The sequence below is a fragment of the Leopardus geoffroyi genome, chromosome B2 (genome assembly GCF_018350155.1).
Source record: "Leopardus geoffroyi isolate Oge1 chromosome B2, O.geoffroyi_Oge1_pat1.0, whole genome shotgun sequence".
Classification (NCBI taxonomy): Eukaryota; Metazoa; Chordata; class Mammalia; order Carnivora; family Felidae; genus Leopardus; species Leopardus geoffroyi.
Window position 1 is genome coordinate 18,400,526 of NC_059332.1, and position 72,089 is coordinate 18,472,614.

Consider the following 72,089-nt stretch of genomic DNA (forward strand, 5'->3'; position numbering starts at 1 on the left):
TGTCTGTTGATGTTCTTGGCATCTTTTGTCTTCTTATTTTCACACATTGCCAAGGTCCCTGAAGTTCTCATGACCAAACCTGCCAACATTATCTATCTTTGTTCTTCTAGACAGTTGAGGTAAAATGGGTATGATGTTGGCTTGTAGATTTCATAGTTTGAAAAATGATAGCATGTAGATTTTCTAGAAGTGAGCATTGCGCCTCTCTCGCATCACATTCATTTATTTGGGTCCTTTCTCTTTTCTTGTCGATAAGTCTGGCTGGGGGTTTACCACTTTTATTCATTCTTTCAAAGACCCAGCTCCTGGTTTCGTTGATCCATTCTATTGTTTTTGTTTGTTTGTTTCTGTATCATTTAGTTCTGTTCTAACTTTATGATTTCCCTCCTTCTGCTGGTTGTAGGCTTTATTTGCTGTTCCTTTTCTAGCTCTTTTAGGTGTAAGGTTAGGTTGTGTATTTGGGACTTTTCTTGCTTTTTTGAGGCAGGTCCAATGTCACATTCAAAGGGTATATTCGCCACATGGATTCAGGCTTAAAAGATAATAGTAACATGTCTTTAAGTTTGGTTTTTCCAAAGCTGCAGAAACATCTATATTGAGGTTTTATACATCAACCCTTGATAGAGGGTGGTGGTGTAAGAGTGAAACTCAATAAAGTCTACACAGCTAAGATAGGTTAGACCACACATATCCCAAAACCCAATTCTAAATGGGCTGAAAGGCATTTCTTGACTGAAGGAATTGAGAAGTCCAACATTCTAGTAAGTGTTAGGAGCGCTTTGATAAGCTCGGGTTCATTCCTCTGAGATTACTTTCACTTTGGCCTTCTCTGTTGGTCGGCTTCCTTCTCATTTTGGATTCTCCCAGAGTAGGGAATGGCTTTAGCAGCTCCCAGCTTTCTGTGTGCAAGCCACGCCTTTCCAGAGAAAGAGAGAATTCCTCTTGCTCTAACCACTAAACAAAATCCAGGAGACGTCTATGATTAAGTTAGCTTGGGTTACGCACTCTTACCTGAACTAATAATTAAACTGACTGGCACAGAACCACCAGGATCCACCCTGGCGATGGGGCAGGGTGACACCCAATTTTCATGAGTGCCGTTGGGATGAGGTGGAATGGCTGCTTTGAGAAAAACCAACAATGTCCATTCCAGAAGCAGTCTGTTTTATTCTATGACAAGACACTATTCCAGATACGTGGCTCTCTATTTTTCCTACTTTAACAGAGGATGATGGGGGGGGGATGCCTTATTAAAAAAGTTAAATTTGAGTACAGTTGACCCACAATGCTACATTAGTTTCAGGCGGACAACGTAGTGATGGCACTTCTCTGTGCATCGTGCCAGGCTCATCGCAAGAGTAGCTGCCATCTGTCACCGTGCAATGCTATCACCATGTCATTGACTCCATTCCCTGTGCTGTACTTTTTTACTGCCATGACTTATTCATTCCATAATTGGAAGCCTGTGTCTCCCACTCCCCTTCACCCATTTTGCTTGAATCTTCCCCCACCCCCCTTCTCTCTGGCAACCATTGGTTTGTTCTCTGTATTTATAGGTCTGATTCTGCTGGTTGTTTACTCATTTGTTTTGTTTTTTAGATTCCACAAATGAGTGAAATCATATGGTATTCATCTTTCTCGGTCTGACTTGTTTCACTTAGTATAATGCCCTGTATTATACAATGTCCATCCATGTTGTCACAAATGGCAAGATCTCATCCTTTTTCTTTTTAATGGCTGTGTAATATACACATATATATAATATATGTATAATATGTAATATATTTTATATATATACATATATGTATGTGTATAAATATATATATTTATATAAAGATTCCATATATATGGAATATATATATATATATATATATATATATATATATATATATATAAAGATTCCATATATGTATATCACATCTTCTTTATCCATTCATCTATCGATGGACACTTGGGTTCCTTCCATCTCTTGGCTGTTGTAAATAATGCCGCAATAAACATAGAAGTGCATATTAGATTATGTGATATTTCTATTTTTAACTTTTTGAGGAACTCCCATACCATTTTCTATAGTGGCTGCACCAATTTACATTCCCACCAACTGTGCGCAAGGGTTCCGTTTTCTCCACATCCTCGCCAACACTCGTTGCTTCTTGCCTGTTTGATTTTCGCCATCCTGACAGGTGTAAGGTGATATCTCATTGTGGTCTTGGTTTGCATTTCCCTGATGATGAGTGATGTTGAGCATCTCTGCATGTGTCTGTTGGCCATCTGTACGTCTTCTTTGAAACAATGTCTATTCATATCCTCTGCCTGTTTTTTAGTTAGGTTGTTTGTTGTTTTGATGTTGAGAAGTGTCTTTGAAGGGGGTCAAAATGATCTCTCTAAATTCTTTCACTAAAAATAGTTGGTTAAGACTGCAGCTTTTTATGCCACACAGCATGGAAGGCCAGCCAATTCCAACACAACACAAGTTGTGTTTAGAAACTCTGCCTCCTTGGGGCGCCTGGGTGGCACAGTCGGTTAAGCGTCCGACTTCAGCCAGGTCACGATCTCGCGGTCCGTGAGTTCGAGCCCCGCGTCGGGCTCTGGGCTGATGGCTCAGAGCCTGGAGCCTGTTTCCGATTCTGTGTCTCCTTCTCTTTGCCCCTCCCCCGTTCATGCTCTGTCTCTCTCTGTCCCAAAAATAAATAAACGTTGAAAAAAAAATTAAAAAAAAAAAAAAAAAAAGAAACTCTGCCTCCTTTATTCTTATGGGCCCAATAATAATAATGGTTACTATCTATTAATGTTATGCTAATTATTTCCCACAAATTATCCTATTGACTTTAAAAAGGTAGATACCTTGAGGAAATAATGGAAGCTCAGAGGTGTTAAGTCACTTGCCCAAGGTCACACAGCTAGTGAAAGCTTGGGCAAGACTGGGCTGGAACCCGGGTGCACGTGTTTCCAGGACAGAGAAACCCATGTTCTTTCAATCTGTGTTGTCTCTTAGGAAGCTGTGAAGCAGGACTCAGAAAGAATATGACTCCTGCTTGCCTAATCTCTTATTTCCTTGTCTTTGAAGCAGAAATCAGAGAAAACATCAGTTTCTGCGGGTTCCACAAACAATAAGTTGTATTTCCAATTTAAGGGATGTTTGTATAAATAATAATAAAATACTAAAATGTTGAAGCAGTAGAAATGCTTTTAAGAGTCAAAGTCTGGAGACTAGAAAGAGTTTCTCTCCAGCTATACAAGGCATAGCTAATGGATCCATAGGATCTTCAGAGAAAGTGGACACAAAAAACAACACAACCACAACAGGGTTTGAACACAACTCCATTTACTTATTCGTTTGTTTTTAACTTAGGAAGTGGGAAACACTAGCTAAAGAAATTGTCAAGAAATAATAGGAGCTAACAGGTTTATGTAATTGGCAAAAGTGGGAGTGTTAGTTACACACTTAAGGTTTTTTTTTTCCAGTTGAAAAAGATTTTTAAAAATTAATTTATTTAAATTCAAGTTAGCTAACATACAGCGTAGTGTTGGTTTCAGGAGTAGAACCCAGTGATTCATCACTTCCATATAACACTCGGGGTTCATCCTAACAAGGGCCCTCCTTAATGCCCACCACCCATTTTAGCCCATCCCCCCACCTGCCTCCCCTCCAGCAGCCCTTGGTTTGTTCTCTGTATTTAAGAGTCTCTTATGGTTTGTCTCTCTCTTTGTTTTTAATCTTATTTTTCCTTCCCTTCTCCTATGTTAATGTGTTGTTTCTTAAATTCCACATATGAGTGAAATCGTATGGTATTTGTCTTTTTCTGACTTACTTCGCTTAGCATAATACATTCTAATTCCATCCATGTGGTCGTAAATGGCAAGATTTCATTCTTTTTGATCGCTGGGTAGTATTCCATTGTATATATCTACCACTTCTTCTTTATCCATTCATTAGTCGATGGACATTTGGGCTCTTTCCATAATTTGGCTACTGTTGATAGTGCTGCTATAAACATTGGGGTGCATGTGCCCTTTTGAATCAACACGCCTGTATCCTTTGGATAAATTCCTAGTAGTGCTATTGCTGGGTTGTAGGATAGTCCTCTTTTTAATTTTTTGAGGAACCTCCATACTGTTTTCCAGAGTGGCTGCACCAGTTTGCATTCCCACCAGCCGTGCAAAAGGGTTCCTCTTTCTCTGTATCCTCGCCAACATGTTATTGCCTGAGTTGTTAAAACACCCAAAGTGCTCCTTTTTCAGCAGAAAAATCCCTCCAGCCAATGACGACTGACTCTTCTCCCAAGGCACATCTGTCCTCACCCTCTACCCGTGCACCTTTACATTTCCTAGATTGTGTGTGGTACAGAAAATGCGATGAGACAATTTAACGTAATCGATTTACAACTACTAATGGCTTTTGGTAGAGTGACTGGAGAAAAAAAATCCTAATTCTCATTACCTTTTCAATGTGATACCCACTTCTTAATGACTTGAAGGTTAAAAAAATAAAAAAGGAGAGCCTGCTTTATTTATTTAAGACTTTCCTTGTGCAAGGCTTCTTTCCCCAAGGAAAATAAGTTTGGGGGGAAATGGAAGAGGAGGAAGTCATTCTGGCATTTCTTGTTTCCAGAATGCCCGGTATGAGGAAGAATACCAGGGCATCTGGGCATCTTCCAGAGAGGAGAAACTGATTGCAGGCGGGCCAAGTGGCTTGTAATTGTCACCACGCTGGAGAAAAGGAGGTGCTTTGGGCCTTCCTCAGTAAGTTATCGACTCTGTGTGATATTTTTCCAGCGACAGAACTGACAAAATAAATACATCAATATGTTGTTATTAGGCAGAGACCTGGGACAGCCAGGAACCTGGGGTGGGGCACAGAGCAGACATGACATGCCTCCACTGAGCCAGGGAACAGAACTCTCATTTCAGAACATTGCGTCCCAGGAACATTCGTGAAGGGGCTATATCCGGGGGCTGGTAGAGACGTGAAGACATTGCATCAACACACCTGGATGACTTCATATCGTATGTCTGTTGTCTCATTTTTGCAAGGTAAAAGTCAAGTTCTTAAATATGAAGACAGTAGGGGCAAAATTAGGTAGAACAGAATTAATTACCCAGAGTTTAGAAAATAATCTTTAAAAGGGTGCCTGGGTGGCTCAGTTGGTTAGACATCCGACTTCGGCTCAGGTCGTGATCTCGAGGTTCATGAGTTTGAGCCCCACGTTGGGCTCTGCACCCTTTCTCCCTGTCTGTCTGTCCCTCCCTCACTCATATGCTCTCTCTCTCTCTCTTTCTCAGAAAGGAAGGAAGGAAGGAGGGAAAGAAGGAAAGAAGAAAAGAAGGAGAAAGGAAGGAAAAAAGGAAGGAAGGAAGGAAGAAGGAAGGAGGAAGGAAGGAAGGGAGAAAGAAAGAAAGGAAGAAAGAGAAACCTTAAGAACTTGGCATTATTTGAAAACACTTGTGAAGGCCCTACGGCTTCCTTAGGACATTAAAAAACAAAACCAAAATCAAATACTAACGTCACGATATGTGAGAAGGTATTGTAAGTTTGTCCCAAGATGTAGGTTTCCTAAAGGTCTGGAAGAACAACCAAACACCAAACTAAACATCGCTTGGGTCTTTCACTCTCCCTAGGGAAAAATATGGCTAAATGTCAGCCGAGGGCTGGGAGTATTCACCACACCCTTCGGATTAAGTTTGCGTCAGCTAGAAAAGAGAGGTATGACTCCGTGATTCAGGGAGTCAGGCAGACGAGGTTGCACTTGACTGTCTGGCCCCTGAGCCAAGGCCTCTGCAGGCTGCCTGCTCATCCTTGCCACACCCTGCGCCTCTCCGGCCTTTGTCCTCTCAGGCTCTACCGCGTGCTTGCTGCCCTAGCCGCAGCATGGTGGATATAATTGTCCGTTTTGTCCTTTCATTTTGTCCGTGGTGAGAAGGAGACGAGCAATCTTAAAGACTGAGTTTCATTCATTCTTAACTGCCTTTTAGAAGTGGTGAGAATAGAACGTAGCAGTTCAGATACAGCTTTTGGGCTCACAGAGACTTGGCTTAGTGCACGGCCTGTTGGCTTTGTGACCTTAGGCAAGTCATTTAACTTCTCTGCGTCACGGATCCCTGTGAGTGCAGTTAGAGGTTTGGCGTCGGGTGGATTCAGAATTCCCCACCAGCTCGGAAGATCCTGACCCCAGTCCTGTGGGAGACACGTGTTAGCCTGACACAGGTCTGCCTAGCCCTGCCTCAGTGAAAGACCTACTTTGGCTTGTGTGTGAGAGGGATAGATGGGGTGGGAGGGCGAGAAGAGAGGGGGTCTGCACCTGGATGGCTCAGCTGGTTAAGTGTCTACCTCTCGATTTTTGGCTGGGGCTATGATCTTGTGGTTCGCGGGATCGAGCCCCGTGACGGGCTCCTTGCTGAGCATGGGGCCTGCTTGGGATTCTGGCTTTCTCTCTCCCTCTGCCCCTCCCTCCCCTGTTCTCTTTCTCTCTCTCTCAAAGTAAATTAATAAACATTAAAAAAGGAGAGTTTCCAGCGTTTCCTGGAAAGCTGGGGGGGGGGGGGGAGGGTACAAAAAGAGAGGTGTTCCAGTGGTTATGTTTGGTGAGGATGAGAGGTTTGTTAGGGAGAGAAAATGGGTTTTACACATTTTGATTCTTCTGAGTTCTCTGGAACGCTAAGTTTTGCCTGGTCTTTTTGGAAGCTTTATTTGTTTTCTTACCGAATCAGTAGTTAGATCCTTCTTCTATCGACCCCATGTAGAAATCCGGTCTTACAAACTCACAGATGGAGAGTTCTTAATTCCATTTCCTATCTGTCAAGTTTCATTTTTCCAATCCACTCTCCCAAGTCCCTTTTCTCCTTCTCCAGCGCTCGATGAATGCTTGCGTAGACATCGCAGACTTATGTATATTTCCTCTGGCCCGCCTTTACAGGCAGTCTCCCCTCCACTCATTTGGTCGTTGTAAGCGAGTTAGTTAAAATCTGGATCTAAACATCCATACTGCTTGGACGTACTGCTAGGAAATTTATGCACTTACTAAAAAAAAATTTTTTTTTAATGTTTATTCATTTTTGACAGAGAGAGAGAGAGAGAGACAGAGCATGAGCAGGGGAGGGGCAGAGACGGAGAGAGAGAGAGGGAGACACAGAATCCCAAATAGGCTCCAGGCTCCGAGCTGTCAGCACAGAGCCGGACGCGGGGCTCGGACTCACGAACCGCGAGATCCTGACCTGAGCCGAAGTCGGACGCTTCACCGACTGAGCCCCCCAGGCGCCCCTGACCCTTTATTTTTAATATAAGCCTGTTTAGAGAAGCGTGCTATGTCTCCACCCTGTTCTTGCTCAACGTGCTGTCCTCTGGTTTGCGTTATTCGAATCAGCAGTAGGTTTAGGGATCGCATAAAAGTTTAAAAACAAAAATAGCCCACCAACCTTTCAAGATCCTGCTCTATATCACTGATGGTGAGGAATGCTCCTTCCCAGCAGAGCGGCAGGGATGGAGAGCAGCAAGGAATTGCTCTGAGGGTGTCACCTCAGCCCAGCAGCTTGCCTGTCCCGGCCCCCAAACCCTTCACAGTCTAGCAGACTAGACCGGCCTCTCCCTTCGTAATGGAAGTGTTCCACTCCTAGGCTGGGATCTAAGCATTTAAAAAAAAAAAAAAAAAAAAAAAAAACGGTTTGCATAGTGTGCAGTGATTTGTAAAATGTGAATGCCTACAAAAGCCGTGGTTACCCAGCATAACATTATCTTATTTTTAGTTACACAACCAGTAAAACAGCTGGAGGTCTAAAATCATGGCCTAGCGCTAAATGCATTACTACATTTTATCCATGCAGTAAGGGCCTGTCCTTTGAGTGAGACAATAGGAGGAAGTGGAATGATTACTGGCAAATTAACACTTTCAATTTTAATAGAGAAGCAAGGCCTCCATAACAACATCGGAATTAGAATCTATGCCAGTTAGATATTGTGCCGCATATGATGGGCATTTAAGCCACGCTAATACACGCCCGCATTTTATAATCAAATGAACCCTTTCTCATTAGTCATGAGATAATATCTCCCCCAGTCGACTAAAGAAGTAACCTGCAAAATATTTTACTTTATAGCTTCTTAGCATAGTTAATAGAATCGTCTTGGCAATAATAGCAAAATATAATTGGCTCTTAGAGAGCTCTGCTTGCTTTTTGTTTTCTCTGGGAAAGCGTGAAGTAATCTGTAACATTCCATCCCCTTTATCTTCAAAACCAAACTTCTCGGGGTGGTCAGTGCTTTTTCATTTGGCCAACCCAGGAAATATTAGATTCCATCTCAAGAAATTGCTGACATTGCCGCGTTTGACCACAAAAAAGGCAATTTCATAGAGCCTGACCCGGAGCGTTTCACCAAAACGTGCACACACAAACTCAAGCACGCACAAGTTTGTGGCTGATGCACTTATTTGTTATAAAACATGTGGATTTGGAAAGTAAATGTTTCCCGTTTTGCTCCTACTTGACGTTGCCTCAGTGGTTACGTTTAGGAGTTGCCTGTGGGAGGTGGTGGTTAAACCTTCCCCATACGCCCCCACCTGCCACGCTCCTGAGCCACACTGTAATTACTTTAATAAATACAGATTCGACATGTTTTCATTTGTTACAGTGAAATGGGAAGAAAAGTGTCTTGTAATATTTATTGACCTCAGTCGAAATATGCAAAACATCTCTGGACAAGTCCCCCCGGATCGTAGAAGGAAACGATTAGTGGCTGGTGTTTCCTCTTCCTTCTGCCACTGGCTTTCTTGGGGACGCACCCCACCCCTTGTCAGCACCTGGAGTGGCTTCGAGGCTGAAATCGTAAATCCAATCGTCTTCTTTGACCACAGCCTTTGCTCATTATGATGAAGTCAATTATGTCTTTCTCTCTGAGGTCAATTGCCTCCCTCTCTCTGTCTCTCTCTCTCTCTTTAAGGGTCCTATTTCTCAACAAGGTCCCACGCACAGAGCCCCTCACGGCCACCCTTTGTCTCCTTGAACATATCGAGGCTGTTTGGGTGCCCATTACTTCCCCCTAAGAGGTGAGCCTGCATGGAGGCCACTGTGCGAAGACCAGAGTCGCTAATGGTATATGAGAAACAGATTCGCTTGGTGGGTTACCACGTGCCGGTCCCGTCCTGAACAAAGCCCAGTCCCCGCTTCTGGCTGGCCGGTTGGTCCCGTCGCCAAACAGGGTATATTGATTTCCCCAGGCTGCCACCACAAATTGAGTGGCCTTAAACAGTCAACTGTCTCTCTTTTTTTTTTTTTTTTCAACGTTTATTTATTTTTGGGACAGAGAGAGACAGAGCATGAACGGGGGAGGGGCAGAGAGAGAGGGAGACACAGAACCGGAAACAGGCTCCAGGCTCTGAGCCATCAGCCCAGAGCCCGACGCGGGGCTCGAACTCACGGACCGCGAGATCGTGACCTGGCTGAAGTCGGACGCTTAACCGACTGCGCCACCCAGGCGCCCCGTCAACTGTCTCTTGAATCTCTTTTCTTTGAGACCTTTGGTGCCTCGCACACTGCACTTATTCCCCACTTCCATCATTTTGCTATTGTAAATACTATTTGAAAGTTATATATCCTACTTATCTGCTGCCGGTATACGGAAATGCAATTCACCTTTTTGGTTATTTTGTATCCAGCAACTTTGCTAAACCTTAATGCCGATAATTTATACGTGGATTCTATGAGATGTGCCATGAAGAAAATTAGCAATATTTTTTCTAACCCGTATTCCTCTTGAATCTTGTGGATGCTTTTACTGTTCTGGGTGAGCCCTCCGGTACAATGGTGAATAAAAGAGGCTGTATCTTTTTTCTTTCTGATTTCAAAGCCAATGCTTTTAACATTCCACTATAAAATAGGATGGTTGTATTAGTTTATTTACATTCTCCTTATGAGTTTAATGATGTTCCTGTCAAGTTTTAGTTTGCTAACTTTTGAAAATGTTCTTTTCCCCTGAAAGTATTGAGAAAATCAAATCAAATGGTTTTCTCTTTTAATATTTTCATTTGGTGAATTAAATATATAAATTGTCCAATAATAAACCAATCTTGCATTCCAGGACGAAACCTAATTTGGTCTTTTAAATACATAATCAGATTTGTTTTGCTAATATCTTGTTAAGATTTTGCATCTATGTTCATATTTGAGATTTGCCACAATATCCCTTCTCATATGTTTCCTGTCTGGTACTGATATTAATCAAGCATCATAAAATGAACTATACAGTGTTCCTACTTTTTCTCTTTTCTGGTAGTTTGGATCAGGTTGGAATACGTTTCTTAAAAGTTTGCTGAACTTGCCATAAAAACAAGTCCTTGTGAGAAGATTTTGATTACTTTCAGGGTCGGAGAACTAATTTGGCTTTCTGGTTCTTTCCAAGTTACTTTTCATAAGTTAAATTTCTTCCTGTGAATTTCTCCAGTTCATCGAATTTGTGGAAATTTATTAGCCTGTTGTTCATTTTATCTTTTTAGATCCTTTTAGTATCTGTAGGTATGCCCCTATATTCACTCCTACTAATGTTTTGTTATATGTTCTCGCTTTTCTTTTGATTAACCTTACAAGAGTTTGTCAACTTATTTATTTATTTTGAAGATTTTATTTTTAAGTGATCTCTACACCCAACATGGGACTCAAACTCACAACCCTGAGATCAAGGGTCACACGCTCTACCTGAGTCAACCAGGCACCCCAAGAGTTTGTCAATTTAACTAGTCTTTTCCAAGAACCAGCTTTTGACTTTACTGATGTCAACTGTATGATGTTTTCTATCTTCTTGATTTTTGTTCTTTTCTTTTTGAGTTCCATCTGCTTACTTTAGTTTGCTTCTCTTGTTTTTTACCCACTCCTTAAGATGGATGTCTTACGTATTTCCAGCCTTTTTTTTTTTTTACATATAAGAACTTAAAGCTACAAATATTTCTCTATCATTTCAGTTGTGTTCTATATTTTAATATGTGTTTTTTTCTGTATCTTTCCATTTTATCTTCCAATTTGCATTGTATATATATATATATATATATATATATATATATATACATACTCATAAGTTATTTGGAAGCATGAGTTACATTTACAAATGAATTTTTTGTTTAGTTTTCTTTGCGTTATTGATTTTTTTTTTTTATTTAAAAAAAATTTTTTTTTTTTTTCAACGTTTATTTATTTTTGGGACAGAGAGAGACAGAGCATGAACGGGGGAGGGGCAGAGAGAGAGGGAGACACAGAATCGGAAACAGGCTCCAGGCTCTGAGCCATCAGCCCAGAGCCTGACGCGGGGCTCGAACTCACGGACCGCGAGATCGTGACCTGGCTGAAGTCGGACGCCCAACCGACTGCGCCACCCAGGCGCCCCGCGTTATTGATTTTTAACCTAATTTCACTGTTGTGAAAGAATGTATCCTTATGATACTAATTCTTTGAAATATGTTAAGACTTGCTTTATGGTCTAGCACATGGTCCATTCAAAACGTATTCTAGGCACGTAGAGTGAATATATATTCTTCAATTTGGGGGCAATACATATGTAAATCCCAAGTAGTTAATTGAGGTGTTAAAAAGTCTTATAACTTCACTTCTTGTGTATGTGTGCTTCATCTAACAATTATTGATACAGTTGTGTTAAAATATTCTGCAAGGATGGTTGATTTGTGAATTTGTCCCTTATAGTTTTGTCAATACTTTTTGTCTGTTAATGCTGACTATATTTTTAGGATCTGTTATTAGGTATGTAAAAGTTTACAATTATTATATCTTTTTTCTTGTGTGAGTTGAGGTGTTTATCTACAGTCACCTGTTATCTTTAGGAATACTTTTACTTTAAAGTATGTTTATTGTTGTAGTACTATACTAATATAGCTAGCTACCCTATCTTTCTTTTGGCTAATATTTTCCTGGTACATCTCCCCTCTTTTTCCTTTTTTTTTTTTTATTGTTTATTTATTTTTGAGAGTGAGAGAGCAGGCGTGAACAGGGGAGGGGCAGAGAGAGAGAGAGGAACAGAGGATCTGCAGTGGGCTCTGTGCTGACAGCAGAGAGCCTAATGTGGGGCTTGAACTCACACACCTTGAGATCATGACCTGAGCTAAAGTTGGACGCTTAACCGACTGAGCCACCCAGGTGCCCACAACTGTTCTTTGTAATGTGCACATTCTTTTCTCTCTCTGGCTTCTTCTGAGATCTTGTCATTTGCCTTGGTATTCTGTGGTTTCACTATAATGGCATATGTGCAGATTTCTTTTTCTTTCTTTCTTTTTTTTAATGTTTATTTAATTTTGAGAAAGGGAGAGACAGAGCAAAAGCGGGGGAGAGGCAGAGGGAGAGGGAAACACAAAATCCAAAGCAGGCTCCAGGTTCTGACCTGTCAGCACAGAGCCTGACCTGGGGCTTGAACTCATGAACCTCAAGATCATGACCTGAGCTGAAGTCAGACACTTAACCGATGGAGCCACCCAGGAGCCCCGGTGCAGATTTCTTTTTATTTATCCTACTTAGGATTCATTTTACTTCCTGCATCTGAGTCTTGTTGTCCATTGAATCTGGAAATTTTCTGCCATTTTGTCTCCAAATTTTGCTTCTGTCTCATTCTCTTATACTTTCCTGGAACTCTGATTAAAGGTACAGATGCCCTCCAGCCACCTACCTCTTGTCATTTCTTCCCACCACAGCTAGTTGTCTTTCTATGTTGCATCTGGGTGATAATTTTAACTCTCTTTTGATTCTGCTTTTAAAATGTATTTAATTTTCTATTTAATGTATTGTATTTTTAAAATTACGATTGTGTTCATTTTCTATTTGGTGCTTTTCCAGAAATGCTTGGTCATTTTTAGAGTCTTTTTTCCTCCTAATCACGATTTCGATGCCCTCTTTAATTTCTTTAAACATATAATGAAACATTTCTAAGCCATAAAAAAAAGCCATTTTTTTTGTATGAACAGAATACAGAAATAGCCCCACACATAGTTAACTGAATTTTTTTTTTTTTTTTAGTTTATTTATTTTTTGAGAGAGAGAGAGAGCTGGGGAGGGGCAAAGAGAGAGGGAGAGAGAGAATCCCAAATAAGCTCCGCGCTGTCAGCACAGAGCCTGATGCGGTGCTTGAACTCATGTACCGTGAGATCGTGATGTGTGCTGAAATCAAGAGTCAGATGCTTAACCGACTGAGCCACACAGAAACCCCAAATACATTTTTTTGAATGTATATATTTTCAAGATATGTCAACACCTTAAGGCTTTCCAGGTCTGTCATTTCTGACTTTTGCTCAGGGGTCCTTATTTTGTTATGCACTCCATGATTTTTGAATCTAGAATCACATTCAATGGAATTTTATCTATGGAAGTTGTTTGCAACCTGGATGAAGTAACATTCTTCCAGAAAAGAATTTGCTTCTATGAGGAACCTGGGGTCACTATCAATCTGTGACTTTTTAATTTTTATTTTTATTGAAATATAATTGAAATACAACATCATATTAGCTTCAGGTGTACAATATAGTGATTCAACTCTTATGTACGTTACAAAGTGATCACCATAGTAAGTCTAGTTACCATCTGTCACCATACGAAGTTCATAGAATTTTATTGACTATATTTTCCGTGCTGTTCTTTTCATCCCTATGACTTATTTATAACTGGAAGTTTCTAACTCTTCATCCCTTTCACCCATTTTGCCTACCTTCCGAACCCCCTCTCTATTGGCAGCCATCAGTCTGTTCTATCTATGAGTTTTGTTTGTTTGTTTATTTAGTTCTGTGACAAATAAATTCTTGGCTTGCGGAGTTTTCAGACCCCCATTTTTATGCAGAGATCTCCTATCCATCTTACCTGCTTAGTCAGGTCCTGGGTTTTACCCGTTGCTCCCTCACACCTTTTATGACAATTCGGATGAAAACTCAAGGTCACTCAAGAGCAGCAGATTCTCAAAGGGCAACCAGCAGCCAGTATGAATGTCATTTCCTAAGTGATCAGTTTCCTTCTGATGTTTCCAGGATTATCCCCTCTTCTGGTTTTACTCTTACCTCAAACGAAGCCACATTGCTTGTTCTTTCTCATCTTCTCGAACTTTGGTATTTGAAGTTCCCTAAGGCTCAGATCTTCACATTCTTTTCTCTCTAAACTCACTTTCTTGATGATCTCACCTAGGCTTATGGGTCTAAATCCATTAATATACCCATCAGCCTCCATTTATATCTCCAGCCTGGGTCCATAGCCAACTGCCTACTTGACTCTTCCCCTCGGGTGTCTAAGTGTCTGATCTTTGCCCTCAGATAGATTTCTTCTTCAGTTAATAGTTAATAGTAACTGCAAACTTTTGGTTCTTCTTTTGAAAAAAAATTATATATATATATATATATATATTTTAATATTTATTTATTTTTGAGAGAGACAGAGTGTGAGTGGGGGAGGGGCAGAGAGAGAGGGAGACACAGAACCTGAAGCAGGCTCCAGGCTCTGAGCTGTCCTCACAGAGCCTGACGTGAGGCTTGAACCCACAGAACTGTGAGATCATTACCTGAGCTGAAGTCAGTTGCCTAAACCACTGAGCCACCCAGATGCCCCTAACAATTTTTTTTTAATGTTTATTTATTTTTGAGAGAGAGAGAGAGAGAGAGAGAGAGAGAGAGAAGACAGAGCATGAGCAGGGGCAGAGAGAGAGTGAGACACAGAATCTGAAGCAGGCTTCAGGCTCCAAGCTGTCAGCACAATGCCCGATGTGGGGCTCGAACTCACAAACCGCGAGATCATGACCTGAGACAAAGTCGGATGCTTAACCGACTGAGCCACCCAGGTGCCCCAAACTTTTGGTTCTTCTAATTCAGAGTCACCTTTGACTTCCTTTTTTTCTCACCACGTTTAATCCACACATAAATGATACTAGTTTTATCTTTAAAATGCATCTGGAATCTGATCATTTCTTATTACCTCCATGACTGTTGGTGTCATCCATGCTACCAGAATCTCTCCGAATTATTTCAGCGGCTCTAATGTTCTGTCTCGTCTCTGTCCTTGCGCCCTTCGATCTGTTCTCAAGCCAGCAGCCAGGGTGGTCTTGTTAAGATGTAATTCAGATCATGTCACCCCTCTGCATACCGTCCTCCAGAGTAAAAGCCAACGTGTTCACAGTGGTCTGCAGGCCTTGCAATCTGGTTCCCATTACTTCTGTGACCTCATTTCCTACTGCTCTCTCCAATGTACTGTCTGCCTCGGCCACTCTGGTGGCCTTGCCCTATGAACACACCGGGCATGCTTCCTCTTCAAGGCCTTTGCACCTAATGTTTACTCCACCAGGAGCGCTCTTCCCGAAATTACCTCCTCACCTCCTTCAGGTGTCTCCTCAATGTCCCCACCTCAGCGAGACACTTTCATTTAGGATGATTGCTTCTTCCTCCAACTTCTCCCTTCCCTAGAGTGCTGGGCACTTACCAGGCATTCAGCGCATCGTTGTTAAATGGATGGATAAATAAACAAAAATAATTAGCCCATGTAGAAATATTGAGAATGTAGAACATGAAGTGAGAATTTAAGGGGCTCAACTGTTGCTTTCTTTTCATGGAAGGAGAGGAAGAAGAAGGAGCAAAATTATGAGTGATTTTGGATACACCATAGAAACATAGCTATTTATTCAAAAACATTTATTCAGTGTTGACTATTATGAAGTCCTCAAGATCACTGTGGAGGTATTCGTTCTTCTTCTTCTTTTTTTTAATGTTTATTTATTCATTTTTGAGAGACGGGGAGAGAGAGAGGGAGAGAATGTGCACAAGCGGGGAAGGGGCAGAGAGAGAGGGAGCCAGAGAATCTGAAGCACACTCCACCCTGTTAGCGCAGAGCCTAATGCGGGGCTCGTACTCATGAACTGGGAGATTGTGACTTGAGCCAAAACCAAGAGTCAGATGCTTAACTGACGGGGCCACCCAGGTGCCCCAGAGGTATTCATTCTTTATGTTACTCTGAGCTGTGGAGATGTAGCTCTTACTTTTTTCTTTCCCTGTGACCCTAGTTGCTTTTCATTTCTTCTACTTTCTGGTTTTTTGTTTTTTGTTTTTTTTTTTGGTGCTCAGCCCAGAATAATTTCATGCTTATATTTCATATTCAATAATTAAGAAAGACCTGATAATTAGAATAAAAGAATAATAAGATAAAAATTCCTAGATGTCTATATTCTTACTTAAATTTTATCAATCTTATTTCTTACACAACCACGAGAGTGACCTACCGGGGATAACCTAGTCAGGCTCAGCAGGGTATTAAGATTTTTAAAATATTCTCTATTACGTGGCCATTATATATTATTATTTTCTTGTTACTATAGCAGAGCAAGGATATAATTTTCACTATCCACAAACTTAAGTGTGCAAAAAATATAATTAAAAAAAAAAAAAACCAAAACCTCCACTTAATTTCTCAATTGAATCTTTATTCCACCTAATGATAGGCACTAAAATTTAGTCAACCAGGGGTAAATTCTCCCTGGGGCTGTATCTGGAAATGTAGGGGAGGGCTGTGTATTGTCAGTGAATTGGAGGGGAGGGGCGTCTGGTCCTCTGTGTTCATTGTCTATTCATTGAAGCATTCTTTGAGCTGTGTATAGCCCCACCATTGTGTCTGGTTGTTGGTCCACACTGGCAAGTTAAACTCAAGTTGATTTAGAAGTTCCCCTTCTGGCTTCCTGGCTTTCTCAGCCCTTTGCTTCTTTGGGAAGTAAGAGGGCAAGGAAAACTCTTGGATGCTCTCTCACACTTTTCCCCGGGCTGAGACATGGAGGAGGGGCGGGACGAAGGGAGGCGGGCTGCCATTTTCCCTCTTTGGCTGCCACACTATGCTGGTAAAGGTGACTTCTGCTTGGGGTTTCTCAACTTTCTTGGCTTCTTTCAGGAATCCCAGTCTCTTCTTTGCTCATATTTCTTTCTGGAGCTTCTATCAGTTCCCCTCCCCCCAGCGTCTAGCTTCAGGGTGGGCATAGCGCAGGGTATAGAGAACTTTCTTGCAGGTCCCCATCAACATCTGACCTTACTGTTCTCCTTTCCTAATTTCCTACCTCTGTCAGTGGAGCTGTAATTCAGTTTTCAGCTATACTCTTTCCAATTTGTTGTTTATGTCATAAACTTTATGTGCTTCAATAGGCTTAGTCTATTGAAACTCAGAAACCCAGCTCTTAAAATAAAAACCTTTGGTGTGCCTGACTATCACTTAGGTTATGAGTTTCATAGGTCAATTTTGACAAACTCAGTGTGATTGGGTTCTTTCTCTTTGCATTTTGGTATAATCCTATGAGCCCAGGAGCCAGTAGATGTTTCTGATTTAAGAGTGTTTGGGAGTGTGTGTACCAAAGCACAAAGGGCGATGGGGAAAAGGAAGAGAAGGGACCAAACTGAGAATCATAGAGGCTGGAAAATATTGATCTGGAAGACTGCAAACAACATATTAAAAAAAATCTCATAAAAATATTTTCATCCTCATCCTGTTGTCCGAGGCAATTTATTTCTTTTTTAATTTTTTTAAGTTTATTTATTTGAGAGAGAGAGAGAGAGAGAGAGAGAGAGATGGAGAGAGAGAGCACTCACACAAGTGGGGGAAAGGCAAAGAGAAAGAGAGACAGAATCCCAAGCAGGCTTTGCATCATCCATGCAGAGCCTGATGCAGGGCTCGAACTCGTGAACTGTGAGATCATGACCTGAGCCGAGATCAAGAGTCGGACGCTTGGCCGACTGTGCCACCCAGGCACCCCCACAGTGTATTTCTTCTTTAGCTGCTGTCTCTCTTTGCATGGTCTCAAAATAAATTTTTGATGACTTATAATTATTATTCTTTGTTTACTTATTCAGCTTGTGAAATAACCAAAACGTTTGTCCTTACTCATCTGTGATCCTTTATACCAAAGGGTGTGTGAAGGTGGTCTGGATCTTAAGTAAAGCAAAATCTGGAAAGATCATAAGGATATTAACACCATAATCAGTAATTATCTGTGTACTTAAAAAAATGAATGAAGGTATTTTCCCTAAATTTTAATGGATCTCCTGAAAACAGAAAAATAATGTGGAAGTAAACATCATATATATCCGTTCCTATCTCTTTTAGAGCTGATGATTTGATCTTTCTTTTTTTGCTTAATTGCTGCAAACCTACTAACTAGGTAACTCCCTGGGCCTGGAGGAACGAAGATGAAGGCCTCTTCTCTACTGTGCTCTGCGCCCCTAGGGGCAGCCTGGAGAGTTACCGTGACGTTAACCCACGAAAGCAGGCATAGGTGAGGCCTTCTGGTTACATTAGGCCATCCGTTGGCTCAGCACTTCAGCATGGCTTGGGCGCACACATGAGCCCTGGGCAAAGCTGTGGTTCCCAGTAAGCCTGCCACACACACTCAGGAGGCTCCAAATCCCTCAGCACTGCGATCTTCCTCTAGCTCGCTCCTTCCCCGATCTGCTGCCGGAGAAGAACACAGAGGCCTTCAACGCGCATGGGTTCCTGGGAGCGAAAGACTGGGTGGAGGCAGATGGGGGAAGGGGGAAGGAGAAGAGAAAACCATTCATTTCATCTTTCATTGATATCTTGCTCTGGAGATCTCAGCACTTGCTGGTTAAAACCCATTCCTTCCAAAATAGGATGAGTTAGAATCCTTTCCCACAAGGCAGTTGGGAAACGAGGGGTCAGCATGGAAGTTCTCAAACTTCCATGACGTAGGAGTAAGTGGCACCGTGTATCACTCAGTTTTAAATAGTTCTTCAGACAATTCAATACTTTGGGATTCTCCAATCATTACCCTTTACCCATGCCCAAAGCTTACTCTTGTGTTCTGATAGCATGAAGAAAATCAGACATACCTTCCCTATTACAAAAAAAAAAAAAAAAAAAAAAGAAAAAAAAAAAAGAAAAAAAAATTAGGACAAATGTTGCTTTGGCTCATATAATTTCAGAAACTGCAAATACCAGAGGGGCAGTAACCAAATTAAAAACGATAAAACAACAAAAACCAGTAACCAGATACCAGATTCACAATGACGGTGAAGGCAAGTAAAACTTGCTTTAAATATAGTTATTCTCCCCCCCTTCCTTTCCTTAATAATAGAATATTTATTGGATGCAACAAAGTAGGATCTGGTGTTTCCAGGGTGGGTAATGTACACAAGACAAATCTCTAGTTTCAGTGTATAAATGCGTGGTCTGACTGCAATCTTTAGGAAGGACTCAACAGTGCAAGGTAAGAGCTCGTACTTCAGGACCAGTTAAAGCAAATGACAGAAAAAACAATAACAAAGCAAATACAAAAAGAAGTCGCCTTGAGTTTATGATTTGGAGGTTATATATTCGGTATTATAAGAAAACCGAAAAAAGACACCTGAAGGGACCGTATCCTCTGTGCCCAGAGACATGTTTATGATGTAACCAGGATTATTCCACCCGCAGATGTCTGCAGCTGGGTCCGGACATCTGTTTTTAATAGTTTCCAGGCATGCCAGTGGGAACATGATCACAAGTGGGCTGACTGTGATTTTCACAAAAGAAAATTAAAAAAGAGAAACGCGTAGCTAATAGATATTCCGTAGAGTTTGGACAGTTCTTAATTTTCATTAACAACTCTGAGGGTATGATGGTGAGCTCCCTCTAATCTGGGCACCCGGTGCTTTGTTAAAAGGGATGTCCTGCTAAAAAAAATCACCTCCTGTTGCTTGCACAAAGAATACCCATATAAAAATGTTGTTGTTTCTTGACGAAGTAAGGTTACCAACTGTTGGGTGGATGTGTAGAAAAGGATATAATCAGTATTATGTCGTGTAACTAAATTCTTGTCCGCTGACCATGTTAACGTCATGGTCAGCACCCTAAAAGCAGTGCTTTCTTCATGGGATGGACACTCTAGAGACTCTGCTCTTGGTCATTTTCAAAGTGGGTCAGAAAGCATCAGGGCCAGCAAAACAGAGGTGGCTAATGCCAAGCCTGAGGGGTTTTTTTCCTTTTGTCTCTGCGGTCAAACTTACATCCGGGCTGGAAATAGACGCAGGAAGAAAGAGAAGCAAATCCATCAGAAAAAAGGGAGTTAAGAATTATTTTTGAAACGTCATTGTGCATCGTGGATTCACCTGCGTTCTTCCTATGATTTTTTTTCATCTGTGTCTATTGTAAAGATTTTCTAAGTTATCCTTTACCAACCGTCCTCAAAAAGACAATGGAAGCGGAAAAAAAATGGCGTCTTAGGAGTTTTGTCCCCGTTGATTCATTGAAACTGTGTTGAATAGAATGCATCACTTAATTTCATTTGCGGTAAATAACTCACTCACATGGTACAAAATTCCAAAGTACAAAAATGTGTTCATAGACAAACGTTCTTCTTATCCCATTTTTCTGGCCAACTACTTCTTTCCTGAAGCAACTAGTTACTTATGGATCTTTTCAGAGATATTATGCCCATATGAGTCTCGTTCTAGACCTGATTTTTTTTTTTTCTGCAGAATGGAGTGTTGTTGAGACAATTGTCTAGATAATTTTGAGCCCTAATCTGTTACTGAAACATTCAACAACGTGCAAAAGGTGTGTTTCAAAGGCTAGATATATGCTCAATAAGGCTAATAGTGATCACAAAAGAAGTCCATGGTATAGTCCCTGGCCTCAGGAATTGATGAGCCTAACAGTAAGAAAGATCATATGCATATGTTTGTCAATATGCTGTACCAAATGAAGCATAATGCATTATAACCTCCTTCCTTTTGACTAAGAGAGCCTTTAAGACAGACTCTTTCCAGTGTATCTTACCATGCATGTAATCTTTCATGGTGCCTGACACAAAATAGGTCTTCAATCAACGATTGTTGAATGAAAGCAAGGATTTCAATGGAGAGAGCTCAAGAAGGCGTGGCAGCCCTCCAGAGAGGAGATCACACTATTGGCCTGGACTGGGTGGTGATCATGAAACAGATAGTAAAGACCCACTAGTCTTCTGAGAGTCTACCTCCAGAGGAAGGGAGGAGGTCAGGTTCAATGGAAAAGGTGGGATATGATGCCAAAGCCAAGGAGGGTAGAAGGATAAACAGGGGGGAGAATGGAGCCCATGCCAGGTGGGGCCGAGTGGGTGAATGGCACAAAGCAAATTTACATTGGTAGACATACTCAGATTGCTACAAAGACCAGTGAGGACGTCGGCCTGATGCAAGCAGAGTGTTCCTTTTGAAGTGTGTTGAACACTTGGAGGAACACGATGAGATGGACTTGTGACAGGTCCAGAACATCAGCAAAGGGATTTGAGCTTTGTCCCAAGGGCACTGGAAAGTGATTGAGAGCTTTTTGAGCTTAAGAATGCTTAGGAAGAGTCCTTGGATAAGCCAGAAGCTGGGAGACTGGCTAGGTAGGTATTGCGATACTTGAGCCATCACATATTTGAGGGGCGGGTGCAGTTCTGGCCATGGGAAAGGAAAGGCTGATTTAAAAATATTTGGGGGCATGTACCAAGAGCATCTGATAATTGAGGGGACAATAGAGGAGAAGGAAAGGGATGGTTGAAGAAAAACCACCGTGGAGAATGCCACCAATTCAATGCCCTCGTATTTACTGAACGAGACTGTGTTCAAGGTCCTGCCCAAGCCACAGAGTGGATCCATCAAATACGCAACTGAACCCCCACCAAGAATCAAGTCAGTACCAGTGTCCTTCCTGGGATATTAGTTAACTATAAGCACACTCCAAGTATTGGTCACTTTTACGGGCATGTCATATTTATTTGATTTTTACTTTAAAGGAAAAAGGAGCTGAGAAATACTCTTGAAATCAGGTTGGACACCGATCAGAATGATTAGTCCAGAAGGAAGACCTATTTTGTCACGTCATCTCCCCCTTCTTATTCTTTGGCTCAGACATGTTCACTGTCATCCCAAACCCTCGATCTTGCACTCCTTGGCTGGGGGCTCCCCAGACTTGTTTGCTCGTAAATCCGGTGCTCTTTTAGAACTTGTGGTTTGTAAAAGATTGATGGCTGGTGTCATGTATCCTCCTTCCCCAGCCCACCCTCCGCGGTCGTTCGTAGTGGTAGATGATTGTGACACACCAGAAGCCACAGACACGACTGGGGGGGGGGTTGACTTGTTAACAAAGAAATTATAGCTGCAGAGTGCTAATGCCATTCAGAGCCTGGGGAATACTCTGCTTGGCATTTGCTCACAGTTCTTCGTAATCTCCTGCAGTCAGTTTTGGTTTTATGAGTTTCTTTTCTTTTTTTGTTGTTTTTTTTTGGGGGGCCCAAAATAAACCACTTTGGGATGAGCTCCCCTTTCTAAGTCTCCTTTATTTCATCTCCACACATCAACACACACACGCATACACACACACACACACACACACACACACACACTCCTCACACGCCATAAATATGTGCCTTTGGCATTTGGTTGTCTGTAACAAAACGCGAAAATTGCCCCAGAACGTGACATGTTTTAAGGAACAGTTAAAAAAATTTGGATAAGGCTGAACAAAAGCAAGAAAGAAGAAAGGAAGAAGAAACACTCCCCCTTAATCAAATCCTTCATTTCCCCTAGAGCAAGCAGTTCTTAATTATATTTAACAGACACAACAATGTGCCACAAGCTGGTCCAAACAGCTGTGGGAAGGCTCCATTTTGCGGCAACCATGGTGGGGAGGCAGAACCCACCGGCCCGTCAGCACGTGCCCTTGAGTTGGCTCAGGACCATCTCTGAGTCCGTGGCCCCCTGAGCTGTATTTTTCTGTTGGTGTTCTTTTGCAACTAAATATTTCAACTGGGCTTTCAGTGGGTCCTTCCAGATCTGTCATCTACACTATTTGACTAAGAGTTGACTGTGGATAGATTGGCATTTCCGTGAGTTGCCTCTTTGGTCCAGAAACCTGCTGAACTTGTCTCCAGCTGCAGAGCAGTTTTGTTCTCTGTGCCTATCACTTAACGACAGGTTTGCGGGACATAAATCGAACTCGCCCACACCCCACAGTCTTGCCCTCCCACCCCCAATGCTAGTTCCCATGTGCATTAAATACGCTTCACTCCTTCGCTTTATCTCTCTGGTCTTTCATGTTAATAAGATGTGAATGCATGCAAAGGAGAACACCCATTTAAAAGTAAATGTTACTGCCTGTTTACTGGATATTTTTCAGCAAGAAGATTAAACTTGCTCTCTTTTTTTTTTTTTCTATCGCGTTTCTTGATCTTTCTGTATCTATTGTACGTAACCACAACCAAATTGTGCTCTGGAAAAAAACACATTCCATAATTTGGGTTTATTAAATTTCCCATCATCTTCCTTTTATGTTTCTTTCAACAGACATTTTATCATCCCAGAGGATCTGAGACATTTTCCCGTGTAAATACGCATCTAAATCACCAAATTATCCATTCTTGTTTTTTCCCATGCAGTGTTTTTTTTTTCTTTTCTTTTTTTTTTTTTTTTACCGATTCCTTTATTTCCACTCTATAAAGTTGTAATCAATTACCAGTTAAACTTTACGTCATTGAATCGATCGTGGTCTCTTCATTTACTGATAAACTTCTCACACAGTGACTTTATTTATTTATTTATTTATTTATTTATTTAAATATATGAAATTTACTGTCAAACTGGTTTCCATACAAGACCCAGCTCTCATCCCAACAGGTGCCCTCCTCAATACCCATCACCCACCCTCCCCTCCCTCCCACCCCTCATCAGCCCTCAGTTTGTTCTCAGTTTTTAAGAGTCTCTTATGCTTTGGCTCTCTCCCACTCTAACCTCTTTTTTTTTCCTTCCCCTCCCCCATGGGTTCCTATTAAGTTTCTCAGGATCCACAAAGAGTGAAACCATATGATATCTGTCTTTCTCTGTATGGCTTGTCACACAGTGACTTTATATCATCAGAACTTTCCTTTGGGTTTCTACTAATACTTTTAGCATTAGGCCATGCGCTTTGTGAACGATAGCATTTTCGTTTTCGGTTTCTTTCTGATAGAATTGTCACCACTAAATCCAACTCCAGTGGTTGTCTTGAAAATGCTGTTTAGCGCACTGATTTTCTCTCATTATTTCTAGTGGCTTCACAGGTAGTCAAAGACGTTTTCCTTTGTTGCTGTATTAAAGACCCATTACAAATTAATAATGAGAGTTGCTGCAAATTTCCCCCTCATATTTTCTCAATCTTCCACTGATTGAACATTATTCTGCACAATGTACCAGTTCCATTAAAAAGCTCTTCCAGTCCACTGTAAACAGTGTTCTATTAATAGCAAGGATGTTAGGGCTGTGGCTTAGGGCCTTAGGCTGCCATTATATTATTCAGTCTAGCTGTGCCTCATCCCGTCTGAGTGACGGAACGTTGGGGTAAGATGATTTAACTCTCTCCAGGCTGTCTTTGAAAATGGGGAAGACGATTTTATTCTTTCTTTATGTTTCTAAAAAGTTTGTTTATTTATAGTTGAGAGAGTGGGAAAGTGCACGTGGGGGAAGGGCAGAGAGAGACGGAAAGAGAGAATCCCAAGCTGGGTCCGCACAGGCAGTGCGGGGCCCGATGCGGGGCTCGAACCCGTGAACCGCAAGACTGTGACCTGAGCGGAAGTTGGACGCTTAAATGACTGGGCCACTCGGGCGCCCTGAAGATGATTTTTTTTTTTTAATTTTTTTTTTTCCAACGTTTTTATTTTTTTTATTTTTGGGACAGAGAGAGACAGAGCATGAACGGGGGAGGGTCAGAGAGAGAGGGAGACACAGAATCGGAAACAGGCTCCAGGCTCTGAGCCATCAGCCCAGAGCCCGACGCGGGGCTCGAACTCACGGACCGTGAGATCGTGACCTGGCTGAAGTCGGACGCTTAACCGACTGCGCCACCCAGGCGCCCCGAAGATGATTTTAAATAGGGATGTAGCTTGGAGTGGTGGAAAGGGGAACGGACCAGCCCCGGAGCGCTGGTATCTGAGACCCAGCTTTGGTATTTGCTGCCTGTTGCACAGCCTCTGCCCACATGTTACACTCTTACCCCTGCTTCCTCATCTGTTAAATAAATGAACAGAATTATATATTTATAAATGTTCCTTCCAGCTCTGAGACGTACCAGATCTGTTCCTCAAACCCTCCGTGTGGATTTGGATTTAGCTCTCTTCACCCAAATTGCTTTAATGCATCACGTTTTCCTAGAGATTCTCAACCGTGGCTGCAACTAGAATAACCCTGTGGTGCTTTTATTTAAAAAAAAAAAAAAAGTTTATTTATTTTGAGAGAGAGAGGGAGAGTGCAAGAGCGCATGTGAGCCCAGGAGGGGCGGAGAGAAAAGGAGAGAGAGAATCCTAAGCGGGCTCTGCACGTTGTCAGCTCAGAGCTCGTATGTCAGGCTCGATCCCATGAACCGGGTGGTCATGATCTGAGCAGAAATCAAGAGTTGGACGCTGAACCGATGGAGCCATCCAGGCTCCCCAACTCTGGGTTGCTTTTAAACCTTTGATGCATCAGTCATTTGTAAAGTTCCTCAGGTGTTTCTAATGTGCAGCCTGGGTCGAAAATGCTGTTACCAGCAGCGCAGAGATCAAAATTCCTACCCTTGGGGCGCCTGGGTGGCTCAGTCGGTGAGGCGTCCGACTTCAGCTCAGGTCATGATCTCACGGTTCATGATTTGGAGCCCTATGTCAGGCTCTGTGCTGACAGCTTAGAGCCGGGAGCCTGCTTCAGACTCTGTGTCTCCCTTTCTCTCTGCCCCTCCCCTGCTTGTGCTCTCTCTCTCTGAAAAAAACAATAAATAAACATTAAAAAGAAAAATAAAATTCCTATCCTTAACTACCTTTCTTCTCTTTGAGGAACGTCATGATTTTTGGAGAAATGCTTTGAGTTCAACAGTAAACTGAAAGAAAGAAAGAAAGAAGGAAGGATGAAAGAAAGAAAGAGGGGCTCTTGGGTGACACAGTTGGTTAAGCATCTGACTCTTGATTTTGGCTCAGGTCATGATTTCATGATTCAGGAGTTCGAGCCCCACGTTGGGCTCTGCCCTGACACCTCTCGGCCTGCTTGGAATTCTCTGTCTCCCCCTCTCTCTGTCTCACTCTCTTTCTTTCAAAAATAAATAAACTTAAAAAAAAAAAAAAGAAAGAGGATGGTTGTAGTCCTAAACTAAGAAGGTCTTTGTGAGTCCTGTCACAAAGGGCTGTACTACCCTGATAAGGTAAAACGGAATTTGGTCAAAAGAGAATTGGAAAACTAATTCGAAGGGGTATAAATCCCAGCTGCCTGGTCTTTCTCTCCTTGTTGCAACTGGATGATTAACAGCTGGCGAAGGTGTGGCCCCGTGTGAGTCAGCTGCTCACCTGCAGCCTCCAGGCCCAGGAGGCAGGTGCCCTGCTTTGATCTGTGGCTTCGGGTACGACTTCCCTCAGCTGGGAATCAGTTGGGCATCCCAGAGTCCTGGAACGCAACCCCAGCCCTACTGTGCTCTGGGGTCAAGGCAGCCCCTCTGGTCTGCGAGGAGATGGGGTCCTGCTCGTCCTTGGTCAGGACTAGAAAAGGCCGGGGAGGGACAATCGTCTTGTGTTCTGGCCTTGCACGGTGCTTACCTGTCCTGGAGCCAAGCTGTTGTGCAGAGGAAGACATTCAAGTTTGAGAAGCTTGACCTTCCCTGGAGAAGCTCTTCTAGAGCTCTTAGCAATGGACGGTGCTGGGGGAGGGGGGTGAGGGGAAGATTCGTTCTTTTCCTTTTTGTGTATGTCATCTTTCTTCTCTACCCTCTTCTTCAAGTTCATTGCTTCTTTTCTTGCAAAAATGGTTTCTAACCATTGAAAACTTGGAAAATACTAGCCCCGTACCAAAAAACAAAACACAAAAAAATCTCCATGCTAAAAACAATCATTGCTGTTGACAGTTTATTTTCTTCCAGTCTCTTTAGGCATATTACTGCTTTCAGTTTTCATGATGCCGAACATCTAACTCATTATTTCTTTTCCTGTGACACCAGAAACAAACATTTTGCCATAGTATTTAAAGTTTTTCAAAATATTTTCTTCAGTGAATGATATCTCATCAGATAAACGTAGCATAATGTATGTAATGTATGCTAAGTATAGTATGTTTCAAAGTTTTTAATGTTTATAAATAAGAGAGAAAGTAAGCAAAAGCTTTAAAAATATAAGTAATAAAAAGGCAGCTTAAGTGGAATACTATTCTTAATACATAAAGAGCTCATATGTTTCAAAGTTTTTATGTTGATAAATAAGAGAGAAAGTAAGCAAAAGCTTTAAAAATATAGGTAATAAAAAGGCAGCATAAGTGGAACACTATTCTTAATACATAAAGAGCTCATATGATTGAAAGTGACCTTCCAAATAAGTAAAAAATGGGCAAAGAATATGAATAAGCAATTGCACAGAAGAAGAAATATAAGTGGCCATTAGATATATGATAAATGTTCATGACCAAGAACTGAAAAGTAGAACGGCCACAGATATTATTTTTTAACCCGTTAGATTAACTCTACTAAAGATTTCAAAAAGTGATATTGGTAGGCTGTAGTACTATGGGAATTATCAGATAGTCTTAAGAAAAAAAAATAAATTGATTACCACGTTTTCTGGAAAGCGGTTTGAAAATCTGTGTCAAAAACTTAAAACCGTATACTTTTCTTAGGCGTATGTCTCCCAAACCAGCAAGTTCTGTTCCTAGAAAACAGCAGCTCAGACAAAAATTGAGGTATAAAGACGTTTATTGTGTCAGTAAATAGAGTAATTAAAAGTGGAGGCAAACTAAGTGGCCGCATACATTACATGCTACGATATCACGCAGAGCATAACTTGTGGAGAAAAACGGAAAAAAAGTCCATAATGTCAGATAAATGCAGCGTGAGACAGAATTGTATAATTAGGATTTTATACATGTGTATCAAAATTACTGCAAGGACATACCGGTTATTTCTGATTATTATGGGTAGTCATACATTTTGTGAGGTTTACCTGTGGTTTTCCAAGTTCTTCACGATGACATTGTTACATAATGAAAGAGGGTATATGGGTTACTAGTTCAGTAATGGCTTTCCCAGCACTGTTTGACCTTGAGCACTACCACGCACTGTTTGACCTTGAGCAAATTACTGAACCTCTCTGCGTCTTGGTTCCTTCATCTGTAAAATGAGACAATCGCAGGACATCAACCTAGTAGGGTTTTTATGTGGACCAGTGATGTAATCATATTGACCCTTAGGATAATTTTGGGCGCGTGTTAACTATTCTCGATTTTTTTTTTTTGTAATCTGAAAAATATTTTAAATTATACCATCTATCCCTGCCTTAGAGAACACTGTGGTAACCATATCTGCACGTTGCTCTCCCTCTGACTCTAAATTATTTCCTTGGTATAGATCAGAAATAAAATTGTTATACTAGATCCTTAATAATTTCTGTTGACATTCTTTCCAAAGCTGTAGTAAGACATTTTCGTGCCAGAAATACATGGCATTGATGTTTTTTAAGCAAACTCTTACTGAGTATTGCTATTCAAAAAATAGCTGTGTGATGAGAAAAAATGGTTTATATTTTTTATTTAAATTTCTTTTTTTTCAGTGTGTGTTTATTTTTGAGAGAGAGAGAGGCAGAGCACAAGTGGGGGAGGGGCAGAGAGAGAGGGAGACACAGAATCTGAAGCAGGCTCCAGGCTCTGAGCTGTCAGCACAGAGCCCGACGCGGGGCTGGAACCTACAAATCGCAAGATCATGACCTGAGCTGAAGTTAGACGCTTCACCGACTGAGCCACTCAAGTGCCTCCAGATTTCTTTCATAATTTGTGAGGTTGATACTTATTATGCTTATAGTTGCTAAGCTTCCTCTTCTGTAAAATTATTTGTATCTTCAATCTACTTACTTATTGGTATCTTAGTGTTTTTCTTAGTGAATTATGTAAGTTCTTCATATAGTAGAAATATTAACCATCTTTTTGACATGGTAATTCTGAATATTTTTTCCATCTGTGGATTTATTACTATTTTTTCCGTTTGATACAAGGAAGTTTAAATATCGTATTGTCAAATCTATCCATCTTTTGCTTTGCAAATTTTGTGGTTGCTTTTAAATTGAACAACTTCAGATGGGAAGATTTTTTTTAACCCTTTGTTCTATTATTGAAGTGTAATTGACATACAATGTTATACTGGCTTCAGGCGAACAATGGATTGATCTTAACAATTCTCACCCCCACCTCCAGTGCCCCATCCCCAGCAACCACCACGTTGCTGTCTGTATTTAAGAGTCTGTATGTTTTTTTGTTTGTTTGTTCATTTGTTTTGTTTTTTGATTCCACGTATAAGCGAAATCGTGTGGTATTTGTATGTTTGTGTGACTTATTTCACTTAGCATAACACCCCCATATTATTAGCTCTAAAAAAGTTTTTCAGTGATTTCTGTAGGGACTGGAGGTTTCCTTTTTTGAAAGATAACTCCTACTGACCAAGGTGATTGACCAGGAGGCACTAGTGAGGTCACTCTACTAATCAGGCTGAAAAATTTCTTGAAATTCCATATTACCAGGTAGAATCTCTGGGATGGTAGGCAGCCTTCCTTGCCCCCTTCAAAATACAAAAAGCACAGACCCCTCTTACTAATCACGGTGCAAATTTTGTCCCCAGGATTGGCAAGCTCTAACTGGGGTCATATTGACCTATGCATGGTTAGATAAAGATAGAAAGCATGTAGATTACCTCCTTCACGGTGCCTTGACCAAATATCAATCCCCATGGCACAAAACTATCGCATATGACACTTATATGGTCCTATGAAAAATGAATGGGCCAACTGTTTTAAGTGGAAGCTTATTTAAAATTTTTTTTTTTTAAATCTTTATTTAATTTTGAGAGGGAGAGAGAGAGAGAGAGAGACAGAGTGCGAGCAGGGGAGGAACAGAGACAGAAGGAGACACAGAATCCGAAGCAGCCTCCACAGAGCCTGATGCGGGACTCGAACCCATGAACTGTGACCTGAGCTGAAGTCAGATGCTTAACTGACTGAGCCACCCAGGTGGCCCTTAAATGGAAGCTTATTGACAAGAGTTCGAGTCAGCCTACACGTGCACGGAGTTTTCTAGGGAAGCCAAATATATAGTGTTGAAGAGCAAAGTCCTAAAGCCATTACAAGTGGGACAGAAACCAAAGACAGGAAATTTGGGTTTGAAGGTAGCTCACTGATACTTTTGTGTGGACTTAGGTCAGCTTGTGTTTTGGTTCCTTGGTTTCTTTATTTGCTGCCTCTAGTTGTCGTTTCTTTATGTTCTCTCTCTAGTTGCCTCTTCCTTCTAGAAATGTTCAGAATTTTCTCTGTTAAGTGATAGTGAATGTGTGTATAGAAAGCAGTCCTTGGGGCGCGTGGGTGGCTCAGTCAGTTAAGCGTCTGATTTTGGCTCAGGTCATGATCTGGCGGTTTGCAGGTTAGAGCCCCACATCAGGCTCCACAGTGACAGCTTGGAGCCTCCTTGGAATTCTCTCTCTCTTCCCCTGTCTCTCTCTCTCTCTCTCTCTCTGCCCCTCCCTTGCTTGTGCTCTCTCTTGCAAAATAAATAAATAAACTAAAAAAAAGAAGTTTATACACAAAGCAGTCCTTGCCAAAATACAAGGTCATCTACAACAGCAAAAACATTTCTTACTTCATCAGCGTCTAAAGAAGTAGACACTCACCTGGACATTTTCATACAAATGAACACACTTTCCCTGAATGTCGACCCTGTGCCTGGCTTTGTAACGGGATGCTTTATTTATTTTCTCTCTTTTCTAGCAGTTGTTCACTAAACTAGATGAGCAAACTCGATCTCTTCTCAACTCATCTTATACGATAATAACAACACATTACACACACACAAAAAGGGTCTAGCAAACATTTTTTTGTCTTTCCATATTCTCCCCTGACACACTCATGCGTCTCTTTGATGGCACCATGTGGGATAACTCTGACATTCAGACCATCAGCAATGAATGGAAGCTGACAACACGCTTTAACCTAAATTGTAAAGACTCTTCTCTGGCTATTCAAGTCAAAACCAGAGTTTACATAACCACCTAGCACGGTTTCTGGTTATGTAAAATGTGACTGAGTTTCTGAATCCTAGATCAAAAGCTTCCTCCACATGAATGGTTTCGCGAGGGGGGAATGAAACCCCAAGACCGAGCCGTGCCAATGTAAGCATGGATCATTTCACATTTTGCTTTTGTGACAGAGTAGAAAGTAAAGACAAATGAGGAATAGGCATGGGGCACATCAGAACATCAGGTCAGTGGAAAAAATAAGCCTGGAAAATGTGGGGGAGAGGAGCAAATGACTCAAAGGAAAGTCACGAGGACCTGGCAAGCTTTCAAGAGAAGCTCAACCATCGGGGAAGAGAGATGCCGGCTTCGGGGACAAACAGCTCCAAAGCTGTACATTGAGTTCCTCGGGTGTTTGTTGAGCATTTACTAGGAAGTGCGCATCTTCTAGGTCCAAAGTGCTGGCTGTGGGGAAGGTATAGAGAATAACGTGATTCTGTCCTCGAGTTCAAAGAGCTTGTAAAGGTCTGAAAACGCAAAACCTTCACAGGGGTTAAGAAAACATAAGAAGAGTTGAATATGATGAATATAATGATGTGATATGGTATGATATAAGAATGATAATGCCCCAAATATAAAAGAGTAAACATAAATATTATGGGATAGGGAAGATAGATCCTCATGGTGAATCAGAGACGGGCATTGAAATAATGGGGACAAGTTGGGCAGATGGAGGGAAGAAACAGGGTGTTTCAGGAAGGAGTAGATGCTGGGCAAAGTCTTAAAGATGAGGACAACCACTGTAAAGCATGAGTGCATGGTTGGGAGACCCACCTGGCAGGGGTGAAGGGTGTGTGTTGTGGCCAGATTAAGGGTGACGTTGAGCGAAGGGTTTGACCCCGAGGCCATCGGCAACAGAAATAAAAAAGTCAGACTTGTAGTGACACCTGACATTTCATAAGGGTACGATGTTTGTTGAATGATGAAAATTGAGCAGAAAAGTGAAATAAAAACCCGGCACTTGTGGGTAATAAGAGTCAGTGGACACGGAATGCATCATGTAACCAAGGGCAAATCATTAAGTTCTATGGGCCTCAGTATTCCCACCTGTAAAATAGGAATAATGACCTATATAATAGGGTCATTAAGACAATAAAACTGGGATAAAATATAAATGTACTTATAAAACATAATGCAAAGATAAGTTATTAGGGCAGTGCTGTGAGGAATGTAGGCAGCCGAGACTTTGAAGTCAGATAACCTTGAGCAAAGATTCTTGCTCCTCGATTTACTAACTTCTTGCCCTTGGGCAAATTATTTAACCCTCTTCAATTTTATCATTTTTCAAATTGGGGATAATAATATCTATTTGCAGGGCTTCAGTAATTAGAGCAAAAACATAGAAAGTGCCTGTGCCTCGCATAAAACAAGTCCTTAACACAAAGGTTAAGCATTGTTATAATTCAGCCCTTGCCAGACGTAGCTGGCTTGTTATGAAGGAAGATTTGTCTACTGGCTTGCTATGAATGCAAGGAAATTGAACAGAGGTTAGATAACCTATTTTAGATGGTTGAGTTTGAGGGGTAAGTGAGACAGGCTAATATGTATCCCTTAAAAAACTAGGTCAAGGGGAGACCATAGCATAGGTGACTCCAGATTTCTATCAGAGGGGCATATGATGGCAGTTTAATTATAAAAGGGGCCGTGACGTTGAGGGCTTGTCTTGAACTTGCTTTCACATGGAAATCATGCATGCTTCTTCATGGGAGGCTTGGAAAACTGATGAAGATTATGGTAATCTTAAAGCTCCCTGAAGATACCACGGTCCTAACGCGCACTTAGAATGGAAATGTACAAAGAACAGAAGACCTTTCACTTACCAGGAGGACACTGAACCATATGCATATATGCTAACAGTCCAAGTGGTATCTAAGAGCTGGGTAACACTAAGCTGCTCAGTGTAGAGGCTCCTCTGTTTGTTTTCTTTACTCTTCTCCCCTATTATGATCTGTTGCAATGTTTCTGGGTTTTTTTCCTTCTACTGGCAGCTTTTTGAGATTTCTCTTCGATATTCGATCTCCTGGATGACTTTTCCAGTTTCTTTAAAAAAAATTTTTTTTAATGTTTTACCTATGTTGAGAGAGAGAGAGAGAGAGAGAGAGAGAGAACAAGTGAGGGAGGGGCAGAGACAGAGGGAGACACAGAATCTGCAAAGCAGGCTCCAGGCTTTGAGCTGTCAGCATAGAGCTGGACACAGGGCCTGAACTCGTGAACCACAAGATCATGACCTGAGCCGAAGCCGATGCTCAACCGACTGAGCCCCACAGGCGTCCCTCCTTTTGTAGTTTCTTGCCTTATTCCATCCTATTATATGTACATTCTGCAAGAATTTTGGAAACCTGAAATGTACTTTTAATCTAAGAATTTAGACTGTTAATCCTCTCAAATCATATTTCTTGTTTTCTGTTTCTTTCTTCATAGCTTCTTATTGTTATTTTCTTAGATCCCTCTTTAGAATAATTAGATTTTAAAAAAAGTGTCTCTTCTGCTCTGGGAATGTTCTGTTTCCTCTAGATTATTTTGCTTAGCTCTCTTGGTCATTTTCCTTGGGGTTGCTGTGTACTCTTTCCAGACCTGGTCCTTGGTTGTGTGTTTGCATCTAAGAAAGAAGTCTTGGGTGGTTGGTTTAAATTTCCCCCACTGTTGTGTGTATAAATATGCCAGGTTTTCCCACTGGGAAATTGGTATACTTCACTTCATGGGGAAGGTCTTACTCAGGAGTACCAACCAGTCCCCCTGATGGAACTTTCCTCAGGTAGTTTGTTCAGTGGCTTTGTGAAGGTGTTAAGGATATTTTGCCCTAAGGATAATCTGCTGCCCGAACATGAGGGTGTGGAGAGAAGAGGAGGATGAAAATTTGGGCTGGGGTGTGTGCGCAGTTTGCAGATATCGTGTTAATCTCCGCCTTCTCAATCTCACCTGGGTAGAATCTGCTGAATCTGAGCCAAGAGCCCTCTTCGGGGCTTGGCATTCTGTGGGGCCGACTTGATGCTAATCCTTTTCTCCTCCCTTGGAAGACGTGGCTTCTTATATTTCTTTCTTTCATCTGCCTGCTATTATCCACTTTCTATGTTTCAGAAATTTGTCGACATTGGTTGAAATCTCTCCTTTTTTTGGTGACTGTTCTATTTCTTTTTACAGCCGGTTCATTTTTGCCCCTCTGTACTTTTCTTTGGGGTATCCTGGGAAGGACCAGGGCAGATCCATTTGTGCGGTCTGCACTTGGGACTGGTTGTACTACAGGAAGTATTTTCCACCCCAAACTGCAGCCTTGTCAGGCAGGTGTGTCATTTTTATTTCACGAAGACACATTGGGTCACTATGATTATGTAACTGATCTTAAGGTCACATAGTTGGCAAGTGATTAAACTGAGATCTTATTTCTTACTAAAGGGGAGATGTGAAGAAACCATTTTCTTGACGCATATAAGAGAGAGTTACTCTTTCACAGGATATTGGAAGACGGCTGGGCCTCGAGAGAGAGAGAAGATGGGAAAATGTGTGCGTGGGCTCTACAATCAAAAATGTAGGAGTTTCATCCTGACCTTTCTGCTATCTACATGGCCTTTGGCCTGTTTCTGTATCTAGAAATAAGAGGGTTTGACAATCCAGTTGGTACTACTTCTTTTACATAGAACATTCTAGAACTCTCTTGAGTTTTGTTGCAGCTTTTGAGAATTTCCTAATTGTTCATTCCCAAAGGAAACAGAATCATCTCTTTTTTTTTCCACACAAAAAAGTCAAGATGAAACAGAAAGAAACCTCTACAAACGTAGAAAAAGCACGAATTCTTGGCAATCAAAAGGCATTTATTAAGCACCTGCACGTGCGAGGTACGGTAGGCCTTGGGATCCCACCTCTTCTTCAGTGGGGGGCAGTGGTGGATTTCCCGAGAAGCGAATGAGACTTATGCTTCTGGGCTCTTCACCTGCACACGCCACTTCCAAAATTTTATTTTTACATGTGTATTCTGTTAGCAGGAGGGTGGCGTGGCAGGGGTAGAGAGAGAGTATCAGCTTCCCTGTGGTGTGGTGGCCTGATAAAGCATAGCTCAGAAGGAAACAGGAAACTGACAATTATCTGGGGAGTGTGATTTGTGGTGATAGCCAAGTCAGATAATTCAGACGCCATGTTCAGTTCAGTCTTGATTGATCTTTGTGGATCAGTTCTCCATTGCGATGACTAACTCAACTTCCTTTTCAGGAGACCAGGTTTATGTAGATGCCAATAGGCTGCCCTCACCAGGGCAAAGCTGGGAGGCATCCTCCAGGAACTTCTGTCTTCTTTATTTGGGGGGGAAAGTGCTGAAAGCTGAGGACCAACCAGAACATTTTAAGTCAGAAATGCAAAGTGGAAGTTCTCTGCATTTAGTTGTTCCTGGCCCCACGGGAGTAGCTTAGCTGAAATGTGGTAGGATATTTTCTCTTGGTAGAATACAAGTTTGAAAAATACCTCCCATGCATGAGAATTTTCTAAATGCATCTCTGCTTACACGCGAGGCTGAGAGAATGAATTTCACTCCAGAATTTCCGCTCATTTGAAAAAGAAATTCTTAGGAGGTTTGCTAGAAAATTGGAAAGGGGGCAAAGTATATTGAAATATGTATTAAGAGTGTGCAAAACCATCAGGCTCCATGCCTGGCAAGTAGGATCACGATAACCAAGATAAATAGGAAACTAAAGGTGGTAGGTTTTGTATAAAGCCATGCTGAACAGAGTTTGTATTTCTGCTTTTCTTCAACTGAACTACCCAAACTAAGGTCAAATATTAAGATTTTAAGACAATGTTTCAGGGATATTTTTACATAGTGCTTGGGGAATTGATGGTTATGCAAATCATTCATGACCATATGTGAGGGCCTGCCATTGCCAGTGTCTTGGTGAGGAATCTTTTGGTTATGGGTGTGAGAACCCGGAAGCCAAATCAGCTTATGCATGAAGGTATTTTATTGGCTCACAGAACTGAGGCAAGATGGGTTTCTAGCAGCTCGAACAATGCAATTAGGATGGGATTTTCCCACCTTTTTCCACGTGTGGGTGTGAATGGAGGTGACTGGATGGCTACGGCAGCCATAGCCCAAGTTGATTCCCTGAGGTACCAAGTTTAGGAGATGCTGTGGAAACAGTTCAGAAAAGATTTTGCATTGAAAAATGTATCAGGACTCTACATGATGGAAGTCATAGAAAACCCAAGTCAAATCAGCCTCAGCAGAAAGAGAATGTATTGGCTCACATAACTGGGAACGCCATGGAGGGTCTGACTGGGGGTGCAGCTTGCTTTAGAGCTCAGTGTCTAGAGGGTTCCCTCCTTGGCGTTGTTTTCTGGAACTGTCAGCTGCCTCCACAATGAAGCTCCTTTCATGGAGTAAGACGGTTGCAGCAACCAATGCTCCACATCTTCACATGATCAAGTCTAGAGAAAGTTCTAGAAAACTCTAGAGTTCCAGAGAAAGAGTGAAAACTTTTCTTCTGCTGGGCTCCTATTATCCTTGAACACATCATTTTACCGGGCTGATGGTCTACCGTGACTGGAGTAAGCCTATCATAATCTGTCCCTGGAACTGAGCCCACCCCTGGAGATAATGCCACCCAACCCACCCAATTGAAAATGGGGCTCTGTAACCAGGAGAGGGCGTGGATATCGGGCAGCAAACAACAGATGCCTGCGAGTAAGCAGATGTCCATGACAAGGGCTATGTTTTGTTATCGACCAGACATTAGCAGAGAAAAAAAAAAAAGGCAAAAGATAAGATGTATTTAGTGAGGATTCCCCAGAGAAACAATCAATAGAGGCTACATACATACATATACCTCCTGGAATGAGATTTATTATAAAGAATTGGCTTACCTGGTTATAGAGGATGAGAAGTCCCACGCTCTACTGTCTGAGCTGGAGACTCAGGAAATCTGATGGCATAAATTGCAGTGAGGTTTGAAGGCCTGAGACGCAGGAGAGCAAGCTGATAGTGTAAGTTCCCATCCAAGGGCAAGAGAAAGTAGACTGATGTCTCAGCTCAAGTAGTCAAGCACAGAGAGAGAACTCAAACTTCTTCCACTTTTTTTTTTTTTTTTTTTTTTTTTTGTTCTGTTTGCCCCTCACCGGGTTGGAGGAGGCCCACCCACACCGGGGAGGGCCATCTAATTTACTTGGTTCACTGATTCAACTCAGTGCTAACCTCTTGAAACAACCTCACGGACACATCCAGAAATATTGTTTAACCAGATTTCTGGGCATCCCATGGCCCAGTCAAGTTAATGCATGAAAAATAAACCGTCACAGAGGGGACGGGACAAAAGACAAAAATGAGCATTTATAATCGAGTGCCTACTATATTAACTAAGGGTCAAACATTTTTTTTTTTTTTAAACGTTTTATTTATTTCTGAGACAGGGAGAGACAGAGCATGAACGGGGGAGGGTCAGAGAGAGAGGGAGACACAGAATCCGAAGCAGGCTCCAGGCTCTGGGCAGTCAGCACAGAGCCCGACGCGGGGCTCAAACTCACGGACCGCGAGATCATGACCTGAGCCGAAGTCGGACGCTCAACCGACTGAGCCACCCGGGTGCCCCAAGGGTCAAACATTTTGAAATCCGCCCAACAACCCTAGTCGCTGAAGAGATGACGCATCGTACCCAAGAACACGTGGCCAGAGTTGACGGCGACCGCATTCTAACGCAAGGAGGCCGATTTCCAAGCCCGTCAGTAATGCTTTGCTGATGTAAGAGCATGAAACTCTGGATTTGAATTACACAACGAATGACGTACGCTACGTACATATTTATCATCAGGCCGGCAGCTCTCAGGGCATCTGCGAGGTCTTCTCTGTTCCCGCTGAAAGTCATATCTTTCCAGCGATTTCGACCACAACAGCACACCACAACAGATTAAATGCAGAGCAGACCTGAGAATCCACCTGTCTCCTGTTAGGCCAGATATCAAATAGATCTGCAAAAAAAAAAAAAAAAAAAAAAGTAAAACTATGATGCTCTTCTCAGAAAATTTTCTTGGGTTTTGGAAAATACAGTCATTTTTCCCCCACAAAATTTATGTTGCATATATTAACATATGATGGGCTTATTGTAATTATTTTTTAATTTCTAATTAATTAATTAATTCAGAATCTCAAGCAGACTCCAAGCCCAGTGTGGAGGTTGCAGTGGGGCTTGATCTCATGACCCTGGGATCATGACCTGAGCTGAACTCAAGAGTCGAATGCTCAACCGACTGAGCCACCCAGGTGCCCCATTATAGTTATTTTAAGTGATTTACTAAGTTAAAAAATTTAAAAATACTCTCTAATTTCTAATATGGTAAATATCGATAGGTATAAGCTCTGTAAACAAAAGCCGTTTGGGAGTCTCAGTAAATCTTTAGAGTGTGAAGAGACACTGAGACCCAAAAGTTGAGAACTGCCACATTTATAGCTCCTAGGTCTCAGAAAGCAATCCTCAGCAGAAGTCTCCAGATGTTTGACCTGCCCTCGAGACCTCCCACAGCAACGCTGCTTTGAAAACAATTGGACTTTGTCTCGTTAAAACTAGATGGGTCGATTTTCCGAGGTAACAATAACCTGAAAACTAGAGCATGGATTCTTTTTTTTTTTTTTTCAATGGAGGTATAATTGACATATGATATTATACACCATAAAATATGTCATGCTAGTAATGCTTCAACATTTGTGTATATTGTGAGATGAGCAACACAAAAATTCCAGTTGACATCCACCACCATCCATAGTCATACTTCTTTTCTTGTGATGAGAACTTGTAAGATTTACTCTGTTAGCAACTTTCAGATTGGAGCCTGAGTTCTTGATAGCCTCTGATTAGCCACTGGGTTCCAAGCACTTTCCTACCCAAGTTTACTTTTAAGAAAGACACGGTGCTTGATCTGTGTTTTGGAAATGGAATAACTGACACAGGACTCGGCCAAGTAGGTCATGTGCCCAAGGCAGCGGTAGGATCACAGCGGGATCTCCAGTTGACCTTTGAACAACGTGGGTGTTGGGAGCATCAACTCCCCGGCACAGTTGAAAATCCACATATAACTTTTGAGTCCCCCAAACTTAATTACTAATAACCCACTGCCGACTGGATACATTACTGATAATAAGCAGTTGATGAACACATATTTTGTATGTTATAGGTATCAGATACCATACCCTTACAATAAACTAGGCTGGAGAAAAGAAAATGTTGTTAAGAAAACCAGAAGGAAGGGGGCCTGGGTGGCTCGGTTGGTTAAGCATCTGACGTCAGCTCAGGTCATGATCTCATGGTCTGTGAGTTCGAGCCCCACTTCAGGTGAACATGAGCTCCATGCTGGGTAAACACAAGTCCTGCTTCCGTGAGCCCCTCTTCTCTCCCTTTCTCTCTCTCTCACTCCCCCTCTCTCTTTCTTTCTCTCCCTCTGCCCCTCCTGGGATTCTCTCTCTCTTTCTGCCCCTTTCTCACTTGTCTCTCTCTCTCTCTCTCAAAAAGAAAGAAAGAAAGACGAAACTCATAAGGAAGAGAAAATACATTTACAGTACTGTACCATATTTATCAAAAATATCCACATGTAGGTGGACCCCCACGGGCCAAACCCATGTTGTTCAAGGGTTGACTGTGTACTTTTCCAGTGAGAAGAGGCCCAGGTAGAGCTGACACCCACCATGAAACAGATGACTCTACCACAGGGTGTTGTAGATTTTAAGTTGACATTTCACCTTTACTCTCTATTCCCTTTGCTTTGCCTGAGAGGGTCACAGAGAGTCAAAGCAAGTCCGAAGAAAGAATAGGAAGCTAAAGACCAGGCAATCCACAAATTAGATAATAGTTTCCTGAATAACCAAGAATTGTGGGTATTTGTAGATGGAGAAAACTGGCAGATGCTTACGCTGTTTTATGAAAGCGCTATCTAATGGCCAAAGCTCTCTTAAAGTTTCTTAACAATCGGGGGTATTATTTTCAGCTTAGACAGTTCGTAATTTAAAATTATTAAGAATGGCTTAGCCTTCAAAGCAAATTCCAGATTGTTTAATTAGTCATGCAAAGTGCTGGATGTTACTCATCCTACAATAAAGCGGAACTGCTTCTTAGCTTCCAGCTAAACAGAGCCCCTTGCACGTTTTTTTGTGAAAAGGCAAAAGTCCATTTGATTTTCAAGTTTGTGCCTGCAGCAAATCACACTCGCAAGTTTTTGGCATTCTGGATAGGGAGTCCGAACTTCAAACTGAGGACGCAGCGTCTCGGAGTCTGCTTGTGAAAGACGCTTTTAGGGGAGTTTGCCGCTATGAGCTGACCTCCAGGCTCTGGGGATCTAGACGGAGGGTTGTCACAATTGAAAGCGAGCCTCAGAGAGTGGGACCTTCATGCTGGGTCACAGGTAGCTGGAGAGACTTGGAAAGGAATTTACTGAGGCCTGAAGAAAGCTGAGTGTCTTGAAATCCATAAGAGTCATTGACACATTGTCATAGAAATAGGATATATTTTAGGGACAATTTGTCCTCAGTGAAAAGAATTCAGGGACAGTGGCTGATTATATTAAAGGGCAGCTGGCATCTTTAAAGTGTTCTTAGAATTGAAGACTCACTTTAAATTCAATTCAGCACATTTTATTGAATACTACAGTTTTCAAAACTCTGTCTTAGGTGTAGTGTGGGAAACAAAATAGAAATGCTATGGGCATATTTATTTATTAATTTTTTTTAATGTTTATTTATTTTTGAGGGAAAGAGAGACAGAGCGTGAGCAAGGGGAGGGGCAGAGAGACCGAAAATCTGAAGCAGCCTTCAGGCTCTGAGCTGTCAGCACAGAGCCTGACGCGGGGCTCGAACCCAAAAGCTGTGAGATCATGACCTGACTGAAGTCGGACGTCCAATCGACTGAGCCACCCAGGTGCCCCCCCCCCACCCTTTTTTAAGAATCTACAATCCAACAGGAACAAAACATATGTGAATATTTACCATCTAGGACATGGTATAATAAACAAATACTAAAACAAACTACTAAGCGTTTTGGGATTACAGAAAGAGGAGAGTTCGATACCAACTAGGAGATTCAGGAAAGTTTTCATGGTGGGGGGCTACTATTTGAATTGGATTTTATCAAGAATGGGATTTCACTTGGAGAAGATGGGTAGAAGGGAATTTCTGACCGAATGATTTAACAGGGTCAGTGGCCGTGTATAGTGTTTGGCATGCATGATGTCGTTGGGCATTTTGGACAAGTAGTGGCTGACCGTCATCACCTCGGTTAAGGGTGACCTCCTCGTTCCTGATGATTGTCGACCCTAGACAGATGTGCATTGTGTCATGTGACCCTGCCCCTACTGGACAGGCTGGCTGAGCAAGACAAAAGCAGCTGATCCAAAGGCAGCCAATCCATAGCCAGCCTATGTCCTGGCCTAAGAAGTTCTGCACAAACAGGGAAGAGCTGGGTTGATTAGGGTCTAGATCTTGGGAAATTACATTTGAAATAAAGATAGAAGCTGACAGCTAGGTTTGGGAAGTGAGGCTGAGAGAATGTGAACAATCAGGGGAAAAATGAGGTAGAGGAGAGCATTATGAGTAAGCAATGCTACGGAGAAGTTAAAGTCACAAAGCACCAGAAACCGTGGAGCAGGAAAGAGTGGAGGTGATGGAGGGAGAGGAAGCCAGAATGTACACGCTATGGAAGCCCAGTACAAAGCATTCATTTGCGGAACACTAGTGTTAACCTTCCCCTTGACTAATGTTGAGGCCTGGAGCTGCCTTGGGTCTAGAGCCACTTGCTAGGGGCTCCTGGGTGGCTCAGTTGGGTAAGCATCTGACTTTGGTTCAGGTCCTGATCTCAGGGTTCGTGAGTTTGGGCCTTGCATAGGGCTCTGTACTGATAGCTCAGAGCTTAGAACCTGCTTTGGATTCTATGTCTTCCTGTCTCCCTGCCCCTTCCCTGCTTGTGCTCTGTCTCTCTCAAAAATAAACATTAAGAAGGAAAGAAGACTCTCTCTTTCCCCTTCTCCTCTTCCCTGCTTATGTCTCTGTACAAAATAAAATAAAATAAAATAGCCACATTCTAGCTCCATTGTCTGCATGACTTCATGGGACCATGGTTCCTTTTCTTTGGTTTCTATAGGATATTTTCCTTTCTTGTCCAATCACACAGTCATACCCTAAAACTCAATTATGTGTGTTGGTCTGAGTAAGTCCCCCGGCCTAATGTAACCATCTTATGTAGTTGGAACAGAGGAACGTGAAGGGCACGCACAGTAGTGGAAAGTCAGGTTGGTGGTACTTTGTGGAGGTCAAGGGATTCTATCCAGATCTTTTACAGCTTTTCTCTGTTTCTCTGCCAGGCGTTTTGGACTCACGCATAAGATGAATTCATGCGTAAGATGTGTAAAAGACAAAGTCCTCAGTTTTCAGGTGAAGAGAACATAGACACATAACAGTTATCCCTGAAAATGAATGCATTCAATGCCAGATCCGCCAATGATGTGTTAATCCCGTGCTGGGAGGGAGGGGCTGTCTAGAAAGTCTTCCCAGAGGAGATGCCAATGCCACGTACTTTAAATGTTCTGATTCCATGAGAAGGTTTTGAGGAGGAAAATAAAATGAGTATATTTATGTTATAGAAAGATGAATTTGGGGGCGCCTGGGTGGATCAGTCGGTTAAGCGTCTGTCTCTTGGTTTCAGCTCAGGTCATAATCTTGTAGTTCGTGAGTTCGAGCCCCGCATTGGGCTCTGCGCTGCCAGTGTGGAGCCTGCTTGGGATTCTCTCTCTATCTCTCTCTCTCTCTTTCTGTCCTTACTGCATGCATGCTCTATCTCAAAATAAATAAACAACAACAACAAGAAAAAGAAAGATGAATTTGGCTTAAGGAAAATTGGACAAAGGGAGGTTTTAATCAAGGAAATTAGTTTCAATAGTTGGCAGGGTAATTCAGTTTTCAAAACAGGGGTGGGGGAAGGTCTTGAAATAGGACAAACGAAGGAGGGAATAGACCCAAAACTGACTTGAGAGATAGAATCAACTCAACTCGATGGCGGAGTCAATGAGTGAATGCTGGAGGTAGGGGGTTAAAGTGACTTCCAGCTCAGGCGCTGTTATATATACCTTAACCGAACAGGGAGGTACAAGAGGAGGATCAGATTTACGTGGGAAGATAATAACTTCCTTTTTGGATATGGCAGGTTTCAGGTATAGGCAAGACAACTCAGTAGAGCTGGCCAGCAGGCACCTGAAAATGTAGGACTGGTGTTTGGAAGATTGAAAGGTCATTATGGAGAGGTATGACAGAAAGGGTGGGGGAGGAAGGGACCCCATACAAAAATAGCAAAGGAGAGGGCAGGTGTCTTCAAAGGAAGATTACCAACTTGATCACTAACTGCTCACACACTCAGGTATTGACATGTTTACTTGAATTACTGTTTTTATTAAAATGTAATGAAATGCCCTCCTCCCATTTTGTGACTCATTAATACTTTGAAAATAAAAACACGGGGGGAGAAATCTGCTAAATGTGAGGCAGATTGACTCATGTTATCTTTGGGCACTCACAATAGGTTTATGACAGGTTTTTTTTTTTTTTTTTTTAATTAATTAATTTATTTATTTTTTTCAACGTTTATTTATTTTTGGGACAGAGAGAGACAGAGCATGAACGGGGGAGGGGCAGAGAGAGAGGGAGACACAGAATCGGAAACAGGCTCCAGGCTCTGAGCCATCAGCCCAGAGCCTGACGCGGGGCTCGAACTCACGGACCGCGAGATCGTGACCTGGCTGAAGTCGGACGCTTAACCGACTGCGCCACCCAGGCGCCCCTATGACAGGTTTTAAAAACACATTATCTTGCCTTTATCCATCAAGAATCCATGTCATGCTAAGCCTTTTAAAATTAGCCAAGAGACCATAGGACTTCTTTATTATTGATAACTGCTGTCCTTCACCCCCACTCAACACCAGAGTAACAGGTTTCCCTCTACTTATTGTGAGAGAGAGAAGAGAGGAAACTAAGTGTAAGGAATCCAGGGTCCTCCTTACATTTGGAGATAGTATTTTCCAGTGTTGGAACTCTGAGAGTATGTAGGAATTACTAAGGAACTGAAATTTACCCACAATTAGGGCACAAAATACCTTGCCTTTGGTGGTTACTTCATAAATATTGCTAGAAGAACTCCAAGCTCTCACATGTCTCTGGAAGTCCTTTTAGGTGTCTCTTCTTTGAAACTCCCAGAGAAAGACAGTTGGATGCATGTGATGGTGGGTTGGTAGGGGTGGGATTCCTAAAAGATGCTATGGCCAGAGGTAGAACTTGAGAGATTTATTTCATATTATTTATTTACTTATTTTTTATTTTATTTTTATTTCTATTTATTTTTAATGTTTATTTTTGAGAGACAGAGAGAGAGAGAGAGAGAGAGAGAGAGCATGAGCAGGGGAGGGGCAGAGAAAGAAGGAGACTCAGAATTTGAAGCAGGCTCCAGGCTCCGGGCTGTCAGCATAGAGCCTGATGCGGGGCTTAAACTCATGAGCTGTGAGGTCATGACCTGAGCCAAACTTGGATGCTTAACCAACTGAGCCACCCAAGGGCCCTTATTTCATTTTAATATGTATAGCAGGTTCCTAAATAATGTCTGTTGAGTGAAAGATATACCCACTTTCAATGAAAACACAGTATAAATCTTAAAACTATTGTCTACCTCTGAGTTTATGCTCTTCCATAAAGAGTAAAGGAGAAGTCAACTCCAGCCCCCTCAAATTCCTCTAGAAAAATCCCATTCCCATTATCTTAGAGATCTAAGAGATGAGAGTATAGAGAGAATTTCTGGAGAACAAAGAGGAACCAGGGAAAGCAGTGAATAATATTATCTTTGGTGATGGTGTTAGTGGTGGTAATAGTGAGTCACAGTCTTACTTATGGATGGTGGTAATAGTAAGGGTAGATGGGCAATTATATTCTTTGTCTCCTTTACTGGCGACTCCTATGACTCATGGGTAGACATTCAATGTAAAATGCAAGTCTCTTTGTAAAAAACTGTTATTTCCTCTCTCCTTAGTCAAATAAGGCATGGCTATTTCATCTCATAGTTGTGAGAATCCAGCCCTGGCCTTGTTCTTTTTTTTTTTTTTTTAATGTTTATTTATTTTTGACAGAGAGAGAGAGAGAGAGAGAGAGAGGGCATGGGCGGGGAAGGGGCAGAGAGAGAGAGGGAGACACAGAATCCGAAGCAGGCTCCAGGCTCCGAGCTGTCAGCACAGAGCCTGACGCGGGGCTTGAACTCACAGAGCATGAGATCATGACCTGAGCCGAAGTCGGATGCTCAACCGACTGAGCCACCCAGGTGCCCCAACCCTGGCCTTGTTCTAATGAAAAGTATTTGGCATATTGAGATAGTTTTTACACTAGGCTCAAATAACTAAATGAAAACTTAGTAGACTGAGAGGGCAAAACAGCAAAACTGCAAAACTGGCTTTGTCCAGAGTGCATGTAAGCTGTTATTTACATGATACTTAAAAAAGCTGAATGGATGCTGGAAATACTTCCTACCTGTAAGTATCAGCTACACTAATTTGCCATTAGGTACCTGAAATTTATTCACTGGTGTTCTTTTCCTTCTACCCTTTTGGTGGTGGTGGTGGTGGTGGTGGTGGTGGTGTTGGTGGGCCTATTCCTAAAAAGTCAAGTTAGTACAACACACTATTTGTTAAGACTCTTGGATGCCAGTGACAGAAGACCTGGTTTAAGCCAGCTTACTAAAAAATCTAGACCATTACATCCAGCTACAGAAATGATGTCAAGAGGACATATCCCCCCATCTCCTGAATCTGTTTTCTCTTGGCTCCTTTTATTTAGGCAGTCTCATCCCCAAATGGTGGCAAGGTAGGGTCTCAGCAGTGCCTTCCTTGTGGCTCTTGATGATGTCCTGCAGGGACATGCTGATCTGGCTGACTTGGCCACATGCCCATTCCTTAGCCAATCACTGTGGTCCATGACTTGAATATGCTGTTTGGGAGTGCTAAGTCATCTGGACTCTGGGGTGGTGAGGTCAATTCCTTCTCAACCATAGGCAGAGGGTGAGAAAGAGATGGTTTCCTGGAGAAAAGCAAGGCTGTCACTGTCACTGGAAGAAAGGAGAAGAGGTGCAAGACAGCAAAACAACAGATTCCACTGCAGCTACTAGTGTTGGAGGGGAAATGTGCCCACTTGATTGGTCTTCTATGCTGGTGGGGGTCAGAAGTCTGGAGAATAGTGGGACCTGGTATGGAAGCGAGGGAGGGGTGCTGGAGTCACAGGTTGGAGAGGCTGGGCTGCCAAAGGTACACACACAATTTCGCCTCAGGCTAGTTCAGGCCCTGCTGAGTCCCTGAGCATTACTATAACCTTGGGAAAAGAATGCCCATAAAAGTCCACAGTAGAATTAACTACTAAGCTAATGGAAAATGCTCCACGGAATGTATCTGCTGCTCAATGAGCCACAACAATATTCTTAACTAATGAAAACTTTTTTTCCTGATTATTTTTGAATTTATGGCATCGGTGAGTTCTCTGTACAATCATGGCATTCTTGCTGCAGTTTTCCTTTATATTTAAAAAAAAATCAATGTATACTCTTCAAGATGATTGACTGATTGATTGATTGATTTAGTACTTCATTGTTTGCGGTTTCCCTGTGGAAATCAAGGGAACTTTGTGTCTGAAGGAATTGGTTTCCTGTTTCATCATCTTTGCTTGTTTGTTTGCTTGGCTTTAGTTTGTGGGCAGTTTTGGTAGACGGAACATAACATGGCTGTACTTGCTGTATTGTCCATGCCTGCCAGTGAGGAATGCCAAGTGTAGCTGTTCCTCCGCAGAAACATGTCACCAGAGAACCCCCCCTACCCCTGCCCCCTCTCCCCCACCATGTGCACGGAGTCCTCAGGGAGCCCGCTGTGGGCTGGGCAGGCACACCTTGTATGAGAGCCACCTCCAGGAACCCTGCCACTCGTTTCCCAGCTGAACAAAGGTCCCATTAGGCTTTGACTGGATAGGAAACTTTCAATTTCATCACCAAACTGTAGACACTGACAGTTGGGTTCCCAAGATGAACAATTGCTCCTAAGATGTGTATGGTCAGTTTCCCTGGCCACCCTCGGGTGAACCTTAGTTTCTGACTGTAGTTGTGGACACTGGATTGGCTTCTTCCCAGGATAAATGCCTTTCGCCTAAAGATCAGGCCCTCAGTTTTGGGGCAGAACTCTCAATTTTAGAGTTGCTCTGACTTCTAAAGTCAATGCCATTCATTGAGATCTACACTGTCTAATTAGGAGCCAGTATCCACAGATTTTGAGGACTTAATACACCATGGACTGAATTGCTCCCTGGCCCCCACTCCCACTCAAATTCATGTTGAAGTCCTAACTTCAAATGTGACTGAATTTGGAGCAAAGAAATGATAAGGGTTAAATCAGGTCATAGCGGTGGGATACTGATGACAGGAAGCTTGCTCTCTTTCTCTGCCATGTGAGGACACAGCAAGAAGGTGGCTGTTGGCAAATCAAGAAGAGGCTCTCAGCAGAACCCCACCTGCTGGAACCATGACCTTGGACTTTTCAGCCTGCAGAACTGTGAAAAAATAAATTTGTTGTATAAGCCACCCAGTCTGTGATACAGCAGCCTGAGCAGACTAGTACAAAGTATCGGAAAATAATGTAAATTATCTAGTTAATATTTTCATATTGATTACATACTAGAATGAGAATATTTAGGATGTATGGGAGAAAATAGAAAATGTTATTGGGGCACCTGAGTGGATCAATTGGTTAAGTGTCAGACTTCTGATTTTGGCTCAGGTCATGATCTCAAGGTTTGTGATTTCGAGACCCACGTTGGACTCTGTCCTGACAATGCAGAGCCTGCTTGGGATTCTCTCATTCCTTCTCTCTCTGTCTCTGTCTCTCTCTCAAAATAAATGAATACACTTTGAGAAAAAATTTTAAAATTAATTTTACCTATGTCATTTTACTTTTTAAAAAGTGTCGACTAAAAAATTTAAAATTACATATATGTCTTGCATTATATTTCTATAAACAGTAGTCGCCTAGACATTAGGTTATTATTAAATGGGCTTAAATTTTGCCACCAATTATTGCTCACTTCCTGTCCTGTTCAAGAGGCATTTCTAAACCTCTCCCTACCTTATATACCAAGAACGTTAAAACAAAACAAAGAAAATGAAGCATATATAAAAACCCAAACAGTGATGCATCAGTTAGTGACGACCATGAATTCCAGTTGCAAAATTTGCTTCCAGAAGCTTCCTTACCAAACACAGACTTGCAGGAAACAAATGGATTAATTCAGCTCATTTCTCATTCTGGTGTTCATGGTTAAAATTGTGTAACTATGTAATTAATGAAAATGAGTCAGAGGTTCTCCTGTTTCCTTTTTGGTGGGCTAGACTCCCTTCTGCCTAAGTGTAGAGAAGGCAACACATTCGGTGCCTTTCTGGCTACAAGTAAGGAAGTTGCTGCCAAGCTATGTGGGATGTATCACTGGTAAAATGGAAGGGGTATACAAATATGCCCAGGAAACTGGGGACTTGTAGCTCTGGTTACCAGCAGAAAGGGAAATGTCAACAGCAGAGAAGAGTGAAAAATGTCCTGGTTAAGCCATGGCTGTTTGTTCTGAACTATAACCCGCTTAGTGTAAGCACGTGGTTTTTTGGCGTTTTTAACTTTGGCAACACATAATGCCAGTTTTGAACTTAATCTGACACTCTTTCATTGATTTTTGAAATATGTGTGCCAAATAACCAAATTCGAGTAGCCCAAGGTAGTCTGTCATTAAATCTTCCAAGTAAAAATGGTGTTCCATAAGGACACGACCTAACTCAATGGATCACTGAAGTGCCTACGCTCAAGAAAGTGACGTTCGTCAGGCTGAGGCAAAAGAGCCAGTGGCCACCTCCCATTTCGTCAAACAAAATAATTAAAAAAATGTATGAGCAAGGATTCAGATTTAACAACTTCATTTTTACTGCGAACCCTACCCCTACACCCAACCCTAACTCTAACCTTAACCAAAAGTCAAACCCCAACCATAACCCTAACCCTAAGCCAAACACTAACCCTAACCCTAACCCTAACCCCTAACCCTAACCCAAACTGCAATAAACATAGGGGTGCACTTTAGGTGTACTTAAAATGATTTTTAATCTGGTATACCTTTGGGGAGCATTGCCTTTAAGTTTCAATTTTAAATAAGAAAACAAGCAGAATACACACCATGGGTACAGAAACACTCTATGAGTCGGAAGATTACTTAAGACTAGAAGGATCACATCTAAAAATCTCACCTTCCGGAAATCATTTTCATCCTTTCTGTTTATTTTGTTTGCCATAAGAACAGGATTCTTAGGCTTTTCTTTGGCCTGACATCAGATGATAAACTTTCCGAATTTTGCACCATACCTACGTTTCTTACTTTCACACACCAATTTCTCAGGTATTTCTTCCTCGGTGTGATTGGGCAATATGATTTTCATTTATCCAATTAGAAACCCAAAGTAGGTGGATATTAAGGAAGAAGTTTTAACATCAGCTCTCCCAGTCACTTTTTGTTGTTTGTTTCTATACACTCCCAGGCCCACATTTGCTTGTGCAAATTAAGTAATACCTGCCAACCCACAAATGGAGAATTTGCATGCCTTGCTGGTTCTAGATCCATGGGAAAGCACCACATTTATACCCAAAACAACACTTTTAAAGAGCTTAGCTCTTTGTGTCTGACTTAGCCAATGAAGTTTAGCACCATCCCAATTTCCTACTTGAATTGCTTTGTGTATATAGATTTTTGAGTCTTGCTTACAGCAGACTCTGACCCCCAGTGCTCATTCCATTCCAAGTCACCAGATTGTTTAACTGGAAGTCCTTTGAGGGCAGAATTCATACCATCCTTATTCAGATGAATTTATGAGTCAGAGCTCAATGCAACATTTTAGACTCACAATGAGGATCCATAAAGGGAGGTTTTTTTTTTTTTTTTTTTTTTTTTTTTTTAATGTTGAATTACCTGTACAGACAATGGAACAGGGAACTGATTATACCAGTTTGCAAAAGTACAACTTCATGACTGTACATGAAAGATGCTGACCTCTGGTAATAGATTTATTATCCGTAAACTGAGAGGTTTACTATTTAAGACAAATCCTTGATTTCACACATTCATAGATCCTAGGGAACAAAACTGTGTCTATTTTTTATCATCATTAGTCTGTTGTCTTTGGCATTGAGTGATATGGTATCTCTCCAAATAACACTAAAACAATCAGCCAATTAGACAAATGGATTTAGCGGTTTAAATCGGGTATTTGATGGGCTTAAATGGTTACATGATTGAGTTGTCTAGTCAGTTTGGCCAGTAATATGAGTTTAGTAATTTTAGAAAAAAATAGCTACAGTATTTGTCAGTGGGCTAAGCCAAGTCTCTTAAACTCCTTTGGGGAAAATGTTGGTGTTGGATGTAGTATTTCTCACATATTGAAGCTTTTAGTTCAGTGGGGGGAGACTGATGAGTGTACCTTCTGAGAGGAGGGCTGAAGACCATGGATTGTGTCTTTCTCTCTTCCTGCTGAAAAATATAGCAACTTAGAAGGGAAATGGGGCCATCTATAATTCATTGAAAACTAATCTGGAAAGGCTTGTAAAGCCATAAGATGGTTCACGTCTCCTGACTGGGGATTCCTGGATTAGGCCTTCCATTTCCAAGAAAGAGAGTTTGGACCCTTTCAAACCACTTGATTTCTTCTTCATCCAATACTCTGTGAGAGTAGCAGAGCTGAAAGCATATGTGGGATAATGATGTCCATAATATTCATGGAAGGGTCATCTTTTCACTTTCTGGAAAACCGGTTAGGTTATTAGATTCATAATGGGGATGTCATCATCTGTGAGTTTCTTGTGTCACTTATATAGGAACCACCTCATTTGGTAGTTTGTTGGGGGAATGAATTTACTGACTTAAATGAGGGCATGAGGGAGGCGAGGGCAATACCCAGTCTCTTCTGTCTCCAAATGGATAACACGTAAGTGATGAGAGACAGTGATTTCCTTTATGTGAAAATTCATAGCTTGTATTGGAAAGAGGAGGAGTTGAAGGCAAAGAGACTAGTCAGAAGGTTATTATAATTTCAAAATTCAAGAAAGAATTTGGGGAAGAAAGAATTTGGGGAAGAAAGAATTTCTGGGAGGAAAAGCATTATGTAAATTTAACAGAAATATATAAAATATTACTTTGTGAGCAAACTGGGCAAACTGCAATGCAATGGTCTTGGGTAAGTGTCGCTACTGAGATTTTTGGAAAAAACTGTATTTCCATCGGGTTCTTATAACACTATTACATTGCCTTCTTTGATTCATTAGACATTATTTCTCTCTCTGTGTTAGGCACGGTACCAGAAGCACAGTTTAGCTGGGGAGATGGTTTAGGAACAAATAATTACATTATAGCCAATAATTACTATAATGCAGTATATGGAGAAGAGTCTGTGAAACTATACAGCATAGGACAGATTTCTTGGGCATCTGTGGAGATCTGGAGTTCAGGCTAGAAAAGAAGTTTGGGCCAGTGTGATCTGTGCAGCAAAGAGGAGCTGAGAGAAAAAGGAAAATTACCTACCCTTTTCCTTGTTTTTTTAAACTTATTTTTAAAGCTCATTTATTTATTTTGAGGGAGAGAGCAAGTGGGGGAGGGGCAGAGAGAGAGGGAGACAGAATCCCAGGCAGGCTCCGCACTATCAACACAGAGCCCGACCCAGGGCTTGAACTCATGAACCGTGAGATCATGACCTGAGCTGAAACTAAGAGCCGGATGCTTAACCGAATGAGTCACCCAGGTGGTCTCGCTCAATATGTGTTAATAACAGTAATGCTGCTTGTGATACTGACAAGGTCATAACTAACACCGGCTATGTGGATGAAGAAGAAAGGGTTTGCATTGAAAAGTTTTGTAATCTCTTTGCTTGGTGCCTCAAACTTAATTCTGATTGTGCTTTGGGCCAGCTGTATATATCCTCTAGTTGTCTGGTTATTTTTAACAGATTTGCATTAAAGATGAATTAATAAATAAATATTAATTGAATATCTACTGTATATAAAGTGCTACAACGATCACATCTGAAGAGTTGGATATGATTTTGTCCCTCAAGCCTCTTATATCTGCTGAGATTTGGTTGCAGTTAGATCATGAAGACAATTGTATAGTAGACTTGAGAGGGCAGGACAGATTTCTTTGGCTGATTACGAAGTAGTGGGTCAATTTGTTCTATGTTGTGGAAGCAGGGATTGTGTGTTCCATACATTTGGCAGTTGCTTCCTCTGAGGGGCATTTTTACGAAGACAGCCTAACGTCAAGCTACTCTGTAAAACCCTGTTTCCTTGGATGTTAATACATTATCAATCCTAAGAGATATTGCTATTTTGTGTGTAGCTACGAAAAAGACTGCTGGGGCACCTGGGTGGCTCAGTCAGTTAAGAAAAAGCCTGCTAATTAATTACTGAGATATCATCGATTGCAGGACGCATTCTGATTTCAGGAACGGTGGATGTGCAAAGCTGTGAGTCTTCGACTCTGTGAATTTGGTAGCTATATACGCTTCTGTTTCCTATAAAGTCAGTGCAGTGCGCATGTATTAAGTGCCGACTGTGTGCTAAATACTATGGTGGGCACTGTGGCGAATGCAGGATTTCTGTTCTGATTGTGTAGCCTCCACCCTCCCCCCCCCAAATACAGGAGAAAATAGGATCCTATTAAGACATAGTTGTTAGAAACAAGGTGCTTTATAGGATTTGGCAATTACTTCCCCAAAGATGTGATATATTGAGCTGAATGTTAGCTGATAATTAAAGGAGAAGCATTAAGAAGTAAGATACAAAACGGAGACAAAATTTGAAAATTCCCCAAGCAGACAAAGCCATTGAAGCCGCGTAAGCAAACTGAATTTAAATGATTCCTCCTAAATCATAAGAGAAACTTAAGTCATCTTCCTAAAATGCTGTGTGTTCATCACTTTTACCCCACCCACTGCTGTCTGCAAACTCTCGCTGTGAGAACCAGGCATTGGAAAAGATAAATGACATCCTCATTTTCACTCTATAAGCGGTCCTGCCATGTCGCTCCTCTGAACGTCCTACCAGGTTTGAATTTGACAGCTCCTAGCTCGTGAACTGTTCTTATCTGCACAGTAAACTTTTACTAGATGCTATTTTACTGATCTGTTTCTAATTTTTACTGTCTTTGTATTTTCGCAGAAGGCAACACAGGAAAAGTTGTGGTTGGAATTAAAATGGGCAGTCGGAAGAGCTGGGAGGTAAGAATGGAAATGAAGTTGGAGCTGAATTGCAAAGGATCTTGAATGAAATGCTAAAGAGTCTGGACTGTGGACAAAGAAAAGTCACTGAAAGCGTGTGAGCGAGAGAACGCTCTGGCCAAGCTGCCTTTGGGGATAAGTCCTCTGGCAGCAGCCTGTTGGGTGGCTTGGAGGGTTGGGAGAACAGAGCGGAAAGTCCTGAAAATGATCAGACAGGAAGGAGTGAGGGCTTGGATTCAGGCTGCGGCCCCAGTACAGGAGAGGGGTGGGGAATGCTCCTAGAGACATGGTCAGGGTGGAACAGGAAGGGGCTGGAGAGTACCCAGAGGAAGGTTGGAAGGAGTTGTCAGCGCCAACCTTGGGTTTTTAACCTGAGTCAGCGACGGGATCAAAATGGCGTGAACAGAGACGGCCGCAGGAGGACTAGCAGTAGATTTTGGGGTGGTGGATGGAGGGGCACAAGAAACCCTCGCTTCTGTTTTGGAAAAGTTGGGTTGGAGATGCTGAAGGGACATTCAACAGAGATTTGGAATACGCACTAAGAGTGGCCTGGGAGATACAGATTTGGCTTTATCAGAGTTCAGTTGAAGTAGAAACTGAAGGAGTGGAAGAGATTGTCCAGTAACCGAGGAGGCATTGTGTACGGGCCACTGTTTAGTCAAGGAGACAGATAAGAAAACTGATAATTAGACGTCAATGCCGTCAGTGCTGTACTACAACGAATATGGGTGAGGATGATGGTGACACAAGAGATCAGAGGTGCTCGACTGGGGAGAGCCAGGCGCGGGGCAGGTGGGCATGAAGGTCTGAGCAGAAGTCAGTCAGGCTTCCCAGGGAAGGGAATCCATGGCAGACAGTGGACGTGCAGGCAAAGCGCCCTCCAAGGAACAGACTGAAGGTGTGCTCTGGGCTTGGGGAGTGCTGGGAGTTTGATTGGCTGGGCACAGAGTGGTGCTGGGAAAGAGAAAGGAAATGGGCGCTGCAGAACATCCCACTTCAGTCTGAGAAAGGAAGAGAACAGCGTCAGGTGACAGGAAGGTGGACACAAATGGAAAACCCACCCCACGTGGGTCCTGAAAGACATGCTCAGAGCCACCCACGTGATTCAAGATGGAGGTGTTCCGTGGGTGTTCCCTTCAGCTCTCTGCCCCATTCCCTTCATCCACGAAAGGAGGGTTTTGAACTCCATGATTTCCTTAGCCTATTCTGACTCTGAGGTTCCTTGTGCCTCTCCCACTTTGGGAAGCTTTCTTTTGTTTTTGGGTCACATTGAATAATTTAGTGTCCTAGTAATTAGAGTCTAATTGGAAGCCTTGTGACCCGGAAGAGGTAACACGCTTCCTCACGGGGTCTGCCTTACTCTCGGGGCACAGTTCACGCACTGGCAGCGTTTCCTCAGTGGACCTCCCGGGAGGCCCCCACCGAGCAGTCATTTACTCCTTGGAGTGGGAGGGACGTACAAATATTTATAAAGGTCATGTTGGAAAATGGCTTAAAACAATTGAACTGCGAAACATGTGTTTAACATTTATAGTGCTCGGAATGGAAAAGATACTTTTAATCATCCTGTTTCCTGGAGTTTACTCGGCTCGTTATATCCCTTTGGAGAGCGTCTTCCCAACAGCCCACAATAGCAAGAAGCTGCTGTCTGGACAGGACCTTGTGCCATTCCTTGTGATTTAGGTGAAGCCTTGATTGGAGCGCATGTTTTCAGATCCTAGTAATCTTAAATAAATAATCCAAACCCACGGCATTAATAAAGGCGGTAACTCTGTCAAGTGTCCTCGCTGACTTCCTAAACTTCCGAGGGGCCAGAGCTGGTGATTTATGAACACTGTCAGAATCTGCACTGGGGTGCTTTTTAGGGGATTTGTTGGGAGGTACACTTTTAAGGGTAATTACCATGTGTCAGAAAGATGCCTTCGCTCCCTTGACAGTGGGTGCTCAGTTTTAGTCCAGGGGTCAAATGGCAGGAGCATTATATGTGAAAGGGTATCCTTTCCACCGTGGCAAGTAGAAAGGAAACGTACAATGCGAAGCTCAGTCCTGACTCTGCGTGGTAGCTCATTAACTCTGTGTGTGCCTTGCTGCCGTGGGTCAGTGAAGTGCTACAAACATTTATTGCACCTTCTACCATATTCCAGGGAAGGGTAGACATGCGCCATATTTCTTGGTCCAGCACGGGAGTGTTATACTAAGGTTCCATGGAAGAATGGAGGGAATGCACCTGACCCCGCCTGGGAGTGGGGAGAGAGAGTGGATGGATGGAGGGACGTCTTTCCCAGGGAGGGACGTCTTGTCCGGCCAGGGTCTTTAAATGATCAGCTCGAGTACCCCGGGTAAAGTGTGTAAAGGGGAGCCTTAAGAGAAAAAGCAGAAGTCTTGCAGCAGTGCAGTGTGGGATAACAACAGGCCTTCCGGTTGGAGCTCGAAGGGCAAGGATCAGTTGTAGCAGTTAAAGCTGAGAAGGCAAGGAGGAGCAGTCGGCCTGGTACATGTTGGCCGTTCTTTCCCCGCCAGGAAATGTGCCTAAAATCTGCTGCTCCCACCTGTTGCATCTGGACTTGTATATGGAATCTTGAAAACTATGTGAATATCAGTCCCCATCACCCCAAGTGACACTTCAGCTGAGCATAGTTGGGGGCGGGTGTCTTACTGCTTTCTACCCACATCCCTGGATTCCAGCTCCTGGTCTAGGCTGGAGTTAGAACTTGGACCCCGCATCCCTTGTCTAGATGAGTGGGTTGCTTCTCTCTGGACTAATCCCATCCTATAAACTCAGATGGCTCTCCCTGGTTCGCGGTCCTGACATTCAACTCATGTTAAGGGAACCTCACGGTAGCCCCCAAACCTGCCCCACCATGATCAGATAGAAAGACCCCCCCCCCCCCCAGACTGTGCCACCCCAGCTCGTGCTGGATTTCGCTACGGCTTTTGAATTTGGTGATTTGGACTATGGCTTCTCTTTCTTTTTCCTGCTTCCCTGGTTATGTTTCCTCAGTCTTCACTGCAGCTGGCCTCCGTTGGCCTTCTTTCAGCTTTGAGCTGTCCACTCCTTGCCAGCGGAAGGTAAGCTGGTCAGCATGCCATATGCCAGACTAGGCCAAATCTCTCCAGAATTGGCAAAAACCAGTTCTCAGTAGTCCCGAGGTCCAGCCACCGTCTTGCCCTGCCTCCACTCCCCAACCTAAACTTAGTTTTTACACCTCGTCACGAGGACGGCAATCTTACAAGGAAGCATTCACTGATGTGTGTTTGGAGGAATGGTAAGTGTTCCAGACTGCACAGCCATTATTAACGTATTAAAATGCTCTGGGACGTCCTGTGGTGTAGAAACTGGTCTAATTTGAGTTAAGCATTTCCAAAAAAAAAACCCCACAAAACAAAAATCTCTCTTTTACCGCATAATCTTTCTTTCTCAATAACATCTATTTAAATCCCAAATGAACTAATGTTTAAGGGAACACGCCGAGGGACTATGGTTCAAAAACATTCACATCGCTTCTCAGTGCTGTTGTCTAAAGGTGCTAACTGTCCAAGTGGGGCGTTCTCAGAGGCCATATTGCTGTCTGAAATCAGGCTGTAGCCAACTCATGGCAGGATTTGCCGGGACCGTGTCTGCAGAAGCCGGGGTTTACCAGGGCTTGTTTTGCCTGCTCAGCATTGATTTCCCCTTACCAACCTCATAATAAAAAAAAAAAAAAAAAAAAAAAAAAATATATATATATATATATATATATATATATATATATGAATGAAGTGTGTCACTTTTTGTCTTCCCAAATCCATATGTTGAAATCCTAATTCTTTTATCACCCCGGAATGTGACTATGCTTGGAGATAGGGCCTTTGAAGTAGTCATTAAGATAAAATGAGATCATAGGAGCGGGCCCTTCCATGACGGAGGAGGAAATTAGGACGTAGACACGCATAGAGGGAAGTCCATATAAAGACAACGGAAGGAGAAGGCTATCTCACTCCAAGCCTCCGAGCGGGGTCTCGGAAGAGAGCAATCCTGCTGGCACCTTGACCTTGGACTTCTCAGCCTCCATCACTGTGAGAACGATATTTCTGTTTAAGCCACTCAGCCTGTGGTACTTGATTATGGTCACCCCAGCAGACTGATTCACAGGTGTGGCAGGGAGGCTGTTCCCACCGCCTGGCTCTTCAGGTGCCCATACGCCGTCAATGAGAGCAACGTGTATAACGGCCCCGGTGATTGGCTTTGAGCTGGTCACGTGACCGAAAATAGGCCAGTGGACTCCTGCCCCTGTTTTCTTGCACCATTGGGAAGGATGCGTTCTGTCCCACGGTTGTTGTTAAGCTGGTAGGAGGCTAGCTGGAAGCTGTCTTTACCGTCCTTCCGGAGAGAGCCTGCCTGAGAAAAGAGCCAGAGCGTAAAGGAGGTAAGAGTAGTGGAGAGAGTCAGGTTCCTGACAGTCTCATCTGAGAGCCTAGATCTAGTGTTGCCAGAAGTTTTATACTCCTGGACTTTTTAGTCGTGCATGCCAATGCATTCTCCCCCACTCCCCACTCCACTCCAGCTTTTTAAAAAAAAAGTTTATTTCTTTATTTTGAGAGAGAGAGAGTGGGGGAGGGACAGAGAGAGAAGGACAGAGAGAATCCCAAGCGGGCTCCGTGCTGTCAGCACAGAGCCTGACCCGGGGCTGCATCCCAAGAACCATGAGATCACGACCTCAGCAGAGATCAAGAGTGGGTCACTTAACCAACTAAGCCACCCAGCTCCCCTCCCCCCCTCCCCCCTCCCCCCTGCCGCCGCCTTCTTTTTCTTTTCTTTTTCTTTTTCTGCCTTAAGAGGGTTTGGGTTGTCAAAGGATCCCCGATGGTAGGTCAAAGTGACATAGTAGCTTTTGAGAAAATGTCCATCAATGTTACCTTCTCCCTCTTACCGCACAGCACTTTTTTAAGGTCTCTTTCACCAGTTCCTCTTGCGTAGAATCTTCTCAGAAATAACAGTGGTTGTTCCATGAAATGTATGAGAGTTTTACCAGACAAACCCATGCTGGGTCCTCTTGTGATGTATCTGTTATGATCCATGTTATTGTGTCTATATGGGTCCGGGTGACTCTGTAATGACATCACCAACCATAATTTGCAGCCAGGCAGGTGACTTCATGACCTCACATTACAGCAAAAGTTTTAAAGATTATTGTGGTGTTGTGACAAAGAAATTGAGTCATCATGATCAAAAATCCTTTTTATTTTATTTTTTTTCTATTTTTTTCTTAAAAATCCTTTTTAAACAACTTTGTGGTTCCTTTTCATTTTCAGACTCTTGGATAAGCAATCTTTTTTTTTTTTTTTTTTAAAGGTTATTTATTGTGAGAGAGAGAGCACACAAGTGAGGGGAAGGGCACAAAGAGAGGAGAGAGAATCCCAAGAAGGCTCCACATGTCAGTGCAGAGCCCGAGGCGGGGTTTGAACTCATGAACCGTAAGATTATGACCTGAGCTGAAATCAAGAGTTGGGTGCTTAACCAACTGAGCCACCCAGGCGCCCCTTGGGTAAACGATCTTTATGACTATATTCTGGGGCTCATTATGCTTTGGGGATATTTGAACGTAGGTGGAAGACTGGGAAAGATACGAAGCTTTAAAGCACGGGCAGGAGTCTCTAGAATGTGAATCTGTGGATGGTGGCAGAAAGGAAGGTTTCTACAAACCCAAGGCCCCTGATTCTGCCTGGGCATTCACCTCCTCCTGCTGGGCACGTGGTCGGTTCCTGTCGGCACGTGTGGTCGAAGAACCTCACGGGGCACATTTGGAAACTCCAAGACAAATGAAAATTCATGCAACAAATTTTTTGGCTCTTCAAACACCATTGTTTAGCGAACACGGTCCAAAAACCTTGTCACAACAAGCTTCCTTTTGAAATGGATGGTGTTTACTCTCCTCTTATTGGTCTGGCCAACACGGTCCCTGGGCGAGGCGTCCTGGCTCTTCCCCGTGGCGCCAGGCCAAAGTTCAGAAGTGGAGAAGGCAGAGCCACCACTGTCACTGCTGTGCACGGGCCGCTGAGAGATGTGTGTGTCTGCTGCGGTCACCTTCCCTGCCACCACCGTCCACACCTCATGTGAGAAACAGGGCGACTGGGCATGAGAAGGGAAAGCAGGTTTTTTCCCTCTAGTGCCTGCGCTTCCTTTCTTAAAGATCTACTGCATGGCTTTTCGTAGTCTCAATTCCATTCTGCCCTCAATGGTGATTTGACCAAAGATGCGTGACCCAGGGTCCTTGCCTCACTGGCGAGAAAGAGTGTACCGGAATATGGACACCTCAGCACAGGATTTCTGTATGTGATCATCTGGACAAGATTCCAGATATTAGTCTGAAGTGTTATTTAATACATAATGGAGTTGAGCCTCGAATGACGTGTAATATACAGAAACAAAGTTTCAAAGCCCATCATTTGCTTTGCTTCAATGTCATATTATTATTTTTTTAAATATGAGACATGAAGTGATAATACGATTTTTAATTTAATCTTTTAAACGCATTTATTTATTTATTTATTTATTTATTTATTTATTTTGAGAGCGAGAGAGAGTGTGTGTGTGGAGGCAGGTGAGGGACAGAGAGAGGGGGAGAGAGGCTCCTGAGCAGGCTCAGCGCTGTCAGCGCAGAGCCTGACATGGGGTTCGAGCCCATGGACGGTGAGATGGAGACCTGAGCCCAAACCGAGAGCCGGACGCTTAACTGAGCCACCGAGGTGCCCTGAAGTGGCGTTGCCATTCTCTTCGTAATGCTAGGCTGCTCTCTAGGGAACAAAAAGTAGAGAATGAGTTTTCTGTTTTCGTAGCTTCGTCTGTTTTCAGCACTATCCCCAGAATAAGAAAGTGAAGATCGGGGTGTTTAGACGTTCAGACCCAGGCTGAAGTGGTCTTGTGCCAAGTCTCGGTCTGAGCGCAAGTCTCAGCTCCGTGATCTATGAGCGGCAAGCTACAGAGCAATGAATTTAACCTTTTCTCCCTGTTTGCCCACCTGTAAAATGGGCCTTAAAAATAAGATCTCCCACAGAGGGTTGTGGTGGGGACGGAGGCAGAGAATCGCTGTAAGGTGCACGTTGCGGAGGCCGGCACTGAGCGCCCATGGATAAACACTTGGCTTCTCCCTGTCCTTATCCACGGTTCCTGGTACCGTGTAGGTACACGATACACACGCATCGCGTTAATCCATTTTATTTGGCGTTGTTTGTATTTATGTGTTCGCCTCCTCACAAGCGCAACAGAAGTATTAAAGATGTCAGTTTCGTGCCGTTTAAAAACAAATATACTCTTTTCCCGTGAATGGCTGACAGCGTAATGCTAAGCAGCCCCCCTGGCACAGTTAAAAAGCACAATATTTAAATGCGGGAGGTAGAAGAAAACGGCCAGTTTGGGGAAGTGGGTCATATACGTGGAAAAACAAAAGCTTGGAGTTTTAAAAAAGAAAGCTGAATCTTTTATAGAGAAACGTCCAGGCCATGCATGGCCAATTCACTCCCTAAGTCAGTTTTATGGAAGTTTTGCAGAGCGCTAAAGCAATTTCGTGTTAGGATACACTGATCTAATACAAATAAATTAATAAATTTAAAATGTTCAGGCACCTGTATTCAAAGGCCGCTAGGCCTTTTAATAGCAGATGAGTAAAAACCATTAATCATGGTTTTCCCACGTTTTCTCACATTACCCCAGGCAACTGTGGCCCGGCCTAGAAATGGTCGGAAGCTACTTGTACTGGATAAAATAGTGACTTTTATCTAGACTGTCTACACTATATTTTGTCTACACGTTAGCTTTCTTACAAGGAAGTCCAAACTTGTACCTGTTGATAACTTTTCTCATCCTTTTGCCCTCCCCTTAGGAAAAGGTAATAATACATCAGTGAAATTTGCATTCTTTTTCTACTTGCTTGGTATAGACTATTGGTCATCTTGAGATAGACATTGGGAGAGGTGTGCAAATGCCTTGACCATGTTCCTATCCACGAAGTAAGTTTGGAAGCACAAAGTTTATTGATAGAATCCTCAGCCTCCTTAAAAACTGTTTGTTTATTTTTGAGAGGTGGGGTAGAGGGGGAGGGGCAGAGAGAGAGGGAGAGAGAGGATCTCAAGGAGGCACCGCACTTTCAGCACAGAGCTCCGTGTGGGGTTGAACCCATGAACCGTGAGATCATGACATGAACCGAAATCAAGAGTTGGATGCCCAGCCGACTGAGCCGCCCAGGTACCCCGAATCCTTAGCCTTTTTAAAGTCAGGAACTTCTTTGAGAATCTGGTGAGATGTCGGACCCTCTCTCCTCAAAATACACATTGGAATACGTTACATCCATAAAGTCCCTAAAGATGCAGGAATGCCATCGTGAGAACCTCCATGGTGAGCCTGTACGGGTGGCTCCTCATGGACCTCATGCCTGCGTTGCAAAGAAGTGCCAGTTACATGGGGGACGAGCCAAAGAAATGGCACCTGGGGACAAACTGGTAACCTCTCTTTAGCTGCAACTCTTGTAATTCACTTTTCCCATCAATTTCTTCTGATAAAGTTGCAGATCAGCTGGATTTGCTTTCTCGATTTGAAGACCATTCAGCCATATTCATGGTAGAATTCCATCTCTGTCCTCCTAAGCATGCTTTTAAATAAAAAAAAAAATGTTTATTCACTTTTGAGAGAGAGAGAGGGACAGAGTATGAGGGGACAAGGGGCAGAGAGGGAGACACAGAACTGAAGCAGGCTCCAGGCTCCAAGCTGTCAGCGGAGAGCCCAACGTGGGGCTCGAACTCATGAACTGTGAGATCATGACCTGAGCGCGGACGCTTAACTGACTGAGCCACCCAGGTGCCCCTAATTGTTTCTTTTCAACAGGGGACCATAGGCAGGTTTTCAGCCATGATTTGATGACTCTCATTCTACCATCTAATTCAATGAACTTCTGCTGTAAATAATTGGATCTTAGGTATCTCCTAGCTTTGTCATTTTAACCAAATCACTGACCCTCTTTGGAATCCAGTTTTTCAGTGTGTCAGAAGATAGGTTTGGGCTGTAATCTCTAAGGTTGCTTTAAATCTAACATTCTATATATTAAAAAAAAAATGTTTTTAATGTTTATTTTTGAGAGAGACAGAGCACAAGTGGGGGAGGGGCAGAGAGAGAGAGAGAGAGAGAGAGAGAGACAGAATCCGAAGCAGGCTCCAGGCTCTGAGCTGTCAGCACAGAGCCTGACACAGGGCTTGAACCCATGAACTGCGGGATCATGACCTGAGCCAAAGTCAGATGCTCAACTGACTGAGCCACGCAGGCCCCCTACATATTTTTTTAACATTTGTATATGTGTGTGTGTGTGTGTGTGTGTGTGTGTATTGACAATTTTTCTATGTTGCTGATATCCTCTGAAGGAAACCCACATGCTCAAGCATACCTTTTTCTTTTTGGTACATATTAAAATATACAGAACCATTTTTTATTCTTGCACAGGTGGGTTTGTCACCCTATTAAAGCATCTAAAGGTCAGTGGCAAATTGCTCACTTGCCATAGCAAGTCTGGAATATCAAACTTTAAACATTTTTTAAAAAAAAAAAATTTTTTTTTTCAACGTTTATCTATTTTTGGGACAGAGAGAGACAGAGCATGAACGGGGGAGGGGCAGAGAGAGAGGGAGACACAGAATCGGAAGCAGGCTCCAGGCTCTGAGCTGTCAGCCCAGAGCCCGACGCGGGGCTCGAACTCACGGACCGCGAGATCGTGACCTGGCTGAAGTCGGACGCTTAACCGACTGCGCCACCCAGGCGCCCCCAAACTTTAAACATTTTTAAAAACTGTGGTTTCTTCATATGCATGAGTTCCAGCCCCATAAGAATAAGGAGCAACACGGAGATGACATTTAAGAGAGAATCTGTGGGGGGCACCTGGGTGGCTCAGTAGGTTCAGCGTCCGACTCTTGATTTCAGCTCAGGTCACGATCTCACAGTTTGTGAGATCGAGCCCCCACATCGGGCTCTGGGCTGGCCAGGAGTCTGCTTGGGATTCTCTCTCTCCCTTTCTCCCTGCCCCTCCCCCACTCAAACTCACACAGTGTCTCTCTCTCAAAATAAATAAAAATAAACTTTAAAGAGAGAGAGAGAGAGAGAGAGAGAGAGAGAGAGAGAGAATCTGTGGTTCTCTAGAGCACTAGACTCATCAGCCAAGCATACTTACTCATCTACCCTCAGCACTCACACTGCACTTGGCATGTAGTATATGCTCAATCACGTCTGCTGAGCGAGGAAAGGGTCTCATCGCTGATAATAGGATGGACTTGAAGTCCAGCAATTATTTAATTATTCCGGGGGGAAAGGAACTACAAGTTGGAGATGCAGTGCTCGTGGGTGGGAATCAGGGTAAAAAGATGGAAGAGGAATCATGACTAGGACAGGCGCACGAGGTCATCAACCTGGCATTGTTTGTGACAGTCATGGAACTGATAAGGGATATGATGAGACAAGAGCAGAGATGAAAGCATCGCACGTTATTTTATTTCACAATATGTAATTTGATTTATGGCCAAGTACTTACTGCCTTGACTCATCCACTGTTTCAATTAGTACCCTCAACTGGGTACTGAATGAAACAGTCCTCGGAGGGAATGGTGGCTTGTGTATTTTTTTTTTCTAATATTTATTTATTTTTGAAAGACAGACAGACAGACACACACACACACACACACACACACACACAGAGAGAGAGAAAGAGAGAAAGAGAGAAAGAGAGAGCATGTGCAGGGGAGGGACAGCAGAATCTGAAGCAGGCTCCAAGTTCCAAGCTGTCAGCGCAGAGTGTGACATGGGGCTCGAAACCACAAACCGTGAGATCATGACCTGAGCTGAAGTCGGACGCTGAACCGACTGAACCACCCAGAGCTTGTGCATCTTTAAACACTCACAGAACCTCAAGGCTGAGGTGTTATCTGAAGCCACTGAATAAACCCTACGATCCGAGTGAAACTATGCTTGTGTATGTCTGTAAGGCCCCATCTAGTTTAGCATCTTTCTCATTTTCAAATCTCATGTCCTGTATGAAATTTATCAACAGTAATTTGCAATTGAAGAATTTCAGCAAAAACCAAAATGAAAGGTATTTGGCTATGACTACTGGAAGACCCAGCTTGAAGACATACAAACAGATCTCCAGAAGTAGATGTTTGCTGGTGTTGGCTCAGGGGCTCTGTGATGCCATTTGATGCTTAGTTTTCTCACCTCTTTCCACCCTATCATCCTACGTTTGTTGGATTCCATCCTCATGGTTGCAAGGTGGTTGCTGTAGCTCCATTCATCACATCTATACTCAAAGTTGGAAGAAGTGTGTGTGTGTGTGTGTGTGTGTGTGTGTGTGTGTGGTGGGGGAAAGCAGAAGTACATGACAATTGCTTCTGTCCTGTTTCATAAACAAACACTAAAGAGTACAAGTGACATATATCTAGCTGGCCAGATGGTTTTAGGAAACTGTCCTTAGGTGTGAGAGAAGGTGACAGAGTGAACACCTCACCTGGGGCTGGGCACGTTGCTGTTCCACACTTGGGTTCAGGTGCATCAGAAAATGGAAGTGGGTTGAGAAACCAATAATATCTGCCCCTGTCACAGTGATACAAAATGATGGGTATCAGAAGAATGAAAGCAAAACCAATAAATTTCACTTTCATTTGGTGTTAAAGCTAGTCCTATTTCCTATAATTTGCCTTGAGTAGGTGTTATTGCTTGCTTACCTCAGGAGAACAGTGAGTGAATAATGATATAAGTTATCTTTAATAGTTTAAATAACAATGAGTCAGATGTGTCTTGGGTTAATTTTTTTTCCGCATACATGAATTTTCAATTTTACTTAAAACCATTAAATGTGTTAAAGTTGTAGGTAAACTCACTAATTGGCACATACACAGTTTTGGAGTGAAATTCCTGCTTTTATGTTATTGGGGGTATTGAGAATAGGGCAATATTTTACATGTAGAAGTGTTCAGGGAAAAATAAGAATTTTTGACTACCGCACATAAGTCAGAGAAATGGGGAAGAAAGGCAGTAAGGGAAATAGAAGTTATTTAGCGAGCATAGTGTAAGAAGGAGAAGGAAATTTAGACTGGCAATTTAGAGGTTGCAACAGGAGAAGAAAGAACAGAAATAAAACATGAGCGGTGAAGTTCTCTTTGTTTTTTTAAATTAAACACTTTCTTACAGAAAGCTTCAAGCATATGCAAAAGTAGGGAGAACTGTTGCAATAAACTTGCACCTGTCCATCACCCAGATTAAACTCGCACCTGTCCATCACCCAAATTCAACAATTACCAACATGGGGTCAGTTTTGTTTCACTTACATGCAACCCCTAATGCCTTGCATTATTTTGAATCATATCCCAGACATCATCATATCATTTCATTCGTAAGTATCTATTAAAAAAAGTCTTTAAAGATGTAGTTATCTTTGGGTTTGCATAGAACAGACTTCAAATTCTAACCCTGGCACCAACAGCCATAGGGCCTTAGATGAGTTCATTTATTCACTTGATATGTATTTATTAAGCATCATCTGTGAGCCCAGAAACAAACAAATATACTTAATAATTCCAGATAGAGACATATGTACTGAAGGAAATAATAAAACAAGGCAGTGGAACCAAGAATGACCGGGGGGTCTACTTTTTACACTTGGTGGTTGTGGAGAAATAAGCCCTTATCCCCTCTATTCTGGTTTCCTGTTCTGTAAAAAGGGGATGGTATTACCCATGTCTTGTATGGCTCTTGAGAATTAGTTAATATCTTAGAAAGTGTTTAGCTAAGGCCTGGCACATGGCCAGCTCTCAAGAAATGAAAGTTAGGATACTGAAGACCACCTTGGTCTCCACCCGTCCATTAGACGCCTTCTGGGGGAGGGCTGTGCTGGTCCGTCCAGCTCCATTCTGATTTTCAAAGTATGTTGAGGTGTGCTGGGCTCATTGTCATACTCTAGACTAGAGCCTGGTGAAAACTTGGTCACCTCTACTTTTATTCCTCCATATAAGGTGCTTTATTCTAGAAGTCTGTGAATCTGTGGACTTGCATCAGGAAAATAAGGTTATAGTGGGCCTGTCTCTCTTTCCTCCTCCTTTCCAACTTTGTGGGAAGCAACTGGCTTATAAATTCACTTTTTTTAAATGTAGAAAATATGTGTTTTTGCTAGAGTGAGTATTTAGAGACACTGCTTAAAATCTTATGTTAAATTTATTAAAAAAAACTTTTTTTGAGATTGAGTTTTATAGTTTCCAATTTGGCAGACACTTAATTCTAATCCAAACAAAGTGTTGCCGTCAGTCTATCAAAAACCCATAAAATTTCAAGTTTTAGGAATGCCTACTTTTCTGGGATTTAATGATCTTTTTCATAATATTTTAGCCGATCAACTTCTATTTATATTAAACGTAGGCTTTGATCCAAACTCCATGTAATATGGCAACAAACAAGGGGAAAAAATAGAATTCAATAAGGGCATTCACTTCCCCTAGATCTGGTGAGATGGAAGTCTGATAATCTGTTTCCACAAATAACTGCCTGTGTACATCTGAGCAGACCTGAAGAACACAGCCTCTCCTTCTGAAGAAACGATGAAACCATGTTAGCCATCCCTTGTTGCTTAATCTTAACCAGGAGCAACAGGAGGGCTAAGTTTGGGTGAGTTTTAGCTTGAGCGTATCCTTTTGCCCCTGGGGTCATGACTCAATGCAGCTTTTACCATGGCTTTTTGCCAGTCCTCATGAATAGATGAGGCACCCTCCATCAGTTGACTCCCAGGCCTGCAGCCACTCTGGAAAACAGTGTGGAGGTTCCTCAAAAAATTAAAAATAGATCTACCCCATGACCCAGCAAGAGCACTGCTAGGAATTTACCCAAGGGATACAGGAGTGCTGATGCATAGGGGCACTCGTACCCCAATGGTTATAGCAGCACTTTCAACAATAGCCAAATTATGGAAAGTGCCTAGCTGCCCATCAATGGATGAATGGATAAAGAAGATGTGGTTTATATATACAATGGAATACTACCCAAGAAAGAGTGAAATCATGCCATTTGCAGCAACGTGGATGGAACTGGAGGGTATTATGCTGAGTGAAATAAGTCAGTGAGAGAAAGACAGATACATGTTTTCATTCATATGTGGATCTTGAGAAACTTAATAGAAGACCATGGGGGAGGGGAAGGGAAAAAAATAGTTACAAAGAGAAAGGGATGGAGGCAAACCGTAAGAGACCCTTAAATACAGAGAACAAACTGAGGGTTGATGAGGGGTGGGGAGAGGGGAAAGTGGGTGATGGGCATTGAGGAGGGCACCTGTTGGGATGAGCACCGGGTGTTGTATATAAGTCAATTTGACAATAAATTATATTAGAGAAAAATTGGCTCCCAGGCCAATCAGTGTTGCTGGCCCAGCCCAGCAAAGATCACTTTGGCTGTGAATTTATTTATTTTTAAAAGTCTTTTTATTTTGAGAAAGAGTGCAAGTGGGGGAGGGGCAGAGAGAGGGAGAGAAAGAATCGCAAGCAGGCCCTGCGCTGTCAGCAAAGAGCCCAACATGGGGCTCGATCCCATGCATCGTGAGATCACGACCTGAGCTAAGATCAAGAGTTGAACGCTTAACTGACTGAGCCACCCAGGTACCCCTGGCAGGGGCTCTATTTTTGGCTGGTCACCTTTTCAGTGTTCTTTGCTCCCCTAGACCATCAATCTCCACAAAAGGCTTTTTTCAACCCTTTAAAAAATTTCCTTCATTGGGGCGCCTGGGTGGCTCAGTCGGTTGAGTGTCCGACTTCGGCTCAGGTCATGATCTCGTGGTCCGTGAGTTCGAGCGCCATGTTGGGCTCTGTGCTGACGGCTCGGAACCTGGAGCCTGCTTCGGATTCTGTGTCTCCCTCTCTCTCTGCCCCTCCCCCACTTATGCCCTGTCTCTCTCTGTCTCAGAAATAAATAAAGATTAAAAAAAAATTAAAAAAAATTTTTCCTTCATTTTCTTTAGATACTTAGTCCTGGGAAAGTCCTCTCCCCCCCCTCCCCCGTAGCCTTCTGTTTCATGTTCCGAAGGCAGCCTCTTCCTGGTGCCACCTCATGGAGACAGAGGACACTGACCTGAGCCTTCTCGAAACTGGACCTTTCCAACTTTGTCTCGCTCTCTCATCTATTAACCTCTGCTCCTGTTTGGCCTCCCAAACATTTGCGTGTGCATGAATGAAATGCATCCCGCTTGTCCTCTGTGCGTTTCCAAATTCCTCCCCAAGAGGCCAGTTGTCCCTTGCTGCTGCCACAAGTTGCCACCAACTTAGTGGTTTCAGACAACGTGCAGTTACTGTCTCACAGTTCCGTAGGTGACAAGTCCAAATTGGGTCTTGCTGGATCCACTGAGGCCATCCAGGATAACCCGTCTAATTTAAGGTCAGCTGACCACCGCCCCCCACCTTATCCACAGCATTAATCCCTCTTGCCACGTGATCCAACACATTCGTAGGTTCCAGGGATCAAGACACGGACACCTTCGGGAGACCATTATCCTACCCACTACCACACCAAATTAAAAAATACATATGTTTGGGGCACCGGGTGGCTAAGTCGGTTAAGTGTCCAGCTCGTGATTTCAGCTCAGGATCTCACAGTTCGTGGGTTTGAGCCCCGTGTCCAGCACGGTCCTGACAGTACAGAGTCTGCTTGGGATTCTCTCCCTCTCTCTCTGCCCCTCTCTTGCTCTCTCTCTCTCTCAAAATAAATATACACACTTAAATATATATATGTATATATATATATATGTATTTCCTTATCAAAATATAATGCATATTCATTCTAATATATATGAGTGAATTAATAATTCATTAATTCATTAATGGAGACATCATAAGTGACAACTATATTCATTCATGGATTTCTGTATTTTCTTATTTACAGAAATGGCTTCATTACATTCACTCATTTGTAAACCTTTTTCCCTCCATTTAATGATATATTGAAAAGATGTTTTCATTCTGTAAAAAATTCCTCTATATTATCTTTGGAGATGTATCGTATCCTACTGTATGAAGTCCCACAATTTGATTAACTGGTCTCCTTTTGTGGTTTTCTTTATATTTTGCTACGATACAAATTGCTACAGTAAATACATATTGATCCTTTAAATATCCACGTAAGTCTCACTCCCTCTAAGTCACACTCCCTGGCCCTTTAGTTTATAGGGAAGATTTAAAAATCCAAGATTTAAACTGCTTCATATTTGAGGGGCGCTTGGGTAGCTCATTTGGTTAAGCATCCAACTCTTGACTTCAGCTCAGGTCATGATCTCACGGTTGTGGAATCGAGTCCTGCCTCAGGCTCCACACTGGGCTTGGAGCCTGCTTAAGATTCTCCCTCTGCCTCTTCCCCTCCTCAGCTCTCTCTCTCTCTCTCTCTCTCTCTCTCTCAAATGAAACAAACAAACAGATAAATAAAGTGCTTCCTAAATTTACATTCACTTAAAGACATCCTTATTTGGTTATTTGATTTTCTGTACACGTATGTGTGTCTCTTGAGGATATATTCATTCATTCATCACTTGACTCTTGTTCAAAGCATCCAGATGTTTTTTGTATCCTCTCTTTAGCCCTGTTGGCTACCACCTTGCAGTGACAAAAGTGATACCGACTAATAATTGAACAGGTGCTGAAGGAGCAAATGACATTTCCCCCTTCGTCATCTTCTTGACATTGGCTCTGGCCCATCACTTTGCTCTGGTTCCCTAAGGAGGAAGCGTCCTAACCCCCCTTCTTCACCTGTGCCTCCTGAAGAGGTGGATTATTTTGCAGTTATATTTGGAAACAAAGAGAATTATGGAAACCAAACAGTTCACCTGGTTTATCCAGTGTCAGGGGCTCTTTTCACAGGAAGGACAGCTTGGAACTCTGCTCTTCAGAACTCACTTGATGTGCAACAGAAAATGGGAAATGCGGTTGCTTTATGAATTTCAAAGTTTCATTTGAGAACCCAAGAGTTGCCAAAGTCTGTCTGAACCTTGTGAGTCCTGATAGTAAACCCAACAAAATGCACCCGTGCCTAACAAAATAGCAGCAGTTGTATTGAAAGGCAAATATAGAAACAACAGAGTCTCCAGAGCTAACCTTTTAGGGGCGAGAGTTAATGATAGACAATTCCTATAATTAAGTCTTCTAGCTTTTAGAGGCCTAATTAAAAAACTTTCTCTGGTCTCTCCAGGCCAAAGTAAAAAAGTTATTAAAATTGTTAAGGCCTAAAATGACCATTCTGATGCTGGTTGGGGGCCTCAAATTTCACTCTATTTTGCAATGTGTTTTCTTTCTTCTTTCTTTCTTTCTTTCTTTCTTTCTTTCTTTCTTTCTTTCTTCCTTTCTCTCTTTGACATTTTTCTTTGGAATTCAAAAATTCGAGATTTGACAGTTTAGAGTGATGGTACATAAACTGGTAACTCTTTTTCCAATGTAACTAGTTAATGTATTAACATCTTTTCTCTCCGTCTTCTTATTTTTCCCTTCCCTTTTTGTTCCTCACTGTTAGAAGTTTGATGGTGTGGTGGTAGTAACTCATGGGAGATGAACGTTTGTTTTTCTGTTACTTTTTTGTCTTTCTAAGGCTCTCTCCTTTCTATAAAGTTTGTCTCTTGGCCAAGCATAGTTTATCAGTGATGACTTATTAGCAATTCTACTCCAAGCTGAACAAGGAGACCTCAGTTCTTGGAAGCCGTGTGGGGATTGGATGCAAACTCTGATAGAAAATTCAGGGGTGCCTGGGAGGTTCAGTGGGTTAAGTGTCCACTTCAGCTCACGTCAGCATCTCAGCGTTTGTGAGTTCAAGCCCTGCATCAGGCTCTGTGCTGACAGCTCAGAGCCCAGAGCCTGCTTCGGATTCTGTCTCCCTTTTATTTCTGCCCTTCCCCTGCTTGCGCCTTGTTTTTCTCTCTCTCAAAAACAAATGAACATAAAAGAATTAAAGCAAGAGAATTCTGGGTCAGAGGACTTGGAGATGGTGGTCTGAGCTGTGCATGCTGTGGTCATAGTGACGATTTTTGAGGTCACAATAATGTAATTCACCGTACTGGGTAATATTGGGGGTGGCCTGTGATGTGGAGTCCAAGGGCAGAGAGGAACTGACTATACACAGACTGTGTTCCAGGTGCTTGAGAGAGTTAGGGAACATGAGTGAACAAAACAGCCCCAAACCGCCTCCCCTCCCATGGGTGAGGGGAAGCTGGCCATAAAGGATGATTAAAAAAAAAAAAAGCAAATGATCTCATGTAATACAGTATATAGTTCGGAGATGATAAGTAGATAGAAGAAAGAAATAGGATCTAGGGTAGATGGGTAGAGGGTAGTCTGCAATTTTAAGTAGCGTGGGTGGGGTAGGTCTCACTGAAATGATGACATTTCAGGAAAGACTTCAAAGAGGTGAGACTTCTCCCTATGGGTATCTGGAGGTGAGATAGGCATATGGGTGTCAGGGAGATGAGGGTTCCAAGAAAAGGAACCCGTCAATGCAAAAGCCTAAGAGAATTTCGTCCACTAACGTACCTCACATACTACCTGCCAAGGGCGTTATAGGGACTCCCCTCTGATCTGTCTCTGGTATTTCCCCAAACCCATTTAGTCTTTTTACTCTGGGGCTTCTATTCCAGGGTTCACACTTATCACCAATCATTCCTTTTTGGTTTCCCCTTAAGGGGTAGGGGAGTTGGGGGGGGTGACTATTCACGTCCCTTGGAGTGAAATTTCTACAAGACAAAA

The 72,089-nt window shown here is 42.6% G+C and overlaps 1 long non-coding RNA gene across 1 annotated transcript; it reads right to left on the minus strand.

Moving 5' to 3' along the window:
• Positions 1 to 30,474: 30,474 nt before the first annotated feature.
• Positions 30,475 to 37,043, minus strand: LOC123609697. The gene is made up of 3 exons (XR_006717908.1): positions 36,871 to 37,043; positions 32,844 to 33,093; positions 30,475 to 31,428 (listed from the first exon to the last, which is right to left on the minus strand). It is a non-coding gene; the product is annotated as an uncharacterized LOC123609697 (long non-coding RNA).
• Positions 37,044 to 72,089: the final 35,046 nt, after the last annotated feature.